At 41.1% G+C, this 72,089-nt stretch overlaps 1 protein-coding gene across 1 annotated transcript; it reads right to left on the bottom strand.

Annotated features, from left to right (window-relative positions):
- Positions 1-18,970: 18,970 nt before the first annotated feature.
- On the bottom strand, positions 18,971-69,208 carry basp1 (brain abundant, membrane attached signal protein 1). The gene is made up of 2 exons (XM_071923128.2): positions 69,148-69,208; positions 18,971-19,651 (listed from the first exon to the last, which is right to left on the bottom strand). Exon 2 carries the CDS (start codon positions 19,634-19,636, stop codon positions 18,971-18,973), a length of 666 nt encoding a protein of 221 aa, XP_071779229.1. The 5' UTR covers positions 19,637-19,651; positions 69,148-69,208.
- Positions 69,209-72,089: the final 2,881 nt, after the last annotated feature.

Here is a 72,089-nt window from a genome sequence, read left to right as displayed (position 1 = left end):
TCTTAAATTGTGTTTGTGTGTCGATAGCTTTATACAGTTATGCATATGCAGCGTATCTGGTGGTGAACAATGAATTTTTCTATCTAGGTGGAGGAAATGTAAGAGTTATACATCAGATACATTCTACATTATCAGCCTATGTCTCTCCATTCACCTGAATTTACTTTTTCATGCCATAAAATTACAAGTGTTCAATGTTTCCCCCCAGAAATTTATACTTGTCAAGGTGGAAAAACCTCTGAAACAGCATTTAGATCATCATGGGACACTAAAACTCTCCACTGGAACCGAGACTAATGAAATTATTTTAGGGCTAGCAGCTCTTTAATACAGTCAATGGCAACTCTGGGATAAATTACTGCCTTTAAATTAAGAATTAATCTACAACACATAATTGAACAATTAAACGAATTAATGTGCAAAGAAAGTAAAATTTCATTTCATTTTCATTTACAGTAGCTGTGCTCAGACAGGACCTTCCATTATATCAGAGGTGGACGATGCTGACAGGCCGATATCTGGTATTCAATGTGATGAGAGGATTGGCACCAAAATCATCATAACTCTGTGCTTTAGCATACAGTATGTTAACTAGCATTATCTAAAGTATGAAGATAAACCTTTTAGTAATCCAAAGTTGGCATTGTTTTTTATTCTATGGCATGTAGATATGAATCTATATCTAAAAAATAACAAAATCTCAATCTTCATCATTACTGAATATTACAAATCAAATCCCAAAAACAGAGACTTTAGCTGTCTGGCTAACATCGCTCACTTCCTGTATAAACACATCAGTTACACTTGAAGGCATTGAAAATAGTTCCAAAGAGTGCACATTTTTGTCTATTTTACCAATCCCCTAAACCAGCCAATGAAGCAACCATCCAGCCTTAGAGCTGCTACAAGTTCTCACTTTCAGGATAATGCTAGTCGCCTACAATTACTTAACATACTGTATGCTAAAGCGTTAGCATGCAGACAGAGCTATCTATCCACCAGAGACAGATGATTTTGGGTCCGGTCCTCTCGTCACACTGGGTAAGGAGACCAATGGACCGATCGTCCTTTAATGTGTACATACTGTATGTCATGGTTGCATGTAGCTCTCATCCAGGCTGTAGCATGTGAATGTGTAGTCAGCTTGCCTGGTTATGTAAGGGTTAAAGAAGATAGTACAAGATGTACTTGTGTGCTGTGTGTGTGTGTGTGTGTGTACATTGAAGTGTGGGTTTACAGTGCATACATCTTCAGCTCTGTAATTGAGTGTGTGTCTGTTCATGTGTGTGTAGAAGTGTGCTGTTCATATGCCATCCTATGCTCTCTCTCTCTCTCTCTCTCTCTCTCTCTCTCTCTCTCTCTCTCTCTCTCTCTCTCTCTCTCTCTCTCTCTCTCTCTCTCTCTCTCTCTCTCTCTCTCTCTACATGCTCGATCTATCAGCTGCTCCCCCCAGTCAGTGTGTGTGGGGGGGGGGGGGGGGGGGGGGGGGGGGGGGGGGTTTGCTCTGCAGTGGCTGCACTTGTGCCTGTTGCTAGGCGAGAATGTGCACCGTGGCCGCCTTCACAGCCAATCATGATGATGCAGGAAGCTCCCGGACCAATGAGGCGACACAGCGAAGCAGTGGGCCGATGCTCAGGTTCTTCATGTAATTTCAACTGATTTCTCAATGGGGTTGTTATGTGTTGGACATCAAAGCAGGTATCTAGAGTTATTTTCAGCTCCTGCTTTTTGTTTTAGTGGTGGGATCGGGTTTTTATTTTTTATTTTTTCGGAGCGCGCACAAACTCCAGCGCGGGTCCTCACCGTGATGAGTCGTAAGGAAGCTTGGGAGAAGGGAGTAATTACAGCGGTCATTAATTCTTTAATTTAACCATCACTCTTACCGTCCTCCTGCTCGGCACACGGCACTCTTCAGACGGACGTGTCGTTTTCAGTCCATCTGTGTGTCTAGTCCAGGACAGCACACTGATGTTACCGTGATGTAGCAGTAAATAAAAAGGTAAACTGACCTCCAGCCGGTGAACATCGTCAAGCAAACAACTCCATTTTCTTTTCTAGAAAGCGTTAATTCATGCCCCCCCCCCCCCCCCCCCCCAAGACTCTTCTTTAAAATTCTTCTATTCATCGTCATATAACTATAGAGGATGAATAATTTACACCATGAAGACGTTTGTCAGTCTAAAAAGGTGGTAAACTATTCCACAAATAAAAAAGAGAGCTCACCCTTCTGACACTATATCCATGGATGTTACTGTATATGTGTCATATGTGTCAATACGTCCTGCTGTAAAGAAAGAAGTGTAATTGCAAAATATAATACATAAATGTGTTAAAAGTGAATGATTCATTAACATAACAGTTACTGCAAACATTGTGTCTGTTACAACTGCTAATGCAGGCCTAATAACTTTCCATTAACGTAATAAACCATTAACAAAATCACAATTTGCAGATAAATGTGTAATAATACTTATAATGTAATAAAATTCCTATGAATGTAATAAAGGATACCTACTGTTAATGTATTCAATTTTCCTGTTAGAATTATTATATTGTTACATTAACCTGAAGGTTGAAATGTTTAAAATCCATTTGAAATCATCAAATGCTCCGTAGTTAATAACCAAATTTGTAAAGGTGTGCATTGAATTTTGACTGTCGTCATATCGGTAATGTAATAAAACACAATAATATAAAAATTATTAAGGTTATCATGTAAATGGTAGGTAACCATTATCACATAATTGGGAAATGTATTACAGGATTTTCACACCAGCTGCAAATTGTTATTATGTGAATGGTTTATTGCATTAAAGAGCTACTTAAGTCTTGTCAATGTGTCCAGAGTGAGTGTCAAAATGTTGAAAAAGAGGCTTTGGGTGCTTTTGGGGTTGATTTTTGGAGAGTCCATCGACCCTGAAGGACTGTAGTGAGAGCTGCAGGAGACGTAAGCAGCTCTATAGTGCAGCAAGTGATGAGATTTTGGTCAGAATCGATCAGTATGATGGAAATGATGATGGGAAATTAGAGTCCAGGTCAACAGTGTACAGAGTTATTTCTACAATGAAGACATAGTGTTTTGGAAATGAAAATGAACTCTTTAATTTGATAAAGTGCCGTTTAGCTGTAATGCACAAAGTGTGCAGTAATGTGTGTTGGAGATATTAAGAGCTGCCGTCCAAAATGAGATTGCCACCATTTGAGAAAGTGACACCAACTATTACAGAATGATTGACAGCACAAAATTAAAGGAAATTATGATACTTTTTAAAGGACAGTTCAGTTTGTAGCTTAAGTCCTTGGCAAAATGATAGCACTTTCACAGATGGGATCCTTTATATTCTAGAGATATTGGATGATGAACTTAAGGATTCTTTTATTCAAAAATGAATATCTAGTGCTATGGAAATGAAGAGTTTAATTGTATAAAGTGCCGTTTAACAGTAATGTAGAAAATGTGCATTAATGTGTATTGGAGAGATGAAGAGCTTTGTTCCAAAGTGAGATTGCCACCGCTGGAAAAAGAGACACCTACAGAATGACTGACAGCACAAAATTAAAGAGTCTTATGGTACTTTTTAAAGGGTATGAGGTAACTCAAGTCATTGATTGACAAAATGACACTTCTACACATCCTCTCTATATATTTCTAAAATGAATATATAGTTTTTGAAGATGAACTCTTTAGTTGTATAAAGATTCATTTAGCTGTAATGTACAAAGTCTGCATTAATGTGTATTGGATTGATGACAAGCTTTGTTCCAAAATGAAATTGCTGTCATTTGAAAAAGTGACAGCAACTATTACAGAATGATTGGTAGCATAACATTAAAGGGAATGGTGGTACTTTTTAAAGGACAGTACAGTATGTAACTTAAGTCCTTAGTTGGCAAAATGATAGCACTTTCACAGATGGGATCCTCTATATTTCAGAGTTATTGGATGATGAACTTAAGGATTTTTTATTCCATGCATATCTAGTGCTATGGAAATGAAGAGTTGAATTGTATAAAGTGCCGTTTAGCTGTAATGTAGAACGTGTGCATTAATGTGTATTGGAGAGATGAAGAGCTTCGTTCCACCAATGGAAAAAGAGACACCTACAGAATGATTGACAGCACAAAATTAAACCAAAAGTACGAGATAACTGCAGACATTGGTGGACAAAACGACAGCACTTCTACACAGTGGATCCTTTATATTTTAGAGCTGTTGAATGCTGAACTGTGGGACCTTTTTCCTAAAATCCATACATACCGTTTGGGTGATGAACTCTTTAATTGCATACAGCACAGTTAGTACTGCATTCAGTACATTGTGTATTGAAGATGTTTTAGAAATATTGGAAGTGTACAGTCATCTGATTGCCATGATGGAGTTTAACTGCCTCCTATGATACCTTGGATTTTACTTAAGAATGAAATCGCACATACTGCCATCCTAAAAATAAGAAATTGAATCACTCTATTTGCTAAGTACAATAAATGTACAGGGATTTCTCTTGGTGACGTTGATACAGAAACACTTTGGCAACAAATACAGTAGTACAGTACATACTGACACATGGTACAGGGACAACAGGACCTCAAATACACTACAAAGAGTAAGCACAGACATAGCACAGAAAGTAGACTGTACAGTACATGAGACGAGCAGTAAGTCAGTAAAGAAGTGTTATTTTCTATTACAAGCCTTAACTGATGTCAGCACTAAGGGACGGAGCATTTGGAATCATTTTTAGCCACTTTTTTTTTTTTTATCAGCAAGTGATGCATGAGGGATTCTGTAAATATTTAATGATTCCCCGTGATATCTCTCATGTTTCCCAAGTCTTCCCGTTCTTGCGTAATCTTACATAATGTGTTGAATATTTAAAGCGACTTATAGCTCAAGTGCTTGTTTTGCCACGGAAGGAATACGGAGGAGAGTCGGCTTCAGCGTGAGGAAGAGGAGGACGGGAACGCCGTCGGACAAATGAAACCAATGATGGCTGTGGGAATAATTAAAGGACGTGTCGTTTTCAACACGCCCGTTGCATCTGTGACCACACACGGTTTTTTAAGTAGCAGTACATACTGACACAGCATATATTGTGTTGGAAAGTAACACACAAGTAGACGCTGTACCTACTGCAAAACTATTAACTTCCCATTAGTGAAGCAATTGACGAGATTTTGGTCAGAATCGATCAGTATGATGGATCCAGAGGACATTAGTTAACTGTTATCCTTTTTAAAATCACAATTTGCTTTAATTTTATACCATCAATGTCTGAAGCTTATATCCACACACACACACACACACACACACACACACACACACACACGTACGTCTCCATGGTGTGGATGTACAGAGAGAATGCCGGCTCCTCACGGCGCTGCTTCACGGTGACAGCCTATCACGACAATTTACCGTCACCACATCGCTATGGCAACACCCTCACGCCACGGACACCAGGGGAGGGGAGGGGAGGGGAGGAGGGGGGAGGGGGGGGGGGGGGATCTATGCAGAAACTGAACCATCCACAGGTCAGGTCAGTTTATTCCAAACAAACCAGGAAAGAGCTACCAGACGCCGGCTGTTTAGAACAGACAATGGAAATGTTTGTTGGGTTAGAGCAGGCAGATAGAGAGGAGCAAAACAAACATTTATTTATGAAAATGTCACATATTATTACTTTAACTTTACTTCTATCTTATCTTTGGTTGTGCCTGTGTGTGTGTGTGTGTGTGTGTGTGTGTACTTGTGTGTCTGTCTCTATGGTTCCATATATGTGTGTCTCAGTGTCTGTCTTGTTTCTTGTATCATTTGTGTGTGTGTGTGTGTGTGTGTGTGTGTGTGTGCGCGTGCACAAGCCAAAAAGGAGTTGTCATACTGTAGCACAAGAATTGAGGATAGTTATGGATGGGTGTGTGTGTGAGTAGGTGGATGTGTGTGTCCGTCTCAGTGTCATTGTGTGTGGTGTGGATGTGTGTGTGTGTGTGTGTGTGTGTGTGTGGTGTGGGTGTACTGGTATTATATGAGGAGCATCTTGGTTTCGCTTCAGATGTGTCCATTTGACGCTTGTGATGCTTCCACTCTCCAGAGGGCTTAAATTACATGCAGTTTGAGTTTTTTGGTGTGTGTGTGTGTGTGTGTGTGTGTGTGTGTGTTCTTGTGAGTGTGAGCATGCATCTGCCTGTGTTTGCATGTGCAAATGTGTGCGTGAGTGTGCGTCTGAATGTGCATCTCTCTATGCAAATGTATGTTTGTATATGTGTGTGTGTGTGTGTGTGTGTGTGACTGTAAGCGGTTCATTCTGTCTCAGTGAGTGTGTGTGTGTGTGTGTGTGTGTGTCCTTTGTTTATTCCCTGCTGAGAGTGCTGAGGGGTTTCATGGGATCCAGCTGTTGGTAGGAGGGCAGATCAGCCGACTGGCCTGCAGTTCTCTTCTCAGACAAACGCACACTATTCAGATGCTGCTTCTTGTCTGTGTCGTTTCAGCAGTGAGGATGTTGTACATACTGAGAATTCCCTAAAATTACATATCTACCATTTGAAAACATACTTTCTCCTATAAAATGACTAAAAGCTCAAAATTTCACAAATTATGTCCCTTTTCAAAAGATAGCATGTAACTTAAAGCTGCACTGGGCAAGATTTTAATGTAAAAATACAGACAGTAGATTTAATAAAAAAAAAAAAAAAAATTTTAAAAAAAAAAAGGGAAAGCACCCGCTACCTGTCTACTGAATTTTACAGTTAGAGCATCTTTATTGACAACAACAGTCCAGTACTCGGAGCTACATCAGATTATCTTTACAGAAATGAGAGAGAAAATGCATACAAAACCAAAATATAAATTGCAAAGTCAGTTTACTGATGTCACCTCATAGGATTTCTGGGTAATGAAGTCTTCAAAATTCAAACAGTCACCTCTCTGCCATCTGCCAACATGCAAAAGTGTCTAGTGCAGTACTTTGTTTGGTGAAATAACATTTTACAGACTGGATGTAGAGAAATTTAATGATGATTTTAAGGTGATTATTTATTCCCCAACATTTATATTTATAGTGTTTTGGAACAGAACTCCTCACGTTTTTTTCCCTAACTTTTGTTCTGTTTCAGCTAGACTTAAAGTGCAATAAAATATGTCAATGTACTAGATGCTGTTTCTGGTGTCTCTCAGGTTGCCTTTATTTTATTAAGGATTCTGTCACCGTACATTACATACTTCAAAACCTGTTGTAGGCTATACCACGGCCTCCTATATACGTCGTACAGACATCACTATTACTGAACGCGTCACAATGCGACGATCAATTCTGAATCATCAGCTCTCATTAGAAACTGGTCCATTAGATCCTTCTCCCCCCCCCCCCCCCCCCCCCCCGAGCCTTGAAGCCTGTCTGGTCACCATCACATGAATGTCTGGTGACAAAGATCCTAACAGATCGTCCCCGAGAGCCGCCGAGCAGAGATGCCGGCAGATTCTGCACATTTTGCCCAGAGGCCCCCGATCGAGAGTATCCATGCGTCAAGAAGATCTGAGTGATCTTCCACAAAGCGGTGCCTCCGTCTAGCTGCCGCGCTCTCTGATCCTCCCCCACAACGCCTGGCTTTGAAAGTGGAGAGAGATGGAGGCTGGGTAAGGACCTGCTCACAGTCAGCAAGCTAAATGACATGGCTGCTTTGAAACCGGTGCTCGCACAGTTCCCCACGCTGCCTTCAAAGGACAGTCGCATCGGAGAGAGAAAACGTCAGAGCCAAGCGAGCAACAGAAAGGGACAAATGAAGGGCTTCTTGGGAAGAGAACAGAGAGAATCACCAGCTCCTCCAGCTGTTTTTTGAGATCTGTGCTTGCTCTGACCTCTGTTTAGGTCTTTGATGGCTTTCACAGATGCTATAGCCCTCTTAGGAGAAAGCGCTGGTGCAATATGTAATTCCAGTGAGGACACTAAATCGAGGTGTAGCTGAGGTTGTTAATCTGGTGACAAGACATTTGTTGGACGCGTCTATCCGAAGTGCCTTACAGAACCGTGGGTGAATATATTTTTAGCATCAGAGGGACTAGCTCAACTTGACAGGACAACCTGTTGTAATGCAGCTTGTGTTAGCATAGTTATATACTGTAGATCAATGGCTAAGGAAATAAGGTTCTCTAATGATGTGCTGTCTGGGAAACTTATCCCCTTTCCTCAAATATCATCATCAACATTTCTGTCGAAGCAAACCAGAGCTAGCAAGCAGATCAAAGTGTTTTTGATTGTCATATGTGCAGTATAACACTGGGTCATTCTGAACAATGAAATGCTTGTGACTATAGGCTCATAGCAACTTTGAAGCATAAAAAGAAAATAGGAAATATACAACACAAGAAGAACAATGTTACTCAGTAGTAGAAAGGAGATAGCACTAAAAGAACTAAGATAAACCATACAAGATAATGAATAATAACCATAGTAATAATGATAATATGACTTCTGATATGAGATGGGATACGGAAGTGCATTTCTAGTAAAATGCGGATGTGCAATCAAGTGCAATTAAGTGCATGACACCGTGGCTAACGAACACAGTCCCAGACAATTGGTAGCCTCTATCTCAGTGGTAATGTTGGTGCTAGTGTTTTACCAAAATTAAGATTCCAGTCCCCATAAAACATGATTGATTGCTACTTGCTCCATTTGCTCTGGAAGAACAGCGTCTTCTTCCTGGTTTGTGCCGTAAAGCAATCCAGCAGATTTCCCTCCAAATCCATCAGGAGGAGAAACAATGTAAAATGCAGAGTAGAGGCTGACTATCTTCTTTCCAGTGGTCTTGTTTGTTTACGGTAATGATATTAATGTCTCAAAATGAATGTGGTAATAGTTTATTGATGTTAAAATGCTACATGTAGCACCTTTAAAACATGTTTTTAGAGCATTTCCACTTTATTAAGTAGTATAGTTTAGGGAAGATGGAGAAGAAAGAGGATGACACAATACAATGGTCATGAGTAGGATTCAAACCCATGACTGTGACTTTGTGAGTACATGATATGCACCTCAGCTGTCTTTTCCACCAGGACACCCCAAGAGAGCATTTAACTTTCTACCCCCATCAAGAAAATGTAAGATATATAAATTGTTTTGTGGACAAGGCTCACATTTTTGGTCGTGTTCAACAGAGATCACACCAGCTCCATTTAGTGCGTCACCATGGCATTCTCTGACACTGTTAAAACAACAAGATCCTTGAGGAGCTTTTGGAGGTTCTTTAATGTGAAACTGTGGAGGAACCTTCAAGAAAAGGTTCTTAGAAGAATCCGTTCTTAGGGTTACTTGAGGAACCTTTTGAAGCTCTGTGAGGAACCTTTAGAAGTTCTGCTGTAGTAATGAAAATATAACAATATAATGTCTCAAAATAATCACAGGCAGCTGACAAAATGGCTGTGTATCAATATCGGTATAATGTCAGTACTTCATTTCTCACTTGCGACATTTAGAGCAAGAAATTTGCCATTTTAATGACCCCCAGTGGCGATTTTACTGGGGGTGCAATTGCACCCGCTAGTGGTCAGATGAAAACATTGAAATTTCTTCATGTAAACTATTTTAAAAAATCAAATAAATTTTTTTTTTTTATGCCGTACTTTTCTATATTTCATTGTATTCAACATTATTTAATGCAAATTTCTCTATCATGTATCTGGATAAAGTAAACCTACACAATGACCTCTCAACTCTTCAACTCACGTGACCCACGCTACATACAACAACGGTCACCTTCCGTTTGTCTTGCGTTAGCTAGGCTAGCCTACAGTTCAAGAATGACGAAAAGGGGAAACAAAACAATTGATCAGTTTTTCTCTAAGAAAAACAAGACGGACACAAATGAAAATGGCTGCATCAACACCGAGAGCCAAGACCATGATGGCATTGCCACAGCAGCAGCAGCAGCAGCCGGCAATGATAATGAAGAGAAGACAAGTAGTACGCCTATCACAGCATCGGCGACTACCGCAGCCGAGCCCCGATAGGGACCCCTGCCTTGGTCCGGAGAAGGCGCTTCAACATCTGGGCCGTATCAGCCTGTCGTTGATTACCCAACCAAGTCCACAAACGACAAGTTGTCACCTTAAAATTTTGGGCAGGTTGTGGAGTGATTTAGTGAAGGCCATAGCTGGCAACAGGAAGTTGTAGTTTTCATACTGAGGAATCCCAAAAGTTCTTGCAGGCACCTCTAAGAGCATTGAGGAACGTCTGAGTTCTTGGAGGAGCCCCTAGGTTCTTGGAGTAACCTAGAGGTTCTTCAAGGAACTACTTACAGTTACTGTACAGTGTACAGCCATTTTGACAGAAAATGATAAGGTCTCAATTTAACACTATTGTATATCTGTAATTACTGTATGCCTGACTCATTTATCTCAGACATTATCTTTGATTGGGATTGATTGACTGGATTGTGAGAGGAAAATGGCAAGCGTGACACAAGTTTGATTTTTCCCATTGTTCACCATCTGTCTTCAGAAAGTTTTCTGCCTCCGCATCAAGCTTGGTGATGTGAGCTCTATAAAGCCTGTACTTGTTGCCACGGGGGGGTTCTGGTTTGTTCCGTGTACAAAAGGTCAAAAGCTTCTGCTTCTGAGCATTTGAGTATTTTTGACAGACAGAAAGACAGACTTAGCCTTGTGAGGGTTTTCAAATAAAAGAACCAAAACCAAAAATAGAAGTGTCAGGATGCATCACTTGTGCCTGCACACTCCAAGAGATAACTACTGTGGGACTGTTGTTCATAGGCGGATATTGTGTGTGTGTGTGTGTGTGACCCCAGCTAGACTTATTTGGCTGCTACTATCTTCAAAATCGGACATCCCTGTCTTGGCTCTTTGTTGGACTACCTTTATTTTGGTGGACTGCTCTTCAGATCTTATGCATGTTTGTCCAGAGGCTTATGAATCAGGCCTGGGTCAAATAGCGATTGCAAATCATTTTAATCTCCTTGGAGTACCAGCTGGATGGGGTTTACTGCACTGAAACAATTGAGGTGCACTTGGCAACTTTTCATGTCGTCAGCACCAAATGGCAGCGAGAAGCAACTTTGAAAATTTTGAACTACAATAGCCAGAAATCATGTAATGTGACGTCAGTAAACTGCACACAGCATGCTCATGTTTACCAACCAAGGGAGGCAACCTTGGTGAGTCCTGCTGTTTAGGAAACAGTTTGGATTTCACTCTTAAGTTTCAAGTTTCACTCTTAAATCCATTTCCTGTGGGTGGAGATGATTTCCCACCAGTGTCCATACCTGACACCAGAATTTCCATTGGACAAATAGTGCAGGTCTGCAGGATCTCAATTAGTGGGGATGGGACACTCTTGTCTTTTGGAGCCCATTTGATGATTTAGGCTGATTTGACAGGTGTATTTTTAAAATCTTGACTAGTGCAGCTTTAAGTTGTCAATCACAGAAATGTTTGCTAAATTGATTTTAATCAAAAGACTGTTAGTTTACCATGCTTGTCTCTTTTTTTGGCATTCACTTCATTGTCCATATGTGGCAAATCCCACCTACTGAGCACCTAAGCAGGATAAGAAAAACAACATAAAAAATATTTGCAAGCATGGCCCAGGTATGCAGTGAGTTAGGCATGAGAACTACAGCACTGTGCATTCCTGCACAGTTAGTAGAAAAACCCATTCAGGAGTTAACCTGAACCTACGGATGATTATTCTTGATGCTAGAAAGGTAAACAGGTAGATGGCACTGTGGCCTAATGCAGTGGTTCAAGTAGAGGGACAATGAGGGGGAACAAACACCTGGAACCCTTGAGAGGGTTCCAGGTGTTTTTGAGAAAGTTCCAGGTATCCTTGAGAGAGTTCCTTGTGTCCTTGAGAGGGTCCCAGGTATCCTTGAGGAGGTTCCAGGAGGGGTTCCAGGTGTTCTTGAGAGGGTTCCAGGTATCCTTGAGAGGGTTCCTTGTGTCCTTGAGAGGGTTCCTGGTGTCCTTGAGGAGGTTCCTGGTGTCCTTGAGAGGGTTCCAGATGTCATTGAGACGGTTCCAGGGGGTATCTGGCAAAATTCAGGATAATTTAATTGAATTTAATTATTTCATTCACTAGAAATTATCCCAAGTACAGAGTATATAAACCAACTGTGTCACTCTCACCACTATTATTTCCTCACAGATAGTGTAGACAGTTATACAATTCAGTTCTAAATCAACAGCTACAATCTACCCACATGGGTCCCTGGGACAAAATCTGACTAAATGGCGGTCCATGGTCTAATGAGTGTTTATCTGGGGGTCGGCGATATGAAAATGTTTGAGAACGCCTGACCTAGTGGTTAAAGGGACCGTAGTATCCTAAGTTGAAATCTGGCATAGGACCTTTGTTGAATGTCATCCCCCTCTCTGTTTCTGTACTCTGTCCAATAAAGCAGAAATACCATAAAAACAATCTTTGAAAAATAAATATTTCAGGTGTAAACCACCTTCAAGAATCATTCTTAATGTTAAAATCCTCCTAAAGGGTCAAGACAGGTTCAAGTAGATCATTTTCACAGCAACCACTGTTACTTTAAATTTCTTCACATGACACAGCCTGTTTAGTCTGGGCTCTTTTACACAAAGTTCAACCGGCCTTATCTGGAATTATACATTATCAGGGTTTGTATTAGGTTCACGGGATACATCCAATCCAGTTCCCATTTCTGTACAAGGTGTCACATCTTATCTAGCCTTGTTGTGGCATGAGTAAAGACATGGGGAAGGTATTAACGGTTGAGAAATGGCGTTTGAACAGGTGTAAATCACTGCAGTGAGATTAAGTCCTTGATTTACTGTCCTCCTCTGCCTGCGAGAGAGGGAGGGAGGGGAGAAAGAGGAAGAGATAAAGATATCAGTCATTACCTCTTGGCACAGCTCCGTTCCTTCGTGTTTCTCCTCTTTCTCGTGTCCCCGTCAACATTTTTCTCTTTTGTGATAAGTAGGGGGGGAACTATTGCTCAAACACGTCCTGCCAAACGCACACATACTGGTTGCTGGAGCACCAGGATCTTAGTGACAGTTTCTAGGGAGCCTTTGGGTGCTGTGTGGTGGGTGGATCTAACCTGACCTCCTCAGTAACCCAGTCAACTCATACAACCCCAGGTTTTGACGCATATAACAAGGGTGTGACCAGTAGCATAACACTACATAATGGCCAAAGGCAAACCCTCATCATACTGTATTACTCTACACTGTTCACAAATGCACAAAAGTACAGTAAATGCCTACTTTGAAAACAAATTTTAGATATTTCTCGGAGGCAAAGCTGCTCATTGGTTGATTTAAACCAAATTTTTTCAATTATCTAAGTTGGCTAGTTAGCCTAGCTGACCTTCCAAGCTAAACTGCACTCCTGTTTTGGCTCTGCCTACTGAGGTTTAACTCAACAAATGAGATTATTTCTGCCTCCAGAAATGTTGCCATAATGAAACTCCAAATTGATGAATGTTTTGTGAATTTGCGAATTACATAAAAATGTTGATTACTAATAAACTTCTGAGCTTTTGAACAATTTTTGATTTGTAAAAATGGTATGTAAAGAATAGCATTCTGCCAGGTAAACAAACAAACAGGTGATTCTGTGAGGTAAAGTTTGAAACATTTATTTTCCAAACTATTAACAAAAGACAAACCTGCAGTCAAGGTTGTCACTTAGTCAAGGCATGGCCAACCTAAAATGAATCATCTTAGCTCAAGCCTCGATTGAAGGCTAAAAACAACTCAGTATCGCTCATTTTGATACTCAGCTGGTATCGAAAACTCAGCTGGTATTGAAACTCTGGTATTGAGCCCGCCCCTACTCTAAGATGAGCATCACTGAAACAAATGCACCTTATCACACTATTCACTTTTACTGAGAACGTTACTGAATGGATCCACAGCCACACTACAAGCTTTTTCAGCTAGCTCTCTGTTTCTAGCCTGGTTGGTAGAGATTTAGACTTTATTCGTGCACAGCCTATTCTGCAATGATGGCACCAGACCTGGCTGAGAGGAGATTTGTTCAAAGCCTTTACTGAATGTTAAATGTACATTTGCAGAGTCTATTGAATGTCTTGCACTGTCCCTTTGCACTGTATGTGGAGATCTTGTTGTCCATGTACCTTGTGTCAGTATGTCTTGTAGAGTTGTACGTTGTCTCTGCACCAACATCCAATCCTGTACATGTATCGGCAAATAGAGTGATAATGATTCTCATTTAGACTTTTAATCCAATCAGTGTCCTCAGACAATCCACTGAATGATTGAATAGATAGAATCCTTCATGCATGTAGACAGCAAACAGCCTTTATCAAGGACTTTATCAAGCCCTTTCATCACCAAATACATTGGCAATCTCATCAGGATTTGTCTTGGTATCTACAAAGGAATTATGATCCTGCATTTCCCTTCTCCAAAGACCTTAACATCCCATTAGTAGCTCTCAGACATGTCTGCCTCTATATTCAGTTAGGGTGATGTAGATCAATAAACTGGCAGGCTGTGTGACACCATTTGATGTTATTTATGATTTTATGGTATAGGATGCCATCGGGGACACTAAGGACGTTCAGTGCTTGGAGAACAACTGAAGAGTTTAATTCCAAAATGAGAAGAGAGGAGCAACTCTGTGCACAGGCTCCTACAACCTATCATATGCATACTGTAGGTGTCTTATATAAAGAGTTGCTTCCTTAATTGCTGCAGCATATATCCATTTTGGAAAAACATCACCTTGAAGTTAATCATTCAATATTTATGAAAATATAGAGGACCCAGTCTGTAAAAGTGGTATCATTTTGTCAACCAAGGACTTAAATTAGCTATTATCCTTTAAAAAGTACCATAACTTGTTCTAATTTTGTGCTATGAATCATTTTGTAGTGGCCAAATTAAACTCTTCATATCTTTACTGTTATATGAAATGTGGAGTTCCTCAGCTTCTGTATTCGCTCCAGGGGTCCAGTCCTTGCAGGAGGCAGACTGGACTAGTTTAGAGTAAACCCCTGAGGGATATATTAACCTAAAGACTATCTGCATTTCAAAAAGGCATTGGATGGTTCAGTCATCACCATTATTTGGATGTATTTTATCCATTTGCTCTTCAAATCTATTTTATCCAGCACCTGGCCTACAGGACAGGTTGATTCTATTCTTCTTGTACATTGCCCAGGAAGGCTGAAGATGTATACATGTCTGTAGCTTATTATGGTGTTTGGAAGGAAGGAATCCAACTCCTAAATCTAAACAGAACATAGCTCCAATGGTAAAAGGCGATGTAGAGAACCTATAATTTGATTTGACTGCCAAAAATCGTGAGGACAAAGGTGGCTTTACTGAGAAGAAAATCTGGACTGTTGTAATCTGTTGTCAACATTATCGAGGCCATTTTCATATTGCATTTTTGTTGAATTATTAGTGGAGTGTGATATTGATCTCAATGTACTTTTTTGGCATCTTGGTATGATGCAGTAACCAGCAATAATTTTAGCAGACCTGGAACAAAATATGCTGAAACAAACAATACTTTTAATGGTTTATTACCTCTGCCAATGGAGCTGGAAGAAGGTTATGTTGTCATCCATGTCTGTCTGTCTGTCTGTCTGTCTGTCTGTCTGTCTGTTAGCAAGATATCTCTTGAAAAGTTTAAAATGGATTTGGCTTTAGCTGTGGACAGATCGTCCTTGGCCAAAGGATCAGTTGATTAGATTTTGATAATGATCCGGATCTGGGATTTCCGCCATTAGTCCAGGACTTCCACACTGGCTGCTAAACAGTGTTGTAAATGAAGTGTGGAAAATGAACAATAAACAAATATTATTATGGAGGCTGCAGCTTTGTAAGTTGGAGAATTGTTCAGCATTGGCAGAGGTTTGCGTTCTACTGAGTGACTTCTAGTTTCAGCATATACTTTAGTGCCATTTGCCACATGGGATGAAGCATTGGGTGCCAGAAAGTTTAGACAATTATGAGAGAGAGAGATTTTTCTGATTGATAACTTACCTGACTCTATGGATTGTCCTGATGCAGTAAACTCCCCATCTGGTATTCAACCGGGAAAAATAAAAATGTGCAAATATTACCTGCTCTAGTGTTTATTTTAATCATATGGCATGAATATTGTCTCTTTCATAATTCAGACCCTTCAGTGGATAGTAAAGCCATCACTGATCTGACCCAGATTTCACACTTAGCTCCTTAAAATAAGTCTGTCCTAGTGTGTATTAATGTCTCGCACTCCAGAGACAAAGAGGCTGAGTGGTATTGAAACTGTGCCAGGTGCTTAAATAAGTGGAATGTGATATAGTGAATGACTTTAGCACAGATGAGCCCACATGGTTTCAGCTGTGGTGAACGGTAGAGACAAAGCAACACATGCACTTACAAAGATTCATTTTCAACACATCTATGTGGCAAGTTTTTTGTTACTTTTCAATGAAACATATGTAAATAATAATAGCCTTTTTAGGAGTGTGGGATTAAATATTATGTGACAATATATTATGCTATATATCTATTTGGTTAAAAAAAAAAAATTTCTTATATTTATCTGTTAGTATCTCTAAAATATAAAGCGTCAAGTTTGTTATACTGTAATTTTGTCAACCAAGGATGTGCCGACTATTCTTCAAAAGGTACCAAAATATGTTTTAATTTTGTGCTATTAATCATGTTGTCAGAGCAGGTGTAGCTTGTCAAATGGTGGTTATGTCATTTTGCTACAAACATTTTCATATAAAGATCTATGCATATCTACAGGGAGTGTGCTCTGTCTACCTTTAATCAATGTGTGTGTCTGTCAGCTGTCCAGCGTGCATGAAAAAACATGACGATGCAATATCCTCGTTTCAATCAATTTCTTACATTTTATTACTGTTGCACCATTTATACAAGTACATATAATTTTGAATGCATCAATTTTTCAATATCTTTTTTTTTGTTTGAATGACAGGTGGTGTGGAGATAGCAGTGGTGAGACACGGAATGAAAATATCAACTGTAGTTGCCATGGATGCAGACTGAAAAATTATTTTTCCACTTGACCAAAAAGACAGGACTACAGGTTCACCCAACCACGGACATGCAATTTACTTAGTCAAGAGAGGAAGAAAACCAAGCCAGGTGACACACAACGCTCCTTCAGTGTTTGTTTCTGCTACGGTTTGACATTTGTTGGGAGAAAAACATTGTGTGTCAACTGGATGAAACTGAAAAGTTGGCAAATGAATGGCCATGATGAGTAAATATATACATATATACCTACATATATGTACGTATATGTAATATATATATGGCTGAAAAGGAGAAGAGAACGCATGAGGGATGAAAATGACAAAATCAGAGGCTCCCTTCCATGTGCAAGGCTCTACCATCCCATAATGATAACATGACATATGGTAGCCATGGAGACATGGACCATAGTAGCTCAAGTAGGTTGCTGATGGCTGATTTCATATCATTCATTTAACTTCCCCCTGCCCTAAGGCAACACTATGATGCTCTCAGCTGAACAGAGTCCCTTGCTTGATGGGAACAGACTGCACCATTGTGCCCCTTTGTGCTATAGACTGAGAGCCATTGAGCTACACTGATTAAAAACGCAGTAAATCAGACCTGGGCCAAATAGTACATGGAAATGATGTCTTCTGGGTTGTTTTAGCTCGCTTGGATGGCCAATGGTTGAGGTTTGCCACACAGGACAATGCAACGAGGGCCAGAAGTTTACAAGACACTGTCTGAATTGTCCTGATGCAGTTAACTCCACCCATCTGGCACTCTAAGCAGGTTAAAACAAACAACACTGTTTTGCCCAGGTCTGCAGTAGATATGTGTTCTAAAATTGAAATCGTCTAATCTAGAAGGGGACGGGAGAAAAGACAGACTGTAGTCAGATTTGGACAGAGGAACAGAGATTTACATCAGACTTTCTAAGAACATTACAGATTTCAGAGATCCTCAGCAAGGCTTTTCAGATTTTCTAAGAGTATTACAAACATTAAAAAACCACTTAGTTCATCTACAATATACCTAAGGGTTTCAATACAAAATCTAGGTTACCCGAAAAAATTTCTTAGGACTGCTTCAAATGTCTAAGAATGCATGGTATTCTGCATTGCCAGCCTTCTTCAATCACTGAAATGTCTTAGAACGCCCGAATACTCTAAATCCTCTCAATAAAATTATCCTCTCGATAAAAGTTCCTCTCAGCTCTGGCCGTTTGGAAAAAAGTGGCATCAACCCAAGGGGAAAATAGGTAGCAAGTTAACAGGGCAACCACAATCACCGTGAAACAACCCAAAAATACCAAAAGCTGCAGACTACTGGGGGAGATGGGTTAAAAAAGGCGCAACCACAATTCCACGGCACCGAAAAACTGGAGGTACCAGGCCAAAGCCGAAAACACAACACTCTGGAGAGGAGGAGGAGTGGAAGGGAAAGGGGAAAGCGGGGGGGGAGATGAAGATTGGACAGATTCAATGTAAGTCCAGCTGGTAAAGAGATTCTTAAACCCCCCCTCAGTCCCGTTTCCACAGCTTCGGCAGAGCAGACGGTCCAGGTGAATGCACATGTATGAACACGGGCCACACAGAAGTCCACATGAAGACCTTCTGTGGGCCGAGATGGGAGTCAGGTTAAATCCCTTGGACGTATGAGGGAGAGGGATGATGGATGTGGAATGGAGAGGCGTATGGCCGACACAGACTCGTATCAAAGTTCAAATACTACAGCAGAAAAAAATAGAATAAAACATAACAATAATAATAGTAATAATCATCTGCAGCAGTGGGAGACTATCCTTCTCGAGGTGGTTGTCCCAGTCCTCCTCCTTCAACCAATCATCGTCATCATTACAGTTATTATTGTTATTGTTATTATCATAATATGGGTGGGCTAGTTAATTTCATTTTCATCTCTTTTTTTACTTCATCGTTGTTGTGTTAGGTACTTATTTTTTCATTTCCGAAAAGAAGCTGTCCATTAATCTTGAACTGCTACGGTTTGATCCTTGCTTGGTGCCTCTGTGGCGTTCGCCTCCTTGACCGGTGCGGCAGGTTCGGCGGCTGGTGTTGAACTAGGGGCTGGGGCGGCCTCCTTTGCCGGGGCGGGGGTGGCCGCCGCCGCCGCCGCCTCTGTGGGCTTGGGCTCGGGGGAGGTGGCGGGGGCCGCCTCGGCTTTGGCTGCTGGAGCCGCGGGGGCCTCAGTCTTTTTGGCGTCGGCCTCATCTTTGCTCTCGGCCGCCGGGGCGGGAGCCGCGGTCTTGGCCTCCGGCTCCTTGGCGGCAGGGGCTGATTCTTTCGCCGGGGCCGGAGCGGCTGGTTTCTCCTCGGCCTTGGCGGGCTCCGCGCTCTTGGGCGCCTCCGCTTTCGGCTCGGCGTTGGCGGCGGGTTTCTCGGGCTCCTTTGCGGCGCTAGCTGCGTTCTTTTCTTCCTCTTTGGGCGCCGCAGCGTCTGCTGCCGGCGCCTCCTTGGCCGCCGTGTCGTTCGCTACCTCCTTGGTGTCGGTGGCAGCCGGGGCCTCGTCCTTGTTGTCTTTCGGTGCTTCGCTTTCCTCAGCGGACGCCCCCTCTGCTTTGGCGTCCTTGTCTTTGGCCTTGTCATCGTTTACGTTGTATCCCTTCTTCTTTTTGCTGAGCTTGCCTCCCATTTTAGCCTCTGGCCTCTGGAGGAGAAGAGAGAAATAAATGCATTAGCTTTGAAGAACATTCATTCATTCATTTATCTACTTTTCATCCATTTAACTATATGCAGCTTTTATTTAACCAGGTAGTTCTATTGAGATGAACTCTCCTTTCCAAGAGAGACGTGACCAAGAAAGCAGCATCAGTGGCAAACGTACTGTAAGAGTTACAGACGAACATACAACAATGTAGATGAGCAAAAAAAAGCAAAAAATCATAAAAAGGCAAGTGCAAAATCAAAATTCTCTATATGAGCACTCAAAAGGCAGCAGTCCAATAGCAGAGCAACATGATCAGGGGCCTAAATGGTACACGTCAACATGACGCAGTAACCATGCATTTACAAAAAAACAAAATAAAAAAAATAATTCACATTATATTTTTGATGTATTCTCTCAACCCAGACCACAGGCCCCTTAGAGAGACTTCCAGCATCTCATTTTTCCCTCTCACATCATGCACCACTTATTTAAATATGAGGAGAAGAATCAGAAATGTGAAATGGAGGGGGAGATGGTCGGCACAGACTCGCATCAAAGTTCAAATACTACAGAGGAAGAAACAGGATAAAAATAACAGTAATAGTAGTTAGAATCATGGGCAGCAATGTCCGTCTCGAAGTAGCTGTCTGTATTTGTAGAAGCACATACACAGTAGCAATGTATATACCAAAGAAGTACTATTTTACATGATTTTATTCATATATTCCCTCATCCCAGACCACAGACTCTTTGGAGACACTCGCTGCATCTCGTTTCTCCCCTCTCAGATCAAGAACCTCTAATTAAGAATGCAAAGAGTGCTTCCACAGCTGAGATGCCAAGAGCAAGAGGAAATTAAAATATCTGTTACTGAGACAACACTCCTATCAAATAGCCTTTTAAGTTCCTCAGAGGGTTGCTGCAGCAAGCTAATTGAATTCATACCTTAGACAGATGGTACTAATACATTTTAATACTTTTCATTCACTATTCCTTCAGACAATGGTGTGACATAACTTCACTTTTTGCCATTTGGTGGACGCTTCTATCTAAAGCATGTTACAGTACCATGAGTACATACATTTCTTTGCATGGGTGGCAACAGTAGGAATAAAACCCCTAACCTTGGCAGTGTTAGTGCCTTGTTCTACCCACTGAGCTCTTCAGATCCACCTGTCACTTTGTAGTATGTCATGACTGCTCCAAATACAAATACATTCACACAAAGCAATGCTTGGAGCGGTTTATTTGAACTGGAGCATTTACTCCTTTAGTTAATTTAGTTGGCACTAAATAACGGCACCAAGACGCCTGAAAATGCGAGTCTCAGTCCTCTAACAAGAGGCTTAGGTTTCTTCATGTGTTCCTAACTGGTATGAAGACCAGAGGAGGTAAATTACAACAAAGAGCACAGCGAAAGTCCATCATGCTTAGCTAAAGTTACAAGGACCCAAAATCAAAATCTCTAACCTGGCAGGGTGACAGGTTGCCAATACTGTCCAATAAATTAGCTACTTGTGTGTCCATGTGCCTTTTGTTTACAAGCCCTAGTTCACTTATAATTAGTCAGTGTGAGCATAAACGAACCAAACTAACAAAAATGCAACAAAGTCAACTTTTCCTCTATGGTTCAGACCAAAGAAAACAAACTGTAGGTTTGCGATTTGCAGTTCAACAGTTAAGAGACTTTCCTTTGCTACAGAGACGTGGAATTTTGTCTAGTATAATAAAATCACATTTATGTTTCTACATAAAGATTAAGAGCTAGTGGCATGGGCAGGTAGATGGCATTATGAGTAGATCAGGCTGGCTGACCGCACACACACCTGCAGATTCCTGGCTCACTCTTTTGGTTATGGCTCCACTGAAGCTTTTTTCCATGGATAATCACCATCTGTCCCCTCGATGGGGGAGGCTCGAGCACTGAAACATTTGTGCTGTGCAAGTTTTCAATTCTGCATTGATGACATTAATTAAAATTAGAGAAATGAATCTGCAAATGAAGAGTTCATTTCCAAAACGCTACTTTTTTTTTAGCTAAAAAAGAATAATAGATATACTGTATATGTATATACAGTATATTACCTGAATTTCATCATTTAACATCTCTGAAATATTGAGGATCCATTTTGCAAAACTGTCATCATTTTGTCAAGCAAATACTTCAATTGCTTACTATGCTTAAAAAAGTACCACAATTGGTTTTAATTGTATGATATCAGTCATTTTTTAAGAGGTGTCACTTTTCTCAAATGGTTATCTCATTTTGGAAGAAAACTCTTCCAGTGTAAGAAAGCTTCAACATTGATTTGTGTTTTATTTTGAGTCTGACTGATTTTTTCACTCAGATCCTGAAAATAGAACAATGAAAAAGAAACGGACTTGTAAATCTCAACATGAACAAGCAGATAAAGCTGTCCTTTGCCAATACACTTGGCATTTTAACATTCATATCTGAAAGCACAAACATTGTAAAATTGTGGCCAATTCTAACTTTCTGAATGAGAGCATGGAGTTTAAATGGCTGAATTTCCTATTGTAATCAGCTCCAACAGTTGCATAATAGAAAAAAATCGCTCAACAAAATGTTTCTTGAATAAAAAGTTATGCTAAATAATATATATTTTTTTTTATTTAAGTGGGTAAAAATGTTGCAATTTGAGTATTTTTAAAAACCGTGTTTCCAAATATCCTGTGATTTTGATACGCAAAAGCAACTTAAGATTGCTGTTTTTCTTTAGCTGTACAGTAGATGATAATTACACTACCTATCAGTTCTGCTATCAGGAATGCAAAATCTCTCAAAAGTGCTCTGAAAGCAGATGGGACCTTATCATTCCGAGCAAAACGGACTACTAAAGAGATTCTATTGGCTACTCACAAAGTCGCCCTGTGAATTGGACAGAGCCTGCGGTGAATCCACTCAAAATGCTAATCACCCCAATGCCAGTGACTGAATTACTCCACTAGTCATGCAAGATCCCTTGAATGTCCACAGTCAGTATTTGCCAGGGCCACCGTTCCTACCGCAGCTTTATACGAGTCACAATGGAGACTCTTTGCTACCTCACACCATTTGACTCCCGGCTTGTGCTGCCGGTACAATGCCCTACAATCATCTGAGCAGACAATGGCTCCTTTTTCACCAAAGGCACGCTTTCTCTCTGCTGGTTGTGTGGTTTTAGTGTTTGAAGAGCTGGGGCAGGGCCGAGACAACCTGGAGGAAATGCTCTGGTTCACACACAAAAGACTTAATTTAACCTGCAAACTGCAGTCAGTGCAGTACAAAGGAAGTCTGATCTGACCAGCTATGAAGTTACAGCACCACTATATGTTGATTCTGGTGTCAACACTGCGTAAAAATGCAAGCTAGGTAGACATTTAGCTTGACACTCTTATCTAGAGTGGCTTAATATGAGTGCAACAGTAGAATAAGGTTAAATTCCTAGATCAGGAACATTCCAAGCGACAAATGGTAAGGAGAGCACGGGTCAAAGCCACAGCACACAGAAAATAAATATAACTCAAAGCCAGTTGGAGAGAGCCAACCTCCACCAGCAATTCTCCAAATTTTTTAGTTAAATTGATTTATTTACCCTGCAAACATACCCTTAGGATTTGGAATCAAGTCTCTATCTATTAGTTTCATAGTTGTGGTTAAAAAAATGATAATCGTCTAATGGCAGAAATCCCAGATCTGAATCACCACCAAAATCAATTGTTCCTTGCCCTAAGGCCGATCTGTCCACCAAATTTCATGGAAATCCATTCATACGTTTTTGAGATATCCTGCTGGCAGACAGAGACAAATAAACTTAACAGGGAAGAAAACATAACTTCCTTGGCAGAGGGAACTAAGTTCACTGTGTCTCCAAATTAGTAAGTTAGTCCTAAGTGGGACATCTTAGGGTTTCTTTCACTGCCAGTTTATGAAGGATGGCTGTGGAAACCATCTAAGAACTTGGCATTCAACAAGCCAAAGTGTCTCTGTAAACACCAGGCCACCTGCTGGACAATTGACTGTTGACTCCCTCATGTATACATTTCTGTCACTGTCTGCCTCCAAGTCGATTTCCCAACAGAACATCAAAATGGTGGACTTGTTGAAGTGATGGTGACCGAGTTGGACACGCAGTCTGACAGTGGCAGCCTTGACCTTCAGCGTGTCATTCAGGATTGCTGGTAAACAGACCTGAACATGTACAAAATGCTTACAACCAAACATGTTGAAAACTGACATCCTTTATGCAAATGAAGGGAAATAAAAGCTTTTCAAGGCGAGGTCTAAAAAGCTCCCACATCTCGTTCCTCATTCCCATTCCCAACGGGAAACTCTCATTAATGTTTACACTCTCATTTATGCGGTTCCTGCTGCTGTCGACCATCAGGCTGATTTCCCAAAGGACATCAAAATGAAGTGACGGTGACCGAGCTCGACGGGGAGTCAGACAGTGACAGCCTTAACCTTTAGCGTGTCATCTTGGATGGCCGCTACACAGAACCTGCCAGCCTGGACTCACCGCCGCTACAAGGCCAGGGATTACTGAGACCCCAGGACCTCCTAGAGACCTCCATCTGCCCAGACCAGAGAGAGAGAGAGATGGGAGTGCCTCGAACGAAAGTGGTGCAAGCAAAAACTATGCTAAAAGGAAGTAGAGAAAAATAGTCAAAGAGGAATACACTAAGGCTGGGGACACGCCAGAGGATTATCGGGCCGATTTACACCAGCTTTGCCCATCCTGACAACCCCAACAAGTGTAAGGCGGCAGCCACACTGATCCGTTGTGTCTGTCTTTTTGTGTCTTCATTTTCAATGAGAGCTGTTTGTTGTCCGGACAGGACTGATGACACATCCGTCTCCGTCAGATTTCCATCCGTTTTGACAGACAGAAAGTTCAACCCTGTTGAACATTTTCTGGACTGGGTTCATCTGTTCAGCCAATTATAGGCGGTCCTATGTTTGTTTTGAAAAAAATAGTGGCGAACACAGACAATGGTATGAGATAGAAAGATAAAATGGAGAAAGATGGGTATAACATTGGGATGATTATAGGTTTTCCAGGTCAGTTTCTTATTTAATTTAAACTGTATGGTCTGTTTCTAACAGAGTTATCTATCCGTCTGCCGCCTAAGGAGTTTACAGATTTATTCTTAACCAACCTCATCGACTCGCAGACTGATTTGAGCTGCTCCAATAATACCAAACATGTTTGATATTTACGGCCCAAGATCTGAACAAGTCCTGTTCACGTTCCCGTTCACGTGCTATTATGTCAGAAAATCAAATGATAAACACCCATGGACATCCTGCATCTAGATTTAGTGACTTTTCAGAGCCCCTGGTGACTTTGTTTCTCAAAAGCAACAAATCTAGTGACTTTTTTGGACCATTGGAAAAAAGCCTTTGGTAACAAATTGACACACCTGATGCCGATTTGCTTTATCTGATCCAAAGAGGCCCCCGTGCTAGCAACGTTTTGAGCAGCCAATAGCTACTTCCCTTGGAAGAGAGTTGGTAACACTGTTTGGCTGTCCGCCTCCATGGTTTTGATTGGATTCACACTGGATCGCACAAGAGTCAGCAGGATAGTTTCAGTTATTTAGTTAAGTGTGTGATGCACTGTGATAACTAATTGTCTAGTGTGAGCATATTTACAACTGAGAGAGAAAGACTTTGTGAAATCTGTTATGTGTGTGTGAGAGTGATGCAATGCATTTTCAAAATTGGTCCCGATTTTAAAAGTCTTCTAGTGTGTCCCACTGTGCCTAAGTGTATAAATTACTTGGGTCACTTGCTCTTTCCATGAAATAGACTGAGCAGATTAATCCATCTGAAAGCTCTGATCCCTTATTGGTTTAACCTGTTAAATCCACTTCAGTCATAAAGGGGAGATGGAGATGAAGAGGAGGAGTTAAAGGAGGCTAAAGTAGGATTTTTAAGGCTTGAGATTATTTAGACATGGATTGTACAATTTAATATTGGGATGGTGTTCCTTCATATTTTGTTCTCTGTGTAAGTAATGAGAAAGAAGAGGAGCCAGTTGACAGAAAAGAGAGTGAGGGTAGATACACAAACTGAAGCAGATAGAGAAAGAGAAAAATAATCCCAGGAGGGAGCATCCAATTTGGATGTGCGAAACAAAATATAGACAAACTGGCTGCATGGGAGGGAGGAGAAGCAATTTGGGGAGGGTTGAAATTACACAGTGAAGACAAACAACACTGAAGGTACAGCAGATGTGAGGAAAGATGGGGAGAGGAGGCGAGGGCAGGGTAATAAAAAAGTAGGTATGATAGAGGGATTGCAGCTGAGTTTGAGAAGAAAATGGTAGGAAAGCAGTATGATGGGTAGACGGAGGAAAAAGAGAGCAGAGGCGAGCCACAGAGAGGCGAGTGGGCGTGACAGATGACTTGCAAGAGACAGCGAGAGTTTGAGAAGAAATCGGAAGGGAAGGGAGCTCGGGCCGTCTGCTTCTTCAGGGAATTCTGCTCATCGCAATCGGTTCGCCTCGTTTTAACTCGCCGGAGATAAAAGATGATTGTTGATTAAAAAACGCTGTATGTATACTGAGGGCTTTTTCATAGAAAGCCACTGTTGAATAATCAATCATGCGTTTTGCCAACTCAGCAGCTTGCAGAGGAGGGATTGGGGCGTCTGTGGTTGGGGGGGGTAACTGCTGAACACAGTGGAAAAACTGGGAAAAAAGTGCAGGTGGTGTTAATCTTGTGTATGTGCACTCTCAGGAAAAAATATGCCAAATGGGCCTCAGAAAGATACATAGGCTTGTCACTGGGGCGTTAGCCTGTAAAGATATGGCCATTGTGCACCCTCCATTGGTTACAATACATTTAAAAAGGGGCTGGCAGGGCGGCCTGGTGGTTAAAGGGTCTGTTCTGTATCCAGAGGGTCGCAGGTTTGATCCCAGCAACAGCTAATGTGTCCATTCTTGTCAAAGGGGTGTCATTCCCGGCTGCCCCTGACCTCCAACCCCTCTGATGAAACTCATGTGTCAAGAAACAAATTCCTAATAATAAAGAATTTAATACGGAGTGATCTATATATTACCGCTGATGAAACCTAGACCTAGTGAAGCAGGTCGGTAGTTTTGGGTAATAATTTTTACGTGTTCCAATCAAAACAAAATCTTCTCACTCATCACTGTATTCCAGTTGTAAGAGGATGTTATTGGTTCATTAGTGTGGTTTAGAAGGTACATTTGGCATTTGTACCTATGTACCTCTATTCTCTCTGGTTCCCCTTTTTCTGCTGTGAGTGTATGAAGGGTTTTCAGATGATTTATCACACCTTTTGGCAGCCATATTGGAGGTCCTCATCTCCAACAGTAACAATACAGTAGCTGTGAACAGCTGACTGCGGTTCAAAATACACGGTTAATTTCTGTGCTGTTTTTGACTGGGAACTAATAATTTCATCACTGATCCATCTGATCGATTTTGAGTTTAGATATGTCAGCTTGTTAGCTAGCTAACCATAGTATCTGGTCAGCTAACTACTGGCTTAGTAGATGCAAGCATTAGTGGTGGCTAATAACTGCATGATATCATTAACATCATGATGCTTTGCTAAATTAGCCTGCTGGCTAGTTAGCTAGCTAACAGTTTGTTAACTGAGCTGACTCTTCTCAAGCTTGGAGTGACAAGACAGTTTACTGTGTCACAGTAACCTACATTTGGAAACAAATCCACCTTATCGCACTATTCACTTTTACTGAGAACGTTACTGAATGGATCTACAGCCACACCACAACAAGCTGACTCAGGTGTTTCTGTTTTTCTAGCCTGGTTGTTTTACATTATTTGTGCACAGCCAATTCTCCAATGGGCCTCTATGATGGAGCCAGCTATGGTTGCTAGGAGATTTGTGATGCAACTGAAAAGCCTTTATTCATGTGCTTTTGAATGCCCATATGTGTGTGTGTGTATGTTAGTGCTCTCACATGCTGGTACATATTTCTGTATCTGTGTATAAAATGTGCCACTACAAGTTGAACTCAAATACAGTACATGTAGCTCATATTCTGATGTTATTATACCTAAACTGCTTATAATTTAGAGCTAATGGGTCCTGATCAAATGTAATCATGTAACTTGGCCTAGAAACCATCCCACCCAGCAACACTGACACGAGTATGAACACTGTGATTCAGGTGAACTCGCTGCCCTGCATGTTTCCAACATGAATGTAACAGTATAATTCATTACATAAGCACTTCCTCCCTCTCTGCCGTCCAGCTGGGTGATTTAAGACGAGCCTGTTTTACCCACTAAAGCAGGGATGTGCATGGAGCTGAGCGGAGAGGCTGGAAAACTGGAGCAGAAAATTTGGCCCAATAACAAAAAAACCTCCACGCCGGCTCTCTGCACTCAATCGGACGGGATGGGGGGAGCAAAGGATGCTGGGAGCGGGAGCCCGCAGCCAGTGGAGGCTGATTTGAGATATTCATTTGAATGGCAGATTGGAGTCTATGACAAAAGTTTCAGAAGGAGAAATTCTCATATTGTACTGATAAACTTTTCCCACAGCAGTACATGCAGCTCTCCAAATCAGAGACAAAAAATGATGCAAAACTATTATCTTGCACTGTTCCTACCACATATTCTTTACTTCCATTCCAGTCTGAATATGTATATCCTCCAACTAGTGAATTTGCGGATAGAGTAGCAAGCACAAAGCGGACCATCATTGGCTAAGAGGCAGCTTCGAAGTCAACAGTAATTTTCTATGACAGCTAGCAGCATGGCCAGTGGCTCCACAGTGATCAGTAGTGCAACGACTAATGTTTCCTGTTTTGTGCTGTAAAGCAATCCAGCAGATTTCCCTCCAATCCACCAGGTGGAGAAACTATGGAGGATGCAGAGTAGAGGCTGATAGAGGCTGACAGGCTGACCACTGATGGTCTCATTTGTAATTAGACTAATGTTTAAAGTTAATGTGGTAAAGATTTATTTGCATTATTAAATGCTCCAAAGGTTTATGAAATCATAAACTTCATAAACTCTCATATAAAAGGTGGTTGAAATAGCTGAATGCAAATACAAACACATACCTATACATAGTGTATATAGACTGTATTTGATAGACCTGAATGATCCAGAAATCAACTACAAATGCTCCAAGCACTAAATCACAACCTAACCATAAATAATACTCATAAAGCTGAAAAACAATCGGAGGGTTTCAATTTAACATGCTATCTATCCAATTTGAGAAAAATTCACGCCTCAGTGTTCCATAAGCGCAGCCCTTGATGCTCAAAAATGCAACGCAATGCAAATTTTATAAACAAATCGTGAGCTATCCACATTAAGTTTATCTGAACAGGGACAATGCACAACCAAACAAGTCTCAAAAATGTGTTTTATCCGGTTTTAGCTAACAGCTAGTTTCCATCTGTAGTCCCCAGGCAGGTAGACATACAAGACATAATACATGATCTTTAAATGTTACTTTATGCTTGTGTGGTGTTATTATTATTTTTTTGTTTTCTTTTTTAAGGACCCTTTTGGGGTTCAATAAGCCCCTCTGGATAGCTAATAAGATCAGTAATAGCCCGTAGACTTTTATTTTCATGTCAGTAATTATTTTGTCAAGTGTTATTTTTTTTCTGAACGGTGGATAGTTAGTTTTGGATTTGGATGTTTAGGGTTCAATCCTCTGTGAGTGAACTTGGCTCGAACCAAAGTCCTAACTTTGCCCTACTGGATCAACTTGGAGGAAGCAGTCTAATTACCTGTGGTGTACATGGAGAGCGCAATGCTTGTTTTGGCCTAAGGCTGAATACACACACACACATACACATATACATACACACACATATACATGCACACACACACACACACACAGATGCAAGCATGTGCATTCAAACACGTACTGTATAAACACACACACAGGCATACACACTTGCACACACTCCCATGTACTCACATATACACATGCACACATACACACACACGGGCATGAATAAACACGCATGCACAAGCATACACAGGGATACATACATCCACACGCACACTGCCACATGCACACACACACACACACACAATTCATTGGTGTTTAGAGGATCAATTCTCAAATTGACAGAGCTTGAGAAAACTCCTTAGCTGGAAATGGCTATTGATCAGCGTGATCCAACCAGAGAGAATTGCTTGTGTGTTCAGCTGCTGCTTACGAGTCAAAGGACGCACTCAGCAAAGATGAAAGTGAGCGAGGGGGCTTTGACTTTTTCTTCCCCTTCAAAGAACTGCGAGACGTTTATTATTGAATTCAAAATCATTCTAAATGCTGTTGTTGCTGCAGAGGAATAAATGGCGGACAACAAAATAGAGAAGAGGAATGGAGCGGATTATCTCGTCTCCGTAGATTCAGTGGCATTTCGCTCTGGAAATCCTCTCCTCTTTGGACGCTCACATGACCTCCGTCTTTGCGAAGCTGGCAGAACTTTTCCATTGGTGGAAAGTAATCAAAACTATTCCAGTTATCTTACTTTAGTCGATTTTTTTGAGTAACACTATTTTTTAATTACTTGTAACATGAGAAATGCCACGCTCACGTCCAGGTTTTTTAATTTTAGGATTGAAATACTTCCACTTTCAAAATGTCCGTCCATTCATTTTACTAAAGCAACTTTCCGTACAAACGTGTGCTGTTGGTTTTCAAAAGCACACATGAAAATAATAGGTATAGGCCTACAATTATATTTACCCCCCTTAAATTGACAGCTTGGCGGTCCTGTCTGAGACCCATGTAATTTATTCCAGTATGCTTTCCACCTGTGAAAATGTATTTGAATGCAATGATGACACTAGCATCATGTATTTGTAATTGTGAAAATGCTCTTAATTCAAACATAACACATACATAACATACTGGGTTTGTCCAAACTAGGTACATAACTTTTAATTATAATGGAAAAACAAAGCTGTAGAATTTTAGTCATTTTTAACTTAATTACTCACTTAATAGGTCTTAAGGTATTAATATTTCAAGCTGTGACCTAAAATGTAGATGGAAACAGGAAAAATATTTAATAATACAGTAAGAATGTATAAAAAAATGTATACCTAGTTTTGAAATAGCCTTTATATAAACATAAAATTCCACAGCAAAAATTGGAACCAGTGCTTAACACTGTGAATCTGTTTAATTAACCAACAGCATTAGTTTTCTCTGCTCGTGACGTCCCACCTCGGTTTATTCTTAAAGTGATTCTCCATCCAAGTCATGAGACGAACATTTGTTCTCTCCGCTCGCCACATCGCTTCATACTTTTGACATCCCGTCTTGATTTATTGTGAAATTGAGCGAAGCCCCTGGCCTTGTTTCCCCTGTAAAATGGTGGAAAGATTTTCTTGTCGTGTGACACATCCAGGTCAGCCTTTCAGGGCGTGTTAAGTGATGAACAGGTGTAATCAAAGCTCAGGCCAGGCATCAGCAAACACCTACGACTCACTGAACTACACACATCCACCGATCCACAGGAGCTGATGGGACGGTCTGAGCGCCACTCCGATATATGAGGTGGCCTTTTATTAAAAACGGGATCTGGTCCAGTCTGATAGGATGCTGTTTGATTACATATTGGTTATAGAATTGATGAATACATTGGTTGTCTATGAGAAGACTTTGGCTTAATTGATTGACACAAGTATGCATGATGATGATGATGATGATGATGATGATGATGATGAGGAGTAGTAGTAGTAGTATCATCATCATCCTGGGTTTCAGTGGAGAGTTTTAGTGTCCCATGAAAGTCTAAATGCTTTTTCGGAGGCTTTTCCATCCTGACAAGGATTCTGGCAGAAATGCTGAATAACTAGCATTTTTTGGCATGAAAAATAGTCATTTTTAAAGACACTGAATATCAGCAGCATGGAATATGCATGAAACAGCTCAACAGTAAATTTACTGTGGTTTTATGATGCTGCAGTTCTGTAGTGTCAGACTGTAACTAACTCATTAGCTCAGTGGGGACAGTATGGCACTAATACTGTCAGAATGAATGACTAAATTCATTTTCTCTTTACCCATTTTCAATTACAGTAATCTAATGTTGTCATTGACATATCTTTCTGTTTCTGTTGTCAGACAACTGCACCACTATAAAAAAAAAAAAAAAAAAAGTGATTTGATCGAGGGTCACAAAATGCTAACAGTACAGAAATTAGCGTTAGCCGGTTAGCATTTTGTGACCCTCGATCACAGTGACTTGCGCAGTCGTCTGACAACAGAAACAGAAATATATGTCAATGACAACAGCTGTATTGTGCTATAAACTATGTTGAAACACAAAATTAGTGATCACAGACAGAGTTATGGATGACAGAAAGTTGGCTTTTTAACATTGCTGCCAATCATGAGAACCGAGCTATACCCTGCGGAGGTACGGCAGCCATGTTTGTGAAAAATGTCTATTGGCTTCGATACATGTAACCGTGATGTCGTGAAGGATCTTTTTCGCCTGACCCCCACCTCCTCCCCCTCTCTTTCCTGTCTCTCTCCACTGTAAACGACCCAATGAAGCAGAAAAAAATGCTTTCATGAACTGGGTATACGTTGAATCACTATTGTGTTATATCAATCGGTGATAGTAGCAAAACAGATATTTACTTATATATGAAAATGTCCTGGATCATAGCTTTAATTAACAATGCATTGCTACTCTCAGTAAATAACGGTAACGTTAGTGACTTGTTAACGTGGTGCGTCTCCCAGCAGCCCTGCCAACATGGCTGACTGGACTCGTCAGACGTGTTCCCCTGGCTGCACCTCGGCCGCTCTGCTCTTCTTTCCCAGACAGATAAGAGCGTGAGGGAGGCCGGGGACGGAGGTGGCGGCTCGCCAGCCAACCCCAAGGCCTGTTTGGTATTTACAGCATCCCGATGCCCCCCCCCACCCCCCCACCCCCCGGTGAAAACACCAGCCACTACCGCCGGCCCAGACCAGACAGTTGTGTCTGCCCAACCAGCCTTGGAGAAGGTCTATCTATGCTTTTGTTTCCTTGGCTACGCTTCATATCAAACACTAAGGGAGCGTATTGGACAGAGACATGACTTTGATGATGGGTAATTTAATACTAACACGCAGTCATGTTGTTTGGATTGATTATTAAGTAATAAATGGTATTTGTTTGCTGTTTGTAATGATTATTTACCCTGTAAAATGGTAGATTGTGGAGAGATTTGAATCTGTAGTGTCTGGTATTTCCTGTCATACAGTTGTTTTTCTTTGGAGCATGAAATATTAATTTCTCATTAGTTTAAGCATCATGGTAAGACAATTATGGGAAGCTCTTCTCATTTCCAAAAGAGATTTTTCCAAAATGTTGGGGAGTTCATAGTCTTTGGCAAAAGCTATAAATGGACATGTTGATGCAAAGAGACTAGTTTTGATTCTTGGCTTGAGCGGTGCATAATGTTATCATATAAATCTGATGTATTACATTACAGCTGTCTGGAAAAACTGCCCTGCTGTTATTTGAGGAAAATGGTGGGGGGGGGGGGGGTAGTCAAAATGATGGCTGCTGTCACACAATGGGTGGCCAATTTGAATAGGAAGGGTTATATGTCCATTCTGAAAAAAAATAAATAAATCACCTGGATCTTTCAGTATTTCAAACCAAAGACCAAAGTTACCGATTATGCATTAGAAAGTACCGCCATTTTGTGTTGTCCTTTTGTAAGAGTAGGTGTCACTTTTTCTCTCCAAACAGTGGACATACGGGTCATTTCGGAGCTCAGTTCTTCAAATGTTGACACCTTTGAAACACTGGCATTATAGAAGAATGCCAACATGGCCGACTCTGGAGACCCATCACTTGTTTAGATGGAGAGCCTCAGGTGGCTCCGCCTTCATATAATGACCGTGCTGGGAGCTCCAGGATCCAGAGGGACTGATCCTCGGTGTGTATCCCAGATAGAAGCTGTGTACTGGGGCATGATCCAACTCGCCAACTGGGTCCCCGGGGTGTGACGCAACTCAAATGAAGTCTAATCGCATCGTAACCTGTTGATGTCGTTGGATTTCACGCTGCTAGAGATGAAGTGTGCTGTAGCAGGAAGCATGGGAAATGTTCCCACATGCTGCATGACAAATTCAACATGCTACATTCAAATGTTACTGATGCCAAAAGGCTGACACGTGCCTGGTAATTGGTTTTCTTTCACGTCAATACTGTAATGATCAAGTTGTTGTGGATAGTTTTTTAGTCTACTGATTTCTGGTTAGTTTATAGTTTACCAGGTAATTCCCACTGAAACTGAAAATCTCTTTTTCACGGGAGACCTGGCCAAAATTGCAGCAGCACAGAAAGTTACAGACAGACAGGACAGCACTTAATGATAAAATATAACAAAGTATACTAGACGTCACTCAGTAGAGCACAAACCTCCGCCAGCGCTGAACAATTCCCCAACTTGCAAAGCTGCAGCCTCCGTAACGGTTTCTAATTGTTTGTTGTTTGTATTCTGGATTTGATTTTCCGACAAAATACCACGTGACTGCGACGCTGTTTCGCAGCCGACTTGGAAGTCCCAGATGTCGGACTTTCCCCACCGGCACATGAACGCAACACAGGAGTTATGACTAAAAAATAAAAATCATGGAATGGCAAAAAATCCCATATCTGGATCACCACCAAAATCTAACCAACTGATCCTCTGTCTGCCAGATTTCAGCCAAATCTGTTGGTCACAGACTGGAATGAAAACATAAACTCCTTCCAACTGCATTGGCAGAGGCAAAAATAAAAATACAGTTTAAAAAAGATGGAGGGAGAGCGTGAGATAAGGAAGGATAGAGAGGGAGAGGCAGAGAGAGGGGGGGTGCAATTAAAAGACATGGGCAACATCTTACTAAGGCTTTCTTCCCAAACTGAGTTTAATTTCTGGTTAGTATTTTGCTGACGTTTACTAAGTCTAACTCAGAAAACACTGTAGCACCCTGACACTTTAAATATCCTGATGCTGGAGTAAAATTTGCCTAGTAAACTATTTTGAATTCATTACAGTGAAAAAGTACTACATACAACTTGGACAGAGTAAATGACTGGCTCTGCATTTCGAGTGTGCAGCAGGCAGGTAGGTACAGTTCAAAATGTATTTATGAGTCTATAAATAAAGTTTACGGTACTTGTATTCTGTTCACACCACACACAGAGGTACTTTGCAATGTCATGTAAGTCATTGGATTGCTTGACAAATCCATAAGCTCAACATGTTGAAAAATAAAAAAATTAAATGTGAAAATATTGTCATACTGTTTAGATTCGACTACATTATGCCAAAATGCAAACTCCTCTTTCTCTAGTTTCTGTTCTTCACATCAACAATGTGCAAAAAAAAACATCCTCATCACTGGATTATCTATTAACTTTGCAGCTGTCACTTGTAGAAAAACCATCAGTGTACTTTGCTCTCCAATTTATTCACATAGAGAAATGATATTTACTCTGTTACCTCTGCCGCTTTCAAACAAGAAAACACGGCAAATGAGACTTTAATGATTTAACAGTTTGCATAACAGAGCGGCATGCGTGCCTCCAGCGGTGACGGGCTCCACGACGCTTTCAGAAATATGCAGGTGACATATTGACTCTGGCTGAGTTCTTTGTGAATTTGATGAATACCACAGATCGACACGCGATTGAACTTTAAACAGGCGATAACTCAACGCATTCCTTCTGACAGCTTGGTGAGTGACTCACAGCGGGGCTGCTATGGATCCACACTGCCAGGAGAAAAGGTGCGGAGTTGAACCTTTTGTCGCTGAGGCTTTCTTTAGGGAGTACAGAACGGAAGAGGAGTTTGTATTTGGGCATAACATAGTTGAATCAATGATAGAATATCATTAAAGGGGGGGGGGGGTATCCTAGGATGTGGCAATTCTTAGTATTTCTGGTGATTTTGGTACTTGGAGGTGTGAAGTAATCACAGTAAAAAAATTGAATCATGTTACTATGCCATTTCCCCACAGTCACCAACTATAAAACACGCCCCCTTGTACAAGCCAGTCAGATTTTGCTCCAGTTTCTATGTAGACACTGGACTGTCTGAAATCGACCAATCAGCGCTAAGAGGAGGGTGGGCCTTCCAGAATGGCCAGCCAATCAGAGCAGTAGCTCATTAGCATAAGACGCTCCTTATGTAAAACGACCTGTTTTCTTGTAGGTGGGAAACAAACACTGGGAAGTGAATAGCTAAAGCTATAACTAAACGATTTTTACTGAAAAAAACTTAACAGATGTATTTTATAGACACCAGGTAATTATATAAAATTGCTGAAAAAGCAAATGATACCCCTTCTTTAAGTGAACAATATGACAATTTTTTCACAAACATGTTTAGATCATGGATTTGTTGAGCAATCTACTGACTTACATGACAAGGTACAACTCTGCACCTTTTTTCTGAGAGTGCAGGCAAACACCATTATGTGCGCAGTACTCACCACAACACCTGTATTGACCTATACAGCATAATGAAAAGATAAGATGAGGCTATGAAAAAAAAGGAGAACTCTTTGGACAAACAGGAACTTTAAGAGGCAAATATGTACCTTCACAATACGGAGCGGAAGTTCAATCTTCAAGAGCAAACAGACAAGGGTTAAGGCAGAGAGCATGCTTCCCCTTATCTTCAACTAATATGGTGCGTTAAAGGGGGCTAGGAATGCTACATATCCATATATCCCTCTTCATATTAGCTCGCCCGGCTCATTCAGGTGTCCAGCGAGGACTCCCACCCTGCGGCGTGCAGTAGAGCATATTCTACATCGCATGTTTCTCAAAAACAAGTTCTGACTCATGTAAGAGCCTAAAGCCGTAGGTTGTCAGCATCAGGACCGAAATTTTACCCTGCACACAAAGTTGTGGCTAGGGTCGGATATGGGCTTTTGAAGGCCAATACAGATATCAATATTTTTAGACTGAGGTTGCGAATAGCTGCTATTTTGTGCCAATATTCAATAGCTTTACATTTGACCATTTTCATGCCAATAAAATACAAGTATTCAGTGTTTCCCACCCTGTTTTCTTCTTGTCAGGGTGGAGAAGCCTCTGAAACAGCATTTTAGACCATCATGGGACACTTAAACTCTCCACTGAAACCCAGACTGATGAAATTCTTTCAGAGTTTAAGCTTTAACGCTTTAAGGCAGGTTGACCCTCCACACCTACTTAATGGTAGGAAAACTCTGGGATACATTACTGTCTTTAAATGGAGAATTAATTTAGAAAGAAAACAAACAGATTTTAATTAAAAGAATAAATGTGCTAGGAAAATGTAGTTGCATGTTTTACAAACTGTTTTTCTGTGGCTGTGGTCAGGAAGGAACCACGACACTGATTGGCCGATATCTGTTAACCCTAGTTGTCACCCAATGAATCAGATAACACAGTATTTACTCTCTAAATTGTCTGAATTTGTCTACATAAATCTATCCAAATTCACTTTCTAAATTCTGGAAAATCAGTTCAGGAGCCACTTTTGGCCCCAAAACACCAGTTGAGAAATGCCTACAGCTTACAGTCCCTTGACCCACTGGACGGCTGCAACACAGTCGTAATGTGCGGCAGAGGGGAGATGAAAATGTTATTGATTTGAGGAAGCAGCAACATTAAATGTCTCCTCATTAACAGGGAGAGCTGCCAGGATGACGAGATGAACCTGACAGCTCTCTGAGCAGCTACTGAGAAGCATGTTGACGTTTCACACGTCAACATGCATATCTGCACAGCCATCATGCGTCTCAGTCGGCTCCATATACATCTGTGTACAGTTAGTTTGATTTTTGTTGTTGAAACGTGTATGATATTACTAATGGTATTTAGGTTTAAATGGTTTAAACTTGATTGATAGATTGCGAATGCTGCTAGGCTTTGAAACGAACACATACTGTTGTCAGTATTCCAGACTTTGGCATTGTGTACTTGAAAATGTGCACAAACACATTACCACAGTGTCATGTTATTGTGTAGTGTCTTTGTACGTGTGTGTGTCAGTAAAACAGTAATATATTACACATTACTTATTATTACTTATTCCTGCCCGAGAAAAGTAATTTGTTGTGTTATTTTTGTGTTACACCCTAAAACAATTGTGCTCGGCTTATCTGCGTTCATTGGGCCTATAAATATTGTCGAACTAAGCCACATTACAGCGAGAATGTAAGAATGTAAATAATGATAGACACTAAATCTGTCTTTAAGGTTTTTAATAAAGATAGAGCTACAGCATTAAATTCAGACTTTGGCTTGTTTATGACGCTCTGCTGTAATTCAGATACTTCCGACAGGACTTGAAGGCAGCAGAAGACGAGGGGAATCTGTCATAGATATTACACCAATAAAGAGTTAAAGAGGCTGAAGAATGAAACAAGTATCGAGCGATCTGTTAGATCAGGAACTGTAATGTGATTACTGAGACTGGAACAGTAACGCCTTACTTTACTCTGTTACAGGAAAAAGTAATGTGATTACAGTAAGGCATTACCCCCAACACTGATGTGTGTGTGTGTGAGCAGCTGGGTGGGTGAGGTGTGCACACACACACGACATGGATAGATATATGTGTATGTCTGTCGGTTTGCACATGCATATATACATATTCATGAGCATGTGCTTGTAGCATATGGCGGATGCAGTAAAAGAAGATCGCAGTGCAACAAGAAATGCCAACTGCTGTTTACTGGCAGGGAATCAAACTGCCATATTTCCTCTATAAGACGCCGCGCCGCATGTGGGAGCTTCAGATCCCGTCCTGAGAGATGGTCCTATGGAATCACTGCTGGCTGCTATCCTGATGAAGATGATGTTCAGGATAAGTTTATACATATACATCTTAAAATCCCAATCACAAATATCCCTATAGTAGCAACTAAGCAGAATACTCTCAATATAAAAGCATGGGAACAGAAGTTCAGGACTACAAAAATCAACTGGAAATGAGATGAGGTGTTTACATACTTCAGTATCTGCCGAATGCTGGAAGCTATCACATCCAGGTTTCCCATCATCGGGATGTGAGCTTATCCAGGTTATTGTTGGCAGCGTATGGTGATTACATGCACCGACTCAAAAACCAAATGCTTCAGTGTCCCAAATCATACTGGAATGTTAATATGCATGTAAACAGCCTCCCAGTTAGACTGCAGGAGGTTTAAAGTCATCCACTCCCGTGATGCAGCCTGATTTAATTTAATGCAATCATCGGACAGTTGTTTGGCAAGCATCCATTTCCTTGGTGGTTGTTTGTCTTCCTGCCAAAAACCATAAAGATGATAAATATCGTTGATAAAGTAAAAGACACCTCAAAATCAAAATGCAAGGTTTGCCAAGAAATTGTTTCAATCCAGAATGGCTCAGGTTACATACCATACCATAATGGATCGAAATAATGTGTGTTATAGGACATTAGTCGCCTTACCCAATAGGTGATGAGAGGATTGGCACCAAAATCATCTGTGTCTCTGGTAGATAGCTCTGTCTGCATGTTAAGTAATCATAGGTGATTAGCATTATCCAAAGTATGAAGATAGACTTTTTATTAATCCAAAGTTGGTATTGGTTTTATTCTATGGCCTGTAGATTCATAACTTCTGAAAACAAAATCTTGATTACGAATCAACAGCTGAAAAACATTAGTTTGGCTAACTAACGCTCAAAGTCTCAGGGAAAGACAGATCTCCTGCCATTGAAAGTGCATTGTTTTGTCTATTTTACCAATCCCCTAAACAAGCCTGGCAGGTTTAGACATTCATCATTAAAATTAACTAACCATCCAGCCTTAGAGCTGCTACAAGTCTAATTTTCTCACTTTTAGAATAATGCTAGTCAGCTGTGACTTAACATATTGTATGCTAAGGCGTTAGTAGAACTAACTACCAGAGACAAAGAGATGATTTTGCTGCCAATCGTACCGTCAGATATTGGATAAGGTGACCTATGGATCAAACCCCACCAAAAAGTTATAGCTATTTTGGACTGATTGATACTCAATCCAGCACCTAGACTGGTGTGAATGTATCTCAGCTTTTTACCCAGAAGTCACCACTACCCAGGTTGAGTGACTTGGCAAGAGAGCAGGTAGGAGTGTCAGTGTGAGGCGCTCGGCGTTCCTGAGCTTTGACAGGAAGAGAAAGAGAGCCGTCTGGTTTGGAAACGAGCATCACTGTCTAAATGTCAGGGACCCGAACATTAGCGGACATGACGAGACGAGAAGAAAGTGATTCCTGACAAGGATGGGCTTCTGCATACTGATGGCTTAGCTGGGATTGGAGACTGGTGCGATAAATTTGGATTTTGACAGTAGGGAAGGATTCTGACAGCGATGTGGGGGAAGGAAGAGGCGATCCTGTGAGCCCATCTTCCTAAATATTTTAAAGGTACAGATGTGAGGGATGTGAAGGATTTTCCACCACACTGCTGGGCTCTCACCGAGGGCTGCAACCTTCTGCATGTCTGAATGCACTTGGTTAAAGAAGGCAGATTGGAGTTTTAGTTCTACAAACATTTCTCAAGAGGCAGAGCTGCTCTGCAGGCAGAAATAATCTGATTGGTTGAGTTAAACCTCAGTGGGCGGAGCCAAAGAACCACAGTAACATTAGACTGAAGCCCAGTGAAAAAGACAAGAGGTAAGAGAGGAGGTAGCTAATATTATTAAGTTGCTACTGACTGAAAAAAATGCAATGTAGCCATACTAAGTTATCTTAGCTAGTTAGCCTAGCTGACCTTCCAAGTTCATGAATGCCATGGACATTATTATTTTTTGTTTATATTTTGACCAGTAAAAACCTGAACAGTGGAGAGGTGGAAGATGGACTTGTTGGGACAGAGAAGGGAAGGGTCTGAATGGGTCGTGTTTGGACGAAGATGCAAGTAAATTCAAATAAACTGCAGCGACATCTTAAGGCTGTTTGGGCTCGAGTAAAGAGTAAAACCCTGCAGCGGTGGGTTCAGGTGACTGATTGTGGACCAGTGGAAAGGGAAGGGGCCAAGTGAAGCCCATGGCTACAGGCTGTTTGGTCTGATTCTGGATCAGTGGTAGAGTGTAATGGGCCATCTAGTGTGCCCGTTCTGCAGCTGATGACTTGCTTTGAGAAGTGTTAGCATACAGCAGTGCAAGCATGCAGTTAGTCACCGCTGGGAGCAAGCAGGGCGGCGTACCAACAGAACCCCTACCAGCTCCAGACCCTGACCTCTGACCTCCCTGTGGAGGGGGCAGAAAAGACAGTTTTCCTGCAGGGATCAATACAATATCACAATATAAATTTTATTATAATGAACTAATCGTGTGTGTGTGTGTGTGTGTGTCACTGTTTTCCCTACCACTGGGTTGTCAATACAGACTGCACCAACTAGAGAAGATGTCAACCTGCCTAAATTAATTTAATTAGCATCGGTTTCAGTTCTAAGCCTCCCTCTAATCAGATTCTATGAAAACAGCATTATCAGTAAAAAAAACTTTAAACTTTGATTCATCTTATGATCAGAAAGTAAATGTTCGCCTGTCTAGTCCATGCCCAAGCTCCAATATAACACACTGTTGTCTGTCTGTGTGTTGTCATTCATTACAGTTGTTAATGCAACATGTCACATTTGTGTGAATTAATGTTACATGCTGTTTGTAACAATGTCTCTCTGTCTATATATATGGCTGTTTAGCAATAAAAAAAGAAAAACATGTCCATGGAAAAATTGCATTTGAAATGGTGAAAAAATGGTTTCAGTGGAGAGTTTTAGTGTCCCACGGTCTAAATACCAGAAGCGTTTCCATCCTGCCAAGAGAAAAATCGGGTGAAACGGTGTGGAATTGTCAGTCTGTATATCTATCTGTGTGTGTGTGTGTGTGTGTGTGTGTGTGTGTGTGTGTGTTCAGAGGTAAGGAGGTGATTACCACAAAATGGTATAAGCAGTAAATTTCCAGTCTTCAGCATGACAGTGGTTCTGCAGAAGGCCACAGAGGCAGCGCTGACGCACGTGCTGACACACACACACAGACACACACACACCACACACACAAAAGCACAACCAACTTGCGTGTGTGCACAGACACAGATATACACACTACACACACACACACTGTTTATTAATGAGCGATGTGGACAGTCTGTCTGAGAAATATGCGACCTCTGACCCCTCCAGAACTCGGCTCTCTGCTAACGTATACAGCGATCCGTCAGCCTCAAGGTTGCCGTAAAGAAAACAAGAGGAGGCCCTGCTAGGCAAAATGTAAACTCAACCAAACATTCGCATTTAAAGAGACAGCACACCCAAAAAACATTTGAAGAGAGACCGGGACGAGTAGGGTTTCAGACCGGTAGGATGAAAAAGAAGAAAAAGCGGCTTGTGAGGCGATAGTAGACGGTAAATTTAGATATTTAGACGGACAAAATGAGCCACAGTCAGATGGTAAATACTGAGTAATCTGATTCACTGGGTTCCAACTTTGTGTGCAGGGTAAAATTTAGGTCCTGATGCTAAAGTTGCTGACAACCCACTGCTTTAGGCTCTTACATGAGTCATTACTTGTTTATGAGAAACACGCGATGTAGAATATGCTCTACTGGACGCCGCAGGGTGGGAGTCCTCGCCGGACACATGAATGAGCCGGGCGAGCTAATATGAAGAGTTTCCTCCCAGAATGAGATATCCACCGTTTCAGAAACACCCACTCCTGCAAAATGATTGCCATCACAACGTTGATACACTCTCTGGAGCTTTTTAAAGAGCAGCAGGTGACTTGTGTCCCTGATTTACTTGAATTAATATACTTTCACAGACTGGATCCTGTATATTTCAGAGAAATTGAATGATGAACTTCAAGTGATTACAGCTTTTTGTAGCTGATGTCTTCATGTTTACATTTTTTAATTTTCCTTTTGGTCCAAATACATATATAAAATACAAATACACCAGCAAACTGGCCATTGACATACTTTACATCATATCAGTCAAATCCAAGGACCTTTCCAGAGAGAGAGACTTTCCCCCTTCACAAGTCTTTCAGCTCCCACCCTGCCTCTCTCCTGCATTAGGACGAGCTCTGGGTCAAATAGTAATTGGCGTTTGTTTTACCCTGCTTGAGGTACCAGATGGGTGGTGTTTACTGCATCAGGACAGTTCAGACAGTGTCAGCTAAGTTGTCAATCACAAAAAAAGTTCACCGAATTGCCTTTCAAATACCTTCCTGTGGTCATCTAACCTTCCTGGCGCTCGTACTGTCCTATGCAGTAAACCCCACCCATCTCGCATAACTAACACAATATAGGCTTCTGCAGAGAGGGAGTCATTCATTCAGATGATGATAATGAGTACAAATCACAAAAAAACAAAACATGGATCATGGGGTCCTGAGAAAGGGCTGCACATCTTCGGCAGGGAACACGTACTGCACAAGTGTAGAGTTACCTCAGTATGATTGTTAAAGCTGCACAAGGCAGGATTTTTATGTAAATATCAAGCCATCTTAGCAGCCAAAATCACAAAGTGAGGCTGCAACAGAGAAGAGCGCCTCATCCCTACTAATTCAAACTCTGTGATGAATCGAAATGCTGATCTTTTTCCTCTCTCATCCCTTTGGCATCCTTTGGTATAAAGCATCACAGACTGGCCGGGTTGCTAAACATGATATATTGACGTTACGTTGTATGATTTCTGGATATTGAAGTCCTTTAAATTTAAGCAGCTACCTCTCGCAGCCATTTTGGGCTGCCAACATGCAAAATTGCTTAGTGCAGCATTAAAATATAAGGGATTCAGTCTGTAACAGTTACCTGCTATCTTTTAATTTAATTATCATTTGTAGGAGCAGGTGTCACTTATTTCAAATGCAGGGCACCTCATTTTGGAATGAAACTCCTCATATATTTACTGTTAGATGAAATATGGAGTCCCTCTGCCTCTATAGGAGGGGTTTGTTCCAGGGGTTTAATCCTTCACCACGGCACTGTGCAAGAAGAAGACCGGGCTTTTTTCAGTATAAGCCACTGAGGGATATATAAACCTGAAGACTACCTGCACATATATTTCATTTTAACAACCATCATTCAGTTCCTAACGACAGGCCCTGGGAGAATTAGATTCAACACCCTAAAAACACACGCCAACAAACAGAGCAGCTTGGTTGCGTTGAGCCACTGTTTGGCCCTTTATGGCATCTTAAACATGTCTTTTCAGGCAGGAGATTAGATAAGGCAGGGACACAGGAGAAGCCTGTAAATCACCAGGATTATGTGTTTGACAGTATTACCAAGGGTGACAGCGTTAACGGCACTAAAACAGACAAACAGAGCAAATCCATATTTAGATCCACAGGTGGCTAGAACAGAGCCGGACCAAAATGGCCCCTGCCTTGTTGAGTGACGTGAGATGTGGCTGATCCTGTTGGCGTATTCTGTTCCATATAATGATGATAATATTATTTGATTATCGCCTCTCAATTTATTGATCGTGGTAGGAAAATTCTCTTTACTCTTGGCCCCCTCCACGGGGAGGTCAGAGGTCAGAGGACAGCTACAGAACAGCGACCCTGGAGCTGGTAGGCGTTCAGTGTCTTGCTCAAAGACACTGCAGCAGGGTGGATGCATGCGTACACGGGGACTTGACCCACAGATTGGAGTTTTAATTGTGCAGAGCTGCTCTGGAGGCAGAAATAATCTGATTGGCAGAGTTTGGTGGAGCCAAAGAACCACAGTTATAGATATAAACACCAGTGGCAATGAATTATTTTTTCATTCATTCATTATCTTAGGTCAGAAGAAGAAGAAATGGATTCCATTTTTCCAGCTAGTAGCAAAAGTGCTAGGCTTCATAATATTAGCTTCCTTTTCTCTCACCTCTTGTCTGTTTCACTGCAGAAAAATTGCGGTTTTTTGGCTCCGCCCCTTGAGGTTTAACTCAACGAATGAGATTATTTCTGCACTTGATCCTGAGTCCTCTGGTCACCTTACTCATCTACTATCACCTTGTAAGGTTTCATTTACTTTCAAGACAGAAAGAATGTTTTCGGCTCTCCGGCCCTCACCAGTATATGTGGATGAGAGAGAGATTCACTGCAGCCTCTGGAAATCTACAATATCTTGCTGCAGTTTCAAACCAGAACTTTATCTCCTTATCTGTTATTCTTATTCTCTCTTTGTTTCTAAAGTGGTTAGTGGTAAGCGGCGGACCCCCATCAGCAGATCCTGCCTCCATATCACCTAGTAAATGTCATGCCACGGCCTCCACTAATCTACACCACCTTCTACAGTTAAGGCTTTTAGCTCATGCCCTTATGAGTGCAATAGAGGAATAAGGATTTTTCTCTATCACCAACATTACAGCAGCCAGTGGTAAGGGTCAAGGTCTCAGTGCCCAGACAATAGAAACAGTCCTGTGTCCTTAGTAGCATTATGTGTGACAGAAAAGTATTTGGTAAAGAAATAAGAACCAGGGAGAAAGCTATTTTCCATTTAACCTACTGTAGATTCATAGCAGAGGCTTCTTAACTTTGTCTTTCTCATGATCTTTATTTTATTTTTTCTTATTTCGTTTTTAAGCCTTTATTTGGGGGATTTTTTTTTTTTTTTGCATATATACTACTTTCTAGCTCCACCCTGCTTCACATTAATACAGTTGCACACATTCACACTGGGAGTGTCCCAGTACAACCGGTAACCTTTCCACTGTTGGCCACCTGGAGCAAGTGCCATGCTTAAGTGCATCTCAAATGAAGTTGTTAAGGGAGGGAAGAGCGTTTCTCATTCATTCTCATCCTTGAGATTTTCCCATATGGTCAAAGGATTTGAACCACCAACCTTCTGTTCAACACCATGTTTTTTTAACCTACGAGCTACACCGTAATTACACTCTGAAGCTTAATGACAAGCAGACTAAAGGCCGTGACCAATGGCACTAAATCTCAAGCTAAATTGGAAATCATGAAGATAGACTTAAAACATCAATTGTGTTTGTGCATCTTGGCTCTCGGCCTCATTCCTCACTCAGATAAAACCTTAAACTTTTCTGCAGACAAGAGTTTAATTTGAAGATGCTCTTGAGGCATCGTCTCAGTTTGCTTGCTTGCCTCGTTGTTTGGTTTATGTGATTTCCGCCGTTTATCCTGGGTGCGAGCCAACGGATTTCCATAACTCTGGGATTTGTTTCCTGTCCGGGTTGTCATGAACCTGATGAACCTGGATATGACAACTCCAGTTGAGAAAGCAATAAGTTCTAGAAATCACATCCTCTGAATCTGAACCTGATAAAACTCAACCGTCCTGTTGACTGAGTCTTGAGATGAGAAAGGAATAAATAAAACTCTGAGAAAACTCATGTCCTCCTGGGTGATAACAGAACAAGCTGTGAATAAAAACTAGAGAATGGAATTATTTCAGTCCACATAGAGGAAAACTTTTGTTGCAAGTAGAACCAACTACGATATGTGCCACCAGAGATGGAAAGAGAAATATTTGACTTAAGTAGAAGTAATCTTGGTTCCTCAAGTTAAAATTTACTCAAATCAGAGTAAGAGCACTTGCCTATAAAATTGATAAAACAAAAGTAAAAGAGCAGCTCGTTAAAAAGAACTCAAGCACTTATTTACTTCTGAGTCACTAAGGTTTTGTGCATGTTCCAAAATCGTACCTCCAAAAATAGCAGTAAAGTCCTTAGAGGACTCACATCCTCTGGGGAATCGTAGTCCTCCAAGCTGAGAATAAAAAGTAGAGCATGTCCACATGAAACACAACGTTTCCTCCTGCAACTAGCATCTGCATTCGCTGTTCAGAATTATTTTGAGTGAGATTTCTCCATGGAGAACAAAATCGGTGCATTGCATGAAAGATTCTTTTTTTTTATTATTATTTATTTTTTATTTTTTTTATTTTATTATTATATTATTATTTTATTGAGTGCTATATAAAACTGGATGCATGATCACACAAATAATTCATGGTCATAATATGTTTGGGTAGTGAACAGTAGAAATGTTTATTGTTCCTGGCTGGGATATATTTCATCAGTAGCCTGAAGGTAAGAGAAGAAGGTTTGTAACTGCAAAGTTGATGGTTAAAATCCCCAGACCAGCTGGGGCAAAAAGGATGTGGAGTGCCTTTGAGCAAGGCACTGAACCCCCAGCTGCTCCAGTGCAGCTGCTCAGTGGCCAACAGTAGAAGACTGTGGTTGTACTGGGCAACTCCCAGTGTGAAAGTTTGAAGCTGTATGAATGTAAAGCAGGGTGATGCTCAGAAACTTTAGCAAAACCCTTTACAAGATAAAGTTCTGCATCTAGTAAATGAAACACTTTACTGTGTGAGTAAAGGTTAAAAATATTCCCGGTATGATTGCACCAATCATTCATTATAACAATATATTGTTTAGGTACTGATTATTCAAGGAAACTATATTATGGTCTAGGCAATCTTATGTTGTTATATGTAAAGTTACCCAAATTACTATACCTGTCAGAATTGTGGAAATTGGAAAAACTCTCCCTCTGGTTGTCAACAGAATCAAACTGATTTAGAATTCCAATCTACTTCTTGGTGTAAATGATGTCACCTACACCCAGGTTGTAATGAATGCTGTGATTGATCAACAGTACGCATAGTTAATCAGGTGCCCCATAGTCAGTCAGACAACAGCCAGACAGCTCCGTGCCAAACTAGCCAAAATCTCTGTGCCTCCATTGTTGCTGGATGCCGAAATTCCAACTCTGGATATTTGTTCCAAATATTGACTGCACTGGGAGGTTCAGCTCTCACTCAGTCCTATAAGCTTTGCACCATCTAACCAGCAAAAACAGAAGAGAAAAATGATGCTCACTGTGTTAGAAATGGACATCAAACTTTTCCTGAAATCATTGCACTGGATCTAGGAATTGAAGCTTATTCTACTCTTGCACTCTTTGAAAATAACTCTGGATAAGCGCAGAGTCCCTAAATTACCTCAGTCTTCCATGTAATCGATGCACTTTTGATTTCCTAGTGACGGTGCCTGAGGGCGCTCCGAGGCTTCCTGCCCCACATCTGCAGCACTCTGGAGTGTTAAGGAAATGTCACCACTAACATTGATCTTTTGAGCAATTAGCACAAAGGGCAAGTGCCTCTGACATGATAGCAAGTGCATAGGAAAACGATTAAGGATCATAATGTATGGCCCTGCATTGCTTATTTATCAATCTACTTTTGGTCCCTAGCTATTATCTCCCGCCGTAGCATTTCATACATCATACATCATTCCGGTATCACAAGAATATTTGTTACATCTATTGTCAGGCCTCCATACAGTTGGTTGCCTGCAATATTGGAATTGAAGCTTATTCTACTGTTGCCCTCATTGTGAGTCACTCTGGATAAGAGTGTCAGCTAAGTAATGCATGCTATTAATTTTTTGTCATACTGTACTGAAATTAGGAAGTAAAGGCACTGTTTTGTATCGTACATCACCTAATATAGATATGTATGTGGTTCTCCTGGTTAACCCATGGGTTACACTCACTTTTTTGCCAGATTGTAGTTTTAGTTCTACAAAAATGTACTGAAGGCAAAGCTGCTCTGGAGGCAGAAATAATCTCATTGGTTGAGTTAAACCTCAATGGGCGGAGCCAAAGAACCACAGTTCTTCATGTTACTGACATGTAGCAGCTAAATCCTGTCAATGTAGCTAAAAATAATTTTAAAAGTCTAAAAAGAAAAGATTTTTTTTATTCATTCATGACTATGGCATTCATGATCTTGACAGGTCAGCAGGCTAGCCAACTAGGCTTACCTACTAGGTATATACCTACCTAGAGGAAACGTAACTTCCTGTGACGAGGAAGGGGCAGGTTCCACTCTTTAGCATTTTCTTAGTGGAGCCCAATGGAGCCACGACATTGAAAAAATACAAAGGATTATAGGCACATTGCCCGGTTTTAGGAGTTCTGTCAGAAACTTCCTTAATTCAGTGAATAGGCGTTCGCCGATTGTTGTTTAACTCTTAATTCTTAATTCAAAAGGTCTCTATTCAACAGTTGTCTTAACTGCACTAATGTTTTTCTGCAATCAGAAAATCAGTGTTGAGTGGTCGCCAGAAGGACTGCAATGACTACAAATTGCAACCGGGGGCGGGACTTACATAGTGTTTACTCCAATCTGCGACTTTTTGGATAGTAAGCTCTTTGTTCAATGTACCATTGTGCAACAAGAAGACTGATACCAGTTTCATCTCTTAATTAGTTAGCTGCATGCTGATACTTCAGCACACTGTGCAGTGGAGGGTCTAGACTAACTCAGCATTATCTCAAAAGCATCGCAGCACACAAAATTCTGAACAAACAAAGATGAAGCTGCTGCTGTCTCTTTGGACAATGCAAACGCTTGTTTGCCAAAAGATCTTCTATTGTAGTATTTCTTTAAGAGAGTAAACTCAGCTCTGGAATATCATTCTAAAAATACCTGGTAAAAAATATCGATTGTACATTGAAACATAAGCACCAGTTGCCAACAGATTTAATTTAATAATATCAAATGTCTAACAATCGTCACCATTAACAGTTCAAGAAAACGGCAACAAGAATGCATAAAAAAACAACAACTTAGAATTAAAGTTACACGTCATTTGCCAATATTGATGTGCCAATCCCTGTGTGGATTCAGAAGGTCAGCCACAAATACTATCTCAGTTCACTTCTGCAGTTCACTGAAGCAGGGATTACTGACATACTTTAGATTTTTTATTGTGTTCTTTGTTGACTTTTGAGATTACTAATGTTGTGAGCAATTCCTGATAACGAAAGAGAAGAAGGAGGGGAAAGTTAATCTCTGAAGTGGCTGGCATCAAAGGTTGAGGGTTCATGGAGGCATGCTGAGGTGAGAAACCTGGTGAACTGAAAGTGTTGTGTGAAAGTGAAATGTCACCGAGTCTTGTCAGTGTAGATTCATTTCAGTCATCCAGGTAGTAAGACGTCCAAAAAAAATATAAATAAAAACCAAATCCACCAGATTTACAAGTGAAGAGTTGAAGACATTTCGGATTTTGTTTTTATTTTTTTGGACGTGGCACTAAAGCTCTATTCACATGGGACTCGTATTACGTGGGAACCTCATGTAATTAATGAATTACCTCCCAACCTCTGCGTTCTGCGAAATGCATTTGCACAGGATAATGAAATTTGCTGAAATCAAGATTTTACAACTTGTCACTTCCTGATTTAGCAAAGCAAAGCTTCAAATTTGTGCCAAGAATGCATTCAGAACGTTCCTCGTTAGATCCCACTACTGCCTTCTTTTTCCATGACAGGAGGAAAAAATCATGCAAAAAAAAAAAAAAATCATGCCAAAAACATGAGTAAAATACAGTAGGGAATTTGTGCTGGAATTTTTACAAATTACAAACATGGCAGATTGAGGGCAGGATTAAAATGACCAACAATCTCCACAATGATTATAAAAATCCCCAGGTAATATTCCAATAGGGCTTAACACCATAAGGGTTAGGGGTTCCATTCCCTGTGTGGCTCCATGGGTATAGAGCAAGGCACGAACACTACCAGCTTTGGGGGTTTGATGCTAAAATTGCATACACTCATGGTACTGTAAGGCACTTCGGACGGTGTTGTGTTAGAAAGAGTTAGCAGGTCGGCCACAGAGGAGCAATGGGAAATGAAGTTGAAGACTTCTACTTGGCTTGGCTTTGACAGTGGTTTGACATTGGCCAGAGTCTCTCTCTTTCTCTCTCTCTGTTTTTTTCTGTATCCCGCTCTCTTTCACACCCACCCACCCACACACACACACACACATGCACACGCCATGCAGACAAATAGATGCGACACCTTCCACTGAGCGCAGACAGCCTTACAGAGATATGACATTTTGAATCAGTTGTTCTGGTTGGTTAGTCGGGCTGTCAGAGTGACAAAGAGTCTGAACAGATTCTCTACTTTCACTGTATTTTGAGGTAAATTGACATGAGGACAACTGGTCGTGTGTGCAGATAAGTTCCATCTGTACCTTAACTCTATTGGAGTACAGACAGATAGATAGATAGATAGATAGATAGATAGATAGATAGATAGATAGATAGATAGATAGATTATTCACTTTTAATTCAGGTTTGCCACAATTGGACAGACACATCTGCCAACATACTGTAGCTTTACAATCCAGATCAAATGCTCATCAAGTCACCGTTATTGCACACGTGTGCAGCAATCCTTCGGCATGAGGACTAGATGATCACTGCTTCAGCTTCACCACTTTCCTGTTGACCTTTGGAAATGCGATCCTGCCAGACAGACTACCCACCACTTTAAAGACTGGAGCTGCAGGCAGCAGGACACTGTTTCTCATGCTATGCACACATCAGTGGCTATAGAGAGACATTTTGTTGTGTTGTTTTAATTTAATTTTGGTTTATTTAAGCAAATAGCCCCATTGAGATTAAAATGTCCTTTTCAGGACAGTTGTATCAATGACAAAATTGCAGAAAATCAACATATAAACAATGTACATGACTTGAAATACAAACAACTGCATAAAATGTAAGTGCAATCTCAAAATGAACCATATGAGCTCTCATAGGTCAGCAGTTCAAAAGCAATAATCCAGTGACACATCAATAACTACGGAAGGAAATTCTTTATAAGTGAATAAAATAGGTAGACAGTTATAATTGAAGCTCTGAGTAGCCCGCTGCCTTTCCCTTTGAGTACAGCTGTCGATGCTGCCAACCCACAGAATGTTTTCAACCTGGCAACCTGCCCCTCCGTCTACTGAATCATGCAATGCACTGCAGTCCACTCAATCTGTCAAAGGGGCTGTGAGTCCTCTCAATTAGGCGAGCTGCAGAGTGTAGCCAAAACACCCCGGTGTTTTCATACCGCCGAATCTGCCAGTGCAATTTATTTATAATGTAATTTGTTAATGCTGTCTCTTCATTTCAAAAAGTACCAAACACAACCTGAAGTCATAAGTCTGAGGCTGTTAACTGATGCTGCGTTTAGAGAGCTGCAAACACTACGCAGTATTTCTGTTTTGAAAATATAAAAAAATACGATTTAATATTTCTGTAATATAGAGGATCCATTCTGTAAAAGTGTGCATTTTGGCAACCATGGACTTAAATTACCTACTACACTTTAAAGAGGAACATAATTTGTAATTTTATGAAGAAATGGTGCAGGATTCAATGAAACAAAGAGCCATCCTTTGCATCCCAACTATAATGCATTGGGTATGGAAATAGAAAATAGAAACAGAACAAATAGAAAATGCCAACAGAACACGTCCTGATGTTTTGGTATTGTGCCACAGAGTAATGAACCAACTATTAGTACATGGGGAGGCAAATTAGTGGCTAAAAGGCTGTAGCATATCAATGACCAGGATGCATTATTTTCCATAAAACATCCATTTGAACAGTCTGTTTTGGCTGTAAGCTAAGAAGAACTATACTAATAAATTAAATTATTAAATATATATATAATTGTGGATACACGCACTCCTGTAATTATAGATATATACACACACACACCTTGGAAGCCATCATCTCACAACCTAGTGGAATAGCACAAGGGATTGTTGCATAATGATTTGCGTGTGCTTCTTTCAAGTTTTTGATATTTTTGTACTTTTCATGAATCAACAATAGACAGTTTTTGCATGATGCTACTTACAGTCCAAACCTCACTTCCTGCCAGATACTGTGCAGTGACTGGTTTCTTACAGAACATGTAAACAGCGACCACAATGACCAGCGTTGTGCCAGTCTTACAGTGCCATGCTGTATCTCATGGTTCGGCCATTTTGTGTTGTGCTTGTTCATGTTAGATGTGTATTGAGAGCTTTCAGGTGACGTAACACACTCTGGCAGCCATATTGGAGGTCCTGGAGGACTGTTTGAAACGTACATTTTGCCCGTCTCAACAGAATAGACATGGTTAATTGGTTGAATTTTTTTTTTGGACTGGGAACTGATCATTTCATCACTGATCAATTGTATTGATTTTGTGTTTAGATAATGTCAGCTCGTTAGCTAGCTACCCATAGTATCTGGTCAGCTAATCATCACTGTCTTATTAACACATCTGATTAGCACACTAGCCAACGTATCTAGTAGCAGCTAGCGTTAGCAGTGGCTAGTAGTTGCATGTTAGCATTAACATTGGTTTGCTAGATTATCCTGCTGGCTGGTTAGCTAGACAAAACCAAAAAATAACTGTTTGTTCAGTTAACTGAGCTGAACCTTCCTTATCACACTGTTCACTTTTACTTTGAGCGTTACTGAACTGACCTACACCCACTACAGTCTTTTCAGGTTTCAGGTTATATGGTGACATGTACAGTCTACCGTTGATTGTATGTCTTACACTGTCCTTTTGTGGTCCTGTTGTCCATTCCATGTGTCAATATGTCATACTATGTGTCAGGATATATTGTATGTGTTTCTATGGAAGATACCGATATATCTCTGCACCGACACCACCAAGACAAAGTCCTGAATATTTATTGTACATGGTGAATGAGGTGACTCTGATTCTACTTCTGTATTAAAATGTTGTTTCATGTCAGCCATATTGTCAATTTAAGCTTCAGTTAATAAAAATCCGGATCCATTATAATTCATCGACCGCTGAGAAGCCAGGTGGAACCAGTGGAATGACAGCCAGCACATTATTGCTCTTACTGGATCAGTCCAAGTGTTTCCAGCAGGAAGTCATGTGGTCAGTAACGCCTGACTGGGCAGAATCATATGGAAGCCAAACTGATGCAGGCTGCAGTCTCCCATTCATACAGGTCCTGTGTAGCTCAATGGGTAGAGCATGGAAACGAGAGCCAGAAACGCATTGGAAACAAACGCACCAATAGTTTTCAATGGCTGAGCGCGAACTCAAGGCGCCCAGTGGAGTCGAACTGCCTTGACGCATCGCTCCGAACTGCAAACATCGGACCAGCTACTTTTCACGAGGTTTTAGAGACTCATTGTAAAAGGAAAAAGGTAAGATAATGCAATTTTTACAAAAGGATATTCTTGACTTTATAATTATCTAGATAGGTATGTCCGTGTTATGATGCATAGATTTATATTTTGCAGTCATACATTCCAGGATGTTTTTGGGTGTTGTTAATTAGCACCCTTTGGCAGCCCGACAAGTCAGCTAGTTTGTAAAGTTTTATCAAGCCAGGTCAAAAACTGATGGAAGGAGAACGATGGCATGCCTGTGACATTAGTTATGTGCATTTTTTCTATATATGACTGTTTATATATTTTACGTATATGATTTAAGATAATTAAGTACAATTTTACAATTAGTTGGTCTTCCAAGTATAATGAGCAGATTATACCAAATATATGTCATTATAAAATATATTGTCCATCGCAGTGGCAAAGCACCAGTGCGTTGGTGTTGATGCTACAAATCTCCCGCCTGCAGTGAATCATAGAAGCGTCACAAGAGGTGCGTCAAATGGTGCGTTTAAAGTTGCATCTAGTGTGGTGTGTTTAACATGCCCTCTGGGGTCTCCCATGCAACAACTGTATGTACTGATAAGGTGCTTTGGGTAAAAGTGTCCAAAGGGCTTCTAATTTAATATGTTAGGTCAACGGAGTGGCAGCAAGGAGCAGAGAAATCCCTCAGTGAAGCTCCTGGCATCATTTCAAGTTAAGTCAAATTTATTTATAAAGCACTTTGAACAAACCAGGAGGTCAAATATGGGGCCAGAGTGCATGTGTGTATGTGCATGTGTGAGTAAATGGGCCTTGAGCCTGGACTTAAACACTGAGGCAGTGTCTGATTCAGTGACATTGTGAAGGAAGCTTGTTCAGTCATTTGCAGTTGGAGCTTAATGGATCAGGTATAGAAATGGAATACATCATCAGAACTAACTGCAGTGTTTTGGTATTGTGTCACAGAGTAATAGAGCAGCCACAAGGGCATGATGATGTAAATTAGTGGCTGCAGTTTGTCAGTGGAATATCAATTACCATGCTCATTCATCTCCTGAGAAGAGTCCATTTTTCCCCTCAGCTTATGCTAACAAAATGTGATATCTAATTGTTGAGTCAGACTTGGTTTTCTGAATGCTGGTGGAATATCAATGACCACGTTGCATTCATCTCCATCTACCAACATTCATTTTAATCTAAAGTTTGTTTTTCATTCCTAGCTAAGCAGGACAATGCTTGCAAATAAGAAAAGGTGTCAAATCCTAGACATATCTGACATTAATTTCCTTTTGTTTATACTTTAAAGCTTATGTACAGCTTATACTGTTGTACATTTTTCTGTCTGGCGAGCTTTTGCATGATAGGACTTGACTGAGCTTTACTAAGGAGGACTTTGCAGCAGCGCCTACCATCCTCTCTGATCGGTACACACGGCAGCCATTTTGAGCAGGAGTGCACACTGTACATGTAAGATAAGCTGCAATAAAGTGCACATCATAAACCACGAACCAAAATGGACCCTTAGCGGAGTCGGAGATGCGCTGGGTGGATGCATTAGTCCTCTCCGTCATTTCAAAGGGACTCTTCCCAAACTGTTGTGACAGCCAGCTCTATCTTCCACTCCATCACGCTCTCCTGCCAATAATCCTTCCTCCCAACGCAGCACTGCCGCCCAGCCTAAGATACACGCTGTTAAGACAGGAGACTTCAAGTGCTGTCAAGTACTCTGCTTGTGTACTTTTAAAGGAATCGTGATCTTGCCTCTTTATCTTTCCTCACGGCCCCTGCTGAATTTTAATGAGAGGGCCCGCCTGCCTGGCAAGCAGGGTGTTTTTGACATTTCTGACTGATATCACAGCGGGTGATATCAATGTCGGTCACTTCAGCATTGGAAAAGAAAAAAAAAAGTTGAATCGCCAGCCATTTGCATGGACTGCTTGGTAACTGTTGACCTGGCAGCCTGTGGAAATAACCTGGTGTACCCATGGGATGGTAATTATGCAAATTTGGCATCACAACTGCAAAAAACACCTGAGCAATAGCCATAAACATGCAGATGCTATGATACTGTATGTAGGGAACCCATTCCCACTGGGGCCGAGAGACCATAAAGTTTTAAATTGAACCAAACTGAACTGATGTATGTTATAACATATTTTATGCAGGTTTTCACATTAAGTCTACTCATTCAAACGATAGACCATATACACAGAGCACAGTGTCATATCACTACTTATATTACGTACTCAGGTGGACTTTGTGTTCTCAGCTGTGTTTGCATGATATACTACAATACACTGTACTATAAACCCTCGTTCTTTGCATTATTTGAATACCTTATTGTAGTCCTGATATCTTGTTTTAAGCCTACATAGAGAACAACAGACTGACATGCCTCGAAAACCTTAACAGGTGTTCAATGTTAGTGGGAGATAATGAACTACTGTGAAGCAGTTTAACATAGTTACAGGCAGAGATGTGGAGTAACAGAACACATGTAATGGAAAATTGTTGGACAATTGTTGAAATAGGCCGTTAACTTGATAATAATGTCATCCACATGCCAAGGCCTTATCAATAACTAGACATTTATGGGAGATTCTGAAACGTGGTGACAGTATTATGTATTACTTTCATAACATGAAGGGCCCAGATCATCACTCAAATTATATTAGTGGTTCACATTGGCCTTTCCCTGTTGGAGGGTTTAATTTTGCCATTGGGTATAAAGACCATGTAACTCTAATTATATATGTTTTTATCACTTAAATTGACAGTTTACATGGTTATTATATGTTGAGTGAGTTTCAAACACCACAGGCTCATTAAATTTTGTGAAATGAGCACCAACACTGAAACGCAGATTGTGTGTTGTGGACACTAATTATGTCAAGATGACGTTTGGATTATGTGACACAGCACAAATTTGACATGCCATTTTCACCTGTTCATCATGTGAAAAGGTTAGATAACGGTTAAGTTTAGGCAAATAAAACAACCTTGGTTAGGTTTACACAACTAAAACCTGGTTAAGTTTAAGGTAAGGTTTGGGTTATGGTTAAATAAGAAAAACATTTGCTAAAATGTAACACTTCAAGAAACCAGTCACGAGTTGGGAATTGATCCCAGGTTGTCGGAGTTGAAAGTAAATGTACCCCCCACCCGCCGTCCTCTACCCGACCTCCACACCCACCCACCCGATCTCCACAATCACCCACCCACCCGATCACACCCTTACTTTGCACCGTGCTATTCAAATATCAAACAACTTCCTGTTTTTCATCATGTCTCCTTCAAGTAATCCTTTCCTGGTGGGGAAAATGTATTTCTCTAGCTTTTTGCACACAGAGCATGTATTTGCATTTGAAGACATGGTGCTCATTTTGCAAAATTTCAGGAGACCAGGCTCATTTCAAAGCCCTTGGGACCTTGAAACCGGTCAAAGCCCCGCTGTGTAATTTCAATACGTGGGCTTCATTGAGAAAAAAAAACCCATTACTTTATTCATTCCTGAGACATGTTTATTGGAGATAAATGTTTTTTGTTAGACAACATTTCTATGCGACACATCAAGTACTATCCCTGTATTAAGAGCGGCAAGGAAAACTTGCATCCTATAATAGACAGTCTATGGACGCCTCGTCTTTTGCCTTGAACTTGTTTCATAAAGCGACAATGCCCTGGAGGAGAGTGTGCCATGTCTACTCTCACACATATTAGACAGTGGGCTCAGAACACGAGGAAGTAGGCGTTGAGGAAATTAGCATCGAGGTCTGAGAAAAATCAACAACTACAGCCTTGCAACAAGCAGTGCAATAATTTCCCTTCCCCGTAGGGAGTATATCTGAAAATAAATTGCTTCAAAACATATAAGAGTAGGTACCAAATACTTGATATGATATATAAGACTGTAGGAAGAGGTGGAGGGGTTGAGCATTTGTCGGGAGATAGGGAGACAATTTGTCTTTCTCAATATGTGTTCTTGTGCATTCTGGTGTCCTACATGATGCATTTAATGTAATATCCAATGGCCAAAGTATGAATCCAAAGCAAAAGAACGCAAGGATGGAGGACGGATAAAAGTCATAAAGTTTACTTGCCAACGGATCGGATGGAGACTTGGCCAACGAGAACTAATGAGAGGCCGGTTGACACGGATGGGAAAAGCTTCTCTGTGCTTATGTTCTTGAGAAGTTTGTTCTCTTCAAATATTAGATATTTTGGATCAAATACAAGAATGCCAAGTCCTTGTTGAGACAAGTTGTCCTGGAGAAAACAAACTCCTCAAGAAGATGAGCACAGAGAACATCTTTACACTTCGAGATGGACTTTGCTTGACGCTGCATGAACAATTAAGACATTGTTCATTTTCCAGCTGTTTCAACTGTCGTTGTACAATAGGCTAAACTACTATAGACTGTACTATTGACTATAGCACTGTCTGATGCACCATCTGATGCATCCTCATCTGGCAAGCAAACTTCGGATGTTTATCGGTCCCCTGTCCTTAGTGTAATTTTGTTCTGGAATCATACTTCAGCCGTAAGATATTATGACAAACACGACATAGACAAGAACACAAAGAGAGCATATTGAGTAAGACCCAATGAGTGGCCTAATAAGACTTAAGTGACACCTGAACCTTGCTGACTCTTTCCTACTCTGGTTTGTCAGGAGCGATATCACGAAGCGTGAAACCACAACTCTGAAAAGACCATGCCAACTAAAACACTGCACTTTGTAAGTTTGAGTTAATTAACTACAGAATTGGACTTGGTTGATTCGAGATTTGTATTGTTTATATGTAATTGGCTTTCCCAAAAGAGGTAATCACATTTACATTTTACATTTAGCCGACGATGTTATCCGGAGCGGCTTACAATGAATGCAACATTAGAACAAGCTTCAATTCCTAGATCACCAACATTACAAGCAACCAATAGTAAGAAGTGCCCTGACAATATTCCTGTGGCCTTGGAATGATTATGTAAGAAATGGGCTAGAAGAAGAAATGAGACAAAACAAGCACAAACGAGCGGGATATGCCTAATTACTTTTTATCTGCCATTTCCTAACCCATTATCCATGTCCCTCCTGTTTTAAGTCCTGTGAGAAGTGCTACAAATACTACAGAGGTAGATATAATCTACACATATCACATAGGGATAGAGGCTCCAATCGGCTACCAAAACCACCGGGGAGATTGTTGCAGGGGAGAATATTTCTTTTCCTTTGTCTTGCTTTCAGCTCGGCTTTGGAGGGCTGTATCTCTTGTGTCAATCAATACTACTGCAGCTTAAGCCCACCACTAGCATCTCTGCCATCCCAGTGTCCCACACGATCCTCCTTTTTGTCTGACTGCATGGATCCCTGAGGCACCCGGCTTCGACCCAGAGTCAGACGTGGCCCAACATCAATCAATATCTCTGCAGGGCTGTACTGATGAGCAAAATGGGTTTCTGAGAATGTCTGAGACCCAAGTGACATTTCCGAGAAAGTTCTAGGAATGGCACATAAAATTCTGTTTAATTCAGAATGGTGGGAAATTGGTTTTAAGCACTAAGCCACAAGAGGCAGTGGTTTACACTGATTTTAGAGCAGCACAACTCTAATTCGCACGGGACCAGTATTAAGTAAGGACTTCACGTAGTTAATGAATTACCCCCCAAAACCTGTTTCATGAGATCGCAGCCTTGCTACTTGGCTCCACCCAAGACCCCGGTGTCGCTCTGTTTGTTTTGAAGAAGAGGGATAAGATCTAACAGCCAAAATGCATTCTGGCCAGCTGAGCTGACATCAAGTTGAAACTATGCAGTTTGAATAGTGGAACTGCAGTAGTTGCAAATTACTTGCAAAGTAAAAATGGTTCCTGTTTTGTGCTGTAGACCAATCCAAGAGATTTCCCTGCAAATCCGACCCGGCGTCACAGAGCGTAAAATGCAGTATAGAGGCCGCTGATCTTCTCACCAATGGTCTTGCTTGTTTACGGTAATTATATTAATGTCTCAAAATTAATTTGGTAATGATTTATTGATGTTAAAATGCTACACACTGCACCTTTTTAATATTTAAATGAACTGTTACACCATGTGTTTATTGGGCATTTTACTAGGCTGCGAACTTGACTCAACCACTTAGAACTGAGGACCAGAATTGTCTGTTTTATAAATATCCGTTCAATGCTGTATTCCTGTCTTGGGACCCAGAGAGGGAAGATGCATTCAGTAACACCTCCTCACTGTTTTCCAGGAACTTTTCTTTGACGTTTATGATCCAATTTACTAGCTACAACCTAGCTCTAGGAAAACATAAACCTCCTTCCATGGAATCATCTTTATTATCTCTTCATAAATCTGAAGCATGAAGAGATAAAATGATTCCCTCAGACATTTAAAGGAGGAGTTTGCAAGCAAAGTAAAAATGAACATAAAAACAACTCTTGCCACACACACACACCTCACCTCTTTCAGAATATCAGTCCCTTTGCCCTGCTGCTGCTTCTATCTTTGAAACCAAGTTTTGATGGGGTGGGGGAATGTTGCAGTAGTGGCCAGGGCCAACACATACTAATGTAAATCTGATGGTGGTAAAAGCACAAATTCAGCTGTAATACATAGATGTTATCCTATTTGGGGTTTTACCCTAAATTAAGTAATCTAATAGCTCCAAATTGGACAGTAACCCATAATTTACTGCTGCTACGGCATCTGGGACCAAGCCAGCTGAGGCAGTTTTGACATTACTTCTGATTGGCGGAGCTGATGACAAAGATTATCTGTTGGAATATTAGACAGTTTACAGTGGAAAGAATCAGGAAAGGGGTGTAGGGGGGTGACTCCCCAGCAAACATTTAGATTTTTAATAGATGTTGATTCAACGGCCTGCACCGATGTTGAAAACCTGTGTAAATGAAATGAAAGTTGACACGACATCCATCGTCGTCCAGAGCTGCTGCCTGTATTGTTTTGTGAAACGAGGACCAAAATATCTTTCTGATATCAGATCCAAACCATTTCCAAAGCTGTTTTAATATGAATTTTTATCATGTCATGTTATCATGTTGTGAAAACCTTGTGCTAGTTTAGGTTGGCATTGAACTTCGCTTCCTCCAGCACATCACCATCCATCAAATGCTTCCTAGGATACGACAAAGGTCCAAACCCAAGGGATTATGGGTATAAGTAGACAGACGTTGACATCTGATAGCCAGCGGTTCCTCATGCTTAGAAAGCCTAGCCTGGACTGATGCTCATATTTAACAATTTCTTCATGTGTTCTTAACTGGTATGAACACCAGAGAAGAAGAGACAGACATGCTGAGATAAAGTTACAGGAACTGGAGTCAGATTGGTTTTGGCTCCCTCACCGTCAAACTCTCTGTCCAATGAACAGGCTACTTGTGAGTCCATGTGACTTTTGTTTACAAGCCCTTGCCTATTTGCCTCTATGGTTGAAACCAAAGAAAACCAACTAGAGGTGTGACCTCAAAATGCCACCAATGTGGCAGGAACGGGCCACAGTAGAATGGCTGCAAGTACATGGAAGTAGAAGCAAAAAGTGGCTTCAGGCTGCGCTGTAACAACAAAGTTGCATCAATTTCTTGCATATATATCAGTACTCCAGACACAGACACCCCCCCTCCACCCCTGCATCCCTTGTTTTCCTCTATTTGTCTGCCTGTGTGTTTGTCTATCTGACTGGCTGGCTGGCTAAACTGGCCCTCTCAGCGTCGCGTCTCCATGACCCCTGTCACCACTGTCTCGGCAGCGCCCGGCCAGACGTGGGTGAAGCAAAATTGGACGTGGCGGGCGTCCGATGTCCCCAGCCACAACAGTGAGAGGGAGAGAGAGAGAGCGAGAGACAGAGAGAGGGAGAGGAAGAGAAGAGAGAGAGAGAGAGGGAGGGCAGCCCTGCAGTCAGCGACACTGGGTGGCAGGCCAGACGAGGAGACGGGACAAAGTCGACTCTAAACTCCAGCTAACCCCGAAAAGAGCCACAGGGGGGGAGAGCCAAGACACACATTATCTACCGCCGTGCAAGCAGACTTGGACATGCTGAGTATACAGGGCACAGAGAGTCTAGACGGTCTTCTAATTGGTCTTTCTGGTATGCACTGCGTTATAGCTGAGCAACTACTGTGCATGTGAAAAGGCTCATTCCAAAATGAGATATCCACCATTTGGGAAAAAAAAAAAAAAAAAGAAAATGACACCTAAATTATTTCCGGCATAAAAGCTAAGCACATTATGAGGTTTCTATTAAAGTCATGAGTCATTTTAAGATGTTTGCTTGCACGATAGTTAGGATTTTAAGGAGAGATGCATCAGTGGTTGTGAAATATTCACTGATGGATTTCATGTAGCAACATTTTTCCAAACTGATATACAAGCATTTTGAAATCAACCCCCTCATTGCTGCAACATGCATGCAGAACAAACACATATCCACCTACTTCTAGTCTAATAACGTTCACAAACACACAGCGCTGGATGTTTGAGACAAGCCTTTGATCACGTCTCACACTTTACCAAAAAAAAAAAAAAAAACGGCGAGAGATATTCTTGTAATTTTCTCCTCGTCGTCAACTCCTCTCCCATTGATGAGAGCTGACATAACTGGGACTCCAACACAAGCATGAGGAGGCCGAGCACCTACAACACTTTAAACTCTGTTGTACCATCTCATTATTTTCACACACCATCTCTGGAGTGTTTTAAGATTCGCTTAAAGAGCAGTGCCGCTGTTTTTTTGGGACTCCTGGGTCCTCGGTTATTCAACAATACATGCAGGGACGGACAGAAAGAAGGACAAAAGATGCTGATGGTTGCTGAAGGCTGTCGAGCTGAAACATGTTCATTGTGACTGCTGAATAAAACAGAGCTTGTTCATGTTTTTTAAATTGTTTGCTATTTTTTTCCCCCATTTTATTCTAACCTTCATGGGAGTTAACACTAAAAAGGCCTGTGGATTTTGAGCCATCACTTGAAGAAGGTAAATAAAATTATGCCTATTTCCTTGCGTGATTTAGAAAATTTGACAACGTTCACGGAGAGGCATTTTGACTGTGACTTGGCCTTTCCAGTGTTCCCGCAATGTTCAGTATCTTTGTCTTGCGTTAAAATATTTGGCTGTCATTTAGTGTCGATTTGCAGCTGCCATCGCCTTTTAAATGTATATGAAAATGAATCTCGCTGTCCTCATAATCCCACAAAACATATTTGATGAAAATGTTAAAGCAACTTTTTGGGGAAAATGGACATTCTAGATAAGCATGGCATTTTCATTTAAACTGAATGTGATGACTTTCATGGGTTTTGGTGGCAGGCTGGCCTTGTGGTCAGAGAATCCATTCCATAACCAAACAGTCACAGGTTCGATCCCCGCAACAGCCAATGAGTACATTTACATGCACACTAATAATTCAATCTTAACCTGATCATGGCAAGACTCTGACTACTGAAACACTTTTTATCTGATCTGAGTAACAGAGCTAGATTTCTGCTCAGTCTTTCCATGTATTGGGGCATGTAAACGCCTCAGACAGATTTCTTTTGGTCCTTTCAAACTGTGCAGGTCAAAGGTTGCAACACTCAGACAAGAAAGAGAGGAAGTTGTTACGCTGGTTTTAGACCTTTAGACCGATTACTGAATAAATCCATGTAAACCGGGTTATTAGGGAAATCATGTTACTTTGAACCCCGTAAACATTGTAATGGAAATATCTCCCTAAGCTGATTACTCCCAGTAATCGGAGTATTGGTGTGCATGTAAACGTGCTCAGTGTGTGTTCATCAACTGCTATGCATCCAGTCAAAGTGGAATGTTTTCAAGGTGTTTAAGGCTCATTCTCAGATGCATTATAAGCCCACGACAATGGTGAACTAAAACAAGATGGCTGCCAAACAACTCAGTGTTCAACACTAACAGTCATGGGTCTCAACGTTTATCAAGCTAACATTGGTCTATAATTCACGTGTAAAATGGTGGTGTTGTCCTTTCACACAAACTTTCCAATAATAAATAATTGATATTTGCATGCAATATCCTTGTGGAAATGCTTTTCACTAAACTCAAGATCAGTGCAGACTAATCTCCAAGAAAGATCGGCATGTGAATGGCATCTACTTACTGATTTGTACCTGTCATCTGTATATTTAAATGTTAAATAAATTTGGTGTCCTTTCATAGCAATTATTTTGTAATAGCAGGTGCCAGTTTTCCAAATGGTGGATATCTCAGTTTGAAATGAAATTCTTCCCCTTATCTCATAACTATCAAAACGTTGTCTTGTGATTAATCGGCTCCTCTGCTATTAAGATGAAATCTGTCTCACTCTCCTTCACAGATCTCAAGAAAACTGGACACTGCCTTTATCTGCCCTAGCTTGCACCCAACCAAATGATTTCAAATCCACAAGGACAACTGAGTGAGTGGATTTGGGATTCAGCAGAGAGTGAATTTAGATTGCTGAGTTCATTCCCGCCCCGCTGGGGTACATATCAGATAACGTTGTCGCTTTCGGTTTGAGCTGTAATTTCCTGGAAGACGAGGCGCGATGTGACAGATGGCGCTCACGGTGAAAGAGCTGCCGAGGACGAGGACATGTTGCACCGCCGTCAAACCTCCGGCGTGACTGGACCAGGCAGCAACGCGAGCAGGGGCGGACCACTTCCACTTTCATTTTTTGCACTTTACTGCAGTCACACTGACTATTATATACATCAGACCTGGGTCAAATAGATGTATGTTGCATTTGCAAATACTTGTTAGCGCTTGTTTTAACACTAGAAAGGCCAAGCTGTGATCAATTTCTGTTTGGAATTTTAGGACTACAAGAAGAGGAGGCCTGCAGTCATTTTGCAGATAAATCACCTCTGCTTCTAAATATGCAATTTCAAAAGACACCACCAGATACTCTGAGGAAAAGTAAGTGTGCAGGGTTTACTCCCTGAAATATCTCAGCTTTCAAAATGTCCCACCATGACATTTCCCACACTCAATTCCTACACAAACTAGTGTTGTAAGACTTTAAAATCCTGCAAGGAAATGCTAAAAATTATATTTACCCCCTTCAAGTGACTTCTTTGCCTTCCCTGAAACCCTCAAAACCCATTGGCCTACTTTGAGTACCAGTGGGTTGCCACATAAAGACAATTCATACAGTGTCTGGCAAGTTGTTGATCATAGAAACGTTTGCTAAATTGACATTCAGATAACATAGTGATTGTCTAGACTTTATTGCTCCTCTTGTATTGCCAATATGAGGCAAACCACACCAATCTGGCACCAAAAAAAGAAAAAGAAAAAAAAAACTTAAGGCACTGGAAAAACAAAGGCACTCTTCTATGGTATGCAAAAGCCTTTCTTTTTCTATCCCTAGAGCAGCCATACAAAAATAAAGGCTTTAACTTTGACATACCAAAGAAGACTTTCCTTTATTCAAGTATTTTTTTCCCTTGACTCCTACCTTTTTTGCAAACAGACTAATGGTTTGGAGATGCATAAAACTCTGGTATCTCCTCTCAAAGTACAAGCCATGAGACACATCTGCAGCTATTTGACCCAGACCAGAAGCATATAAACAGTTATTTTAATTCAAGACAAGATAAATGCTATAAAAAGATTGTCATAAAAAGGACGGGCGCACTGCGAGGCAGCAGACGAGCATGTTGGCAACTCGTCACGTCGCAAGTTTGAATCCAGCTTTTGATCAGTGTCACATGCCCTCCTTCTGTCCTCCATCTTCCCTGTAACTGCTGTGCTGTACGCTTAAGCAGAAACACCATAAAAATAAACTTTCAGAAAGTTTGCAATCAATAATCAGCTGCATACTTCCTTTGACAGGAAATTTAAAACATACAACTTCCTCTTTCCTGTCAGGCCTACAGGCTGTGATGACAGTCTATAATTATCAAATGGAGGCAGTGTGGCCGTATTGATACATGGCCACATGCAGAAGAGACTTATCAATTTTAAAAGTGTTAAATAGAGGAGTGTACTGTAATGATCCTGTGTCGCTCGGTGAGTAGAGCATGGCACTAATATTACCAAGGTAACGGCTTCAATTCCCACTGGGGCAACCTAAACATTTCTACCCTCATGGTGCTGTGAGGTGCTTTGGACAGAAGCTTCTACCAAATGGCCTAAAACAATGCCAATGGGCTACTAGCAGTGGCTTTTTGGCAACAGAACCACTTCCCCATTCCATTCCATGCCTGAAGTCCTTCAATAACAACATATAATGTGTCCTACAGCAGTTTAATTACAGGCATCTGAGTGAACACTGAGACAAACACTGACTAATAACAGGAGTATTTATCATTATTATTAGTAGTAGTAGTAGTAGCAATGGTGGTAGGAGTATATTAGTAGTAGCAGTAGTAGTGACACTAGTAGTAGTAGTAGTAGTAGTAGTACCAGTAGTAGCAGCAGCAGTAGTAATAGCAGTACTAGTAGCAGTAGCAGCAGTAGTAGTAATAGTACTTGTAGTAGTAGTAGCAGTAGCAGCAGTAGTAGCAGTAGTAGTACTAAATGTAGTATTGACTATGCCATTGAACCCCCCCCCACACACACACACACACACACAGACAGTTGCGTGCACATCACACAGTGTCAGTGCGGCTGTGATAACACTACAGGTAAAGATCTGTAGAACAATAGCAGCTCCCATTGTCCTGCATTATATTCACTAGCACGGCCTTCCTCTGCAGCACAGCCAGGCTGCTGTTTTAATTAAGAGAGGCGCGGTGTTGTATGAAAGTGATCCTGTCGCTAATCCCATTCGCTGGCGCTTCAACAAAGAGGACGTTTGTTTTCCAATCATTGGCGTGCCGGTGGGGAGGGAACCACAAAGACTGACAGGGAACCTTCTGAGACCTGCTAGGACCCGAGAGGAGACTGGGCCTACTATCAGGACACTTCACTTAGACCTCTCTCTCTCTCTCTCTCTCTCTCTCTCTCTCTCTCTCTCTCTCTCTCTCTCTCTCTCTCTCTCTCTCTCTCTCCCTGACACACATATACTCCCTCCCTTCATCTCTCCCTCTCACACACACTCCCTCTTTCTCTCTCTCTCTCTCACTTCATTTCATTTCAATTTGCTTTATTGGCATGAATGTTATGAAGAAAAAATATTGCCAAAGCATTCAACAATACAACAGTACAAATAATCAATACAATAATACAAATAAACTCACTCTCTCTCTCATACACACATTCCCTCTTTCACTCTCTTTCTCCCTCTCTCTTTCTGACACACACACACACACACTCCCTCCTTCTCTCTCTCTCCCCCTCTCGCTCTGACTCTCTCTCTGACACACACACACACACACACACACACACACACACACACACACACACACACACACACACACCTCTCCATTGAGAGTCACTGACAGTAGCAGTGATGGATGAGTCACCATCAGAACTTCTTATCAGGTTGCTGTTTGTCTCCATCCAGCAGGATGAATGAAACCACCTCAACATGTGATTTCTGACAGCCAATCAGCAGCAAGGGACAGCAAAGACACATAAGGACTATGTTGAAATGTTGACAAGCCCTATATTGCTATAGTAATCCTATAATACATTTCAGATAGATACTATACCTGCAAATCTACAAGTCCCTATAGGAATATTATAGGAAATAAAAAAAAACACCATAAAGCTCAATATGGTGACTATAACCTCACTATTGAGCACCACAGACGATAAGACCTTAAAGGAATATTATAGGAATATTATACTGACACCATAAGAGATAAAATAGCATTATATACAATGTGGTCATTATACGCTCACTACCGGGTACCACAGTAACACTAAAAGTCCCTATAGGAATATTATACGAATATTATAGTGATACCTTATGAAATTCAAAAAATACCAGAAATTATGATAAAGTCACTGAGTGCCACAGACACACTCAAAGTTCCTATAGGAATATTATAGGAATATTATACCATAGATACCGTAGAAGATTAAAAAAAAATGTATACCATTATGTACAAAACTGCCAACTGAGCACACTGTAAACCCCTATAGGAATACTCTATAGGAATATTATAGTGATACCATAGAGATAAGAAAACAGCATATTAAAGGTCACCATAAACAGACACACTGTAAACTCCTATAGGAATATTATAGGGATTATTCCTTAGGGGAATAGGATCAGCCTAATTAATAATATTACCCTTAAAATAGCCTAATTCTGACACAGCCTGTATCCCTGTGGCTCTAGTAGCCGACAGTCTCCAGTCTATTTCTATCGTTCCCACTAACGAGAGAAACAGAGCGAAGCCGCACAGCATCCTCCAACCAGCAGCTGCTACCCCGCATTTCCCCCAGAGCCGCAGAAAGCAGCATTTTATTGCATTTCTCAAGTCGATTTTTTTCTGGAATAAAGCAAGAATTAATGCACAAAAAGCAAAAAAAAAAAAAAAAAAAAAATCCCACCATGCATCTCCTCCTCCTCCACAACCTATTGATAGGCAAGGTGGCATCTCTCCCATCCACACCCTACGCCCAGTGCGCATGCGTCACAGGGAAACAAAGGACCAGGCAATTACTGATGAGGATGGGTAATAAAAGTTTGACTCGTCGCAGAAATAATATCCAAAACCAACGCACGACAACAGGTATGGTTTGAAAGGATGAAGAATAAATATGTGTAAGAGGAGAGGTATATTTGGGTACCCCACCCCACCTCCCCAATTCTCCATCTCCTCCTCCTCCTCCTCCTCAGTGCCATAAAATGGAAATATGAGATCAATAATTCATCTGAATCATGACATAATCTAGTTGTAGAGACAGGGAGAGAGTGTGTGCATGGGTGTGTACATGTGTATGTGTGTGTGTGTGCGCGCGCGTGCAGCCAAATGGTGTCACACCTCCACACAGACAAAGAGGTGGGGCGAGCAGAAGAGGGGAATCTTATTTCTGGACGTTTTTGTTTTGTTTTGTTTTTTGCAGCCATGTAGAACTATATTGTCTCTAAATGATGAAAACGGCGCCTTCGCGTTGCTCAGTTGCCCATGCAGTCTGCTGTTTGAGCGCCTGTGGAAATTATATAATCTGCAACATGAATAAGTCTGATCAATAAAGAGTGTCTGAACATATTGGGAGACGCGCCGGTGCTCAGTTACACGGAATATTCGTTAATAAGTGAGAAAAACCGGAATATTGGTCTGAAGTGAAGCGCGTGTTTAACCAGACTGTACACACCCCTTTATCTCACGCACATTTTTCTCCTGTAAAAAAAAAAAAATCTTGGAGGAGAGAAAAAGGTGAATTTCTGAATTTGCAAACATGATCCATTAGGCTCCGTTTAATGTCGCTTTACATTTTGTCTCCTCCTATTTTATATCAAGTCTACCGGGGTCTTTTGTCTCCATATAACGCTCATTTCTCCCCCAATTATCCAACGTGCGCTCCGGCTACCCAAATGGAGAGCTGGGGAGCCCAAGACAAAATAAAAATAAAAAAATGGAATAATACATCTGATCCAAAGCGCTCTTTTACAGACAGCATGAAGAGAAGAAGAGATGGAATTGCCGTTTTAGTGGCTCTTACCGTGAAGCGTGAAGTTTCAAAGCTCTCCTCGCAGTTTAAGTAGCTGCTGTTATTTTGCGGCTTCTCCTGCGCGCCCAGCGGCTTGTGCCTGTTACGGTAGAGCTCTGCAATTCACCGGCTGCGCGCACACGCACGCACGCGCGCACACACGCACGCCCATCATACACACACACACACACACACACGTCTCATTTGTGCTTCATGAAGGAATATTAATTTCACTCTTAGACTCGATCAAAATCCCGAACGAAAAATATTCCTATAATATTCCTATAGGGGCTTGTAGTGTTTCTCTGGTGCTCAGTAGTGAGTTTACAGTTACCTTATTTTACTTGATGGTCATTTATCTCCTGTATCGCTATAATATTCCTATAGACACAGTGGGTCTTTTGTACTCGATAGGGAGTTTATAGTGACCTTATTGTAGGCCTTTATGGTAATTTTATGTCCTATGATATCACTATAGCCCTATATTCCTTTGCTATAGTTTTGCTGGGATATCTGTATAGTAACCCCTCTAAAATGTATCATAAGATTACTATAGCTCTTTTTCGAAGGGATGGTAGCATACTGGCACCAGTCGGTTATGTATTTCATGTTATGAAATTTCTCCATTATGGCTGAACGGCGGATCCTGCAGCCTGTGGATTTGGCTTATTAGCAGATATTTACTGAGATCCTGTACTGCGCATTGGATGGGGATGTAAATTTCCTCTGCGCTTGTTTTAGTGGAAATACTCCTCCATTCTCTCGCTCTCTCTCTCTCTCTCTCTCTCGCTCTCTCGTTTTCTCCATTTTCTCTGCTTCTGTGCGCCCCCTGCCATTTTACTCTGTAGGCATGGATGAGCTGGATGCCACAGCCCAGGGCTCCCAAACGTATTAATGTCAAGGAGCCCTAAATTAATATACTCTACACGTAAGAACCCTGTTTTATGAAGGGTTTTTCCAGGGGACCCCTCTGTCTGTACTGTATCGTAAACGAGAAAAGGAAAACAAGTAAAAGTACAAAAAAAAAAAATAGTGTTGTTGACTGAAACAAAATTAAAAACTAGACTTTGTGAACAAGAATAAAAGTGAACTAAAATTATTATTATTATTATTACAATTAATTATTCTCCAATTAAATTAATCAGAGAATGAATTTTGGGTAGAGAATTTTTGAAGCGCCATTTTCATGTAGGCTATTGAAAAATGTATGTAATAAAGTTTAAAAATAATTTATGATTCATTGTTTGTATTACACTATCTGTTGCAAACATAAAATACCTGAAACTAACTAGAACTAAACTGAAATTGAAATCAAAACCCAAACTATATGAAAAAAAAAAAAAGATACAGATACAGAGATAACAGTGGAGATTAATGTTGGAATTGAACTATTCCTCATTTTGTTGGGGAGCCCCGAAAGGATCCCTGGGGGACTCCGGACCCCTGTTTGGGAACCAGTATCAGTATCATAACCTGTTGATGCTGTCTGAATTACACCTCAACACAACACTGCAACCCAATGGGGCTTCAGCCAGCATGTCTAATTGTATCTACAGTGGTTAGAGAGGACAAGCAGTTCAGTGTAACCCCAAGCTACATCAATGTAGGTACAGTATGGCAGATGCCACACCTTGCTAAACCCAATTGACACCCAAGTCAAAATGAATCTCAAAATTGATGAAACAACTAAAATGAGTCACTATTTCATTCAAAAGACTAAACAAAAATATTAATAGTGTGCTGTTAGGAAATTAAGAATTAAGAAAATAGTTATCATCATATTTACTACATTAAACTGATGGCTTGTTGGCCTTCTCTCAGACCCCAGAATCCACTGGGCTTTCATACAACATGGCCGATCAGAGTGAACCCTCCTTGATGGTACTGTAGTAGCTCTATTCAGACACTAGATGGCACTGTTTGCAAAGACTTGTGGCTCTACTATCACTCCTGGGATACATAATGCCCCTTGGAAGCCTTCCATTAAAGACAGTGTCTCCACTTGAGAGATATCTGTCAGGATTTTATTGAACAGAATATTGAACATTGCTGAACACCGTGCACTCTGAAACGCTGCAAGTACTTGGAGCGAGATTCAATGTCTGGGAATTCCTGCAGTCCTTTTACCCTAAAGACAAAATTGTATTCAGGATGTGCATTTACTATTATCTTTATGTATGTCAAGTTTTGGTGAGTCTCAGTGTCAGACTTTGCAGCAGTTTTGTTTATCGACGTCTCAGCTGCTCTGGAGGAATTCCCAGGGTGAAGAGCAGGAACAAATGCCAGAGAGCTGCACATTCCTCAACCACCCTCCCACCCCCCACCCCCATCATTCATCCCCCCCAACGTGAAGTATGTGGGGATTAAAGAGAGGTCAGTTTGTCCTGGAAGACGCTCCGACCTGGCTGACCTCTGCACAGGGTAGGTATATCGTCCCTGTCCTGTCCTGAGATGCTCCCAGTGCTGTGAATGGATTTAAGCACCAAGTGATGTTTTGCCCTCGCTCCCTGCTCCCCTGTGTTTCCTCAAATCCACTGCGAAACAAAGGCATAAACCCTCCCAATCTGGTTTCATTTTGTTGGGTATACCACCCACTCCGCTTGCAAAAACAATGTAATACCCCTCAACTTCCTTCCCAATGAAACAAGCCATCAGAAACAGGATTATTTGACTTTGTTTTGGCGTCGGGCCCCTTCATGCTGGGTTGCGCTTGTTGTGTGGAAAAAACCCTGGACTTTGGTTACCGGGGCACATTTAAGAATAAGGATAAGAATAAAAATGTCAGGAGTAGGTGTCACTTCTTTCATATGGTAAATGTGTGACATCGCAGAAAAACCCCTTCAGCTGTCTCCATAGATATTCAATGCTCTGCAGTTCATGTCCCTCTTCCTCCTGCGTGTCACTCACTGGAACAGATAAGAGTTCATTGGCTTGTGTATTTTAGGCAACTAGCC

The sequence above is a fragment of the Centroberyx gerrardi genome, chromosome 13, assembly GCF_048128805.1.
Source record: "Centroberyx gerrardi isolate f3 chromosome 13, fCenGer3.hap1.cur.20231027, whole genome shotgun sequence".
Lineage (NCBI taxonomy): Eukaryota > Metazoa > Chordata > Actinopteri > Beryciformes > Berycidae > Centroberyx > Centroberyx gerrardi.
This window is presented reverse-complemented; position numbering and strand designations above follow the sequence as displayed.

What these genes read in the sequence shown, in the direction of transcription:
- basp1 (XM_071923128.2), bottom strand. Translation starts at nt 19,636, where the DNA reads ATGGGAGGCAAGCTCAGCAAAAAGAAGAAGGGATACAACGTAAACGAT.